The sequence below is a fragment of the Camarhynchus parvulus genome, chromosome 5 (genome assembly GCF_901933205.1).
Source record: "Camarhynchus parvulus chromosome 5, STF_HiC, whole genome shotgun sequence".
NCBI lineage: Eukaryota > Metazoa > Chordata > Aves > Passeriformes > Thraupidae > Camarhynchus > Camarhynchus parvulus.
Window position 1 is genome coordinate 7,202,350 of NC_044575.1, and position 72,089 is coordinate 7,274,438.

At 43.1% G+C, this 72,089-nt stretch overlaps 1 protein-coding gene across 1 annotated transcript; it reads right to left on the reverse strand.

Moving 5' to 3' along the window:
• Positions 1 to 23,045: 23,045 nt before the first annotated feature.
• Positions 23,046 to 29,250, reverse strand: FGF3 (fibroblast growth factor 3). Its single transcript, XM_030948965.1, has 3 exons — positions 29,001 to 29,250; positions 27,147 to 27,250; positions 23,046 to 23,378 (listed from the first exon to the last, which is right to left on the reverse strand). Exons 1-3 carry the CDS (start codon positions 29,248 to 29,250, stop codon positions 23,046 to 23,048), a joined length of 687 nt encoding a protein of 228 aa, XP_030804825.1.
• Between the last annotated feature and the right edge of the window lie 42,839 nt (positions 29,251 to 72,089).

Below are 72,089 nucleotides of genomic sequence, written 5' to 3' on the forward strand. Positions count from 1 at the left end.
GGGGAAAAACCCCTTTCACCCTGTTTGCATGCTATGGAGATGTGGCAAAAAGGCACCCCAGCTCCCCCTTTGCCTGCACCCCTTTTAATGGCAATGCTTTTGGAGGACAAGCACCCAGCACTGTGCAGAGGGGCAGTGGAATATGGCAGAGGGCAGCCACAGCACCGGGCTGTCAGAACCCAGGACATTCCTCTGGCTGCCCTGGGAGATTCCAGACCCTGGCAGGGGCTCAGAGACCTTGGCATGGAGTCAAAGACACCTGTGCCTTCTATTTTAGCCCATGGAAACAATTACCAACTTTGTGTGAGGATTTACAGGCCACAAGAGTTTGAGTAGAATGACAGTGAATTTGTCACAGGGTGAAAAAGTAGAATTTTGGGGATTTAGAATGGGGGTTCAAGAAGCAAGATGGAGGAATCTGGGCGTGTCCTGTCCTCCTTCTTCTCCTTCTTGTCCTCCATCTCCTGCTGCAACGGTGACACTTTTGGATGTGTTTAGAGACAGACTGTCTAACATAGGTGATAGGTATTGGAAAATTATTGTAAATAAAGTACACATAGGTTTTAGTATAAAAAGCTAACACCACCCCAAGGGCAGGGACTGTGCCACAACCCAACCTGCTGGACAGATCTCAGCAGGGCAGAGAAAGAATGGAATAGATAAGAGAAAATAAACAACCTTGAAAAGCAGAGCTGAGGAATCTTGACTTCTTTCTCAATTGTGAGGCTGGGAAAAATGGCTCCTTTAATACCTCAGGAGCCACTTCAGCCACAGAAAATCCGAGACTGGGCAGGCAGTAAAGGCAGCAAAAACCTCCCTCCGGTGTGTTTGGATGGATTCAGTGAGGGCACTGAGCATGGCTCGGTTTGGGATGGCTGTGGATGCTTCCAGCAGCTACTGCCTGGGCAGCTCCTGCAGTGCCACATCCCTGTGCCAAGCAGAGAGGACACAACTGTGCCCGTCTGTGTGGCTCCTGTAGGCTGCAATTCACACGCCCAGCTTGTGTCCTCATGTGGGGATACCAGTCATTGGTTTCTCTGGGTCTGGATTGAAGGCACCTGAGACAGTAATTCATGTTCAGACTCAGGTGTTTATTATTTCTTATCAGGAAAACAGCCTCACTGCTGTGAGTTCTGCAGCTTTTCATTAGAAGGCACAAAATGGCCAACAATCTCTTGTTCCAAGGTCTTTGTAAGACTAAACTCTCCAATTAAGAGCTGACACCTGGATTATTTTCTCTTTTAACCCAATAACTGATCCCAAAGAGCTGCAGTGGGGACTTTTCTGCCCAATTACCAAATGCCACCCAAACCCATGAAGAAGAAGGAAGAAGCAGCATGAAGAAGAAACCCAGGATGACACCCTGTGCCCTCCATCTTGCTTCCATCCACAACGTACTAAAAACCCCAAAACCTCAATTTCTCACCCAGTGATACACCTACACTGCTCTCTATAATCTATTTCACACTTTTGTGGATTCCAGTCTATCTTGAGGTCTGGGAGACTTTCTCCATGAATGAGGGTCAAAGTCAGTGCTGCCCTGGGGGTCAGGGCACCCCAGAGCAGACAGAGAAATATTCCCTGTGGTGCCCTGGGTTTCCACACCTGCAATGCTCACCTACACCCACTGCTGCAGTAGATCAAGGCCCAGACCTGTGACTTTCTGGGTACTCCATTCAGCACTGCGGCAGCCCTTTCTCGGCTGCTGTGCTTGATTTGTTTGTTCTGTGTGGGTTGATGCTCCTTCAACATCACTGCAGAGGTGTGGGATGGCCTTCTGGGAGACCCATGGCCACTGACAAGCAACCAGGTGTGGTCCTGGCAAGCCATTTGCTTGTCCTCCTGGCATGTGAACAGCTCTGGGGTGAAACAACACATCCAGACAATCCATTACATCTTCTGCTTTCCCAGAAGATGTAATCCCAATCGATTACATTTCTGTTTCCCAGGTTGCAGCTTTGCTCCATGCTTTCCTGTGTGTCGTCCAGAGCAATAAATCCCAGCCCTGCTATCACTACTGCTCTGCATTTCCAGCAGTTTTCTTCACCCAGTGGCTTTTGCTCATTTTGTTCTGGCTGCATGTGCTTCCTGCTCTCCACTGTCCTCTCTTTTTTCCTGCAGCTCTTCTGCTCCCTTATTCATTCTCAGGACAAGCACCCTCCATGGGAGCTGCACTCCCAGACACCAGCCAGACCTTAACTGAGTGCTGGGATGAGTGGAGGAGGTGGAGGAGCCCCCAGGAGCACCCCTGGAGTTGGTGTCCCTGAGGAGCAGGGCTCAGTGGGGTGGGACAACAGGAAGCCATCAGTCCAGGCAGATAATTTTGGGGGTGAACGTGTTCTGGGGCTTTGTCAGAGCCCCATGCCCCTCATCCTGGTGTAGTTTGAACCAAAGTTTGGGAGGGAGGTCTGCTAAGAGCACAGATGGAGAAATATCAAGCTCAGGAGGCTCCAGTTACTGATGTTGGTCTTTGGAAGTGTTTATTCCCAGCCAGACTCACTCTTAGGCTGGAGCTGACACGCTGATACTTTCATACTCGCTGCTGAAATTTCTGCATCTGCTGTTTTGTCCTTCCTTGTCCTGTATGCTTTGCACCTATTGAAATTATAAACACTTTAAAACTAAAAATATACATGTTTTTCCTTTTGTCAGATGATGACACACATACTTCTGCTGATACATTACTTGGTGCTCTGCCAAACAAAGCTGGAAAAAGGAAACATAATAGAAGATGAGTTTTGAGAATCAGAGTAAGTGTTTGTTAAGCTTATTTTTATTATTATTTTTGTGGGAAATAGTAGCTTGAGTTGACTTTTTTTGTGTGAGAATGTTTTAGCTGACTTTGAACGTGGCATAATTGGTTTACACCAATCTGTTCAACATGTGGCTTCTCTTGCATGAATCATTTTTTACCCATGGCTAAAGTGAAGAAAACTGGCTGCTGTAAGCAAATGACGTGTATTGCTGAATTTTCTAACTCCCCAGCCAAGCAGCACCCAGAACCTGTCAGAACATATATGGACACAGATGTACAACCCACAGCCTCTCTGAGCATGCAGGAGCCCAGAGTTTCCAGTTGACCTTTAGTGTCACAACTGTGAAACGAATCTTCTGCTTTCCTGATGCCACCGGTGGTATTAGCAGTGGCAACAGCTTTATCTTTCACTCTGGCACACAAAAAGCCCTAAAAACAGGTATAAAACCAGGGCAGCACAACATGGCTCCTGATGGAGCCAGACAGAAATATCTGTAGGGTTTTGATGGGTGAGTTTTTCAAAAGCAAACTGCAAGCCATGAACTATGCGCAGGTAACAGCTCTAGAGCTTGAAGATCAACCAGCATGGAAGGTACTCACCAAATTCTGTCTTGTTTGAGGGCAGTGACAGCAGTCACATGCCAGGCAAAATGTATTTTCTTCCCCTTTATCTGGAAAGCAAAGCTGAGGAGGTCTACAGCTGAGCTCTGTAGTTGAGGAGCACATTGCAGCAGTGTGTAAAACAAGTTACCTGTCAGCAGACACGTCAGTCATCTGTCAGCAGACCTGTCCAGGGGATTTGCCACAGGTTTTGTCACTCACTGTCTTTGTGCTGCTGAGTAACAGGCCAGGCAGATCACAATGGCAGCCGGCCCTCACTCCGGGTTCAGAGCGCACGAGTTACAGGTAAATAAGGTTTGGATGAATGATCCTTGCCCAGAAAAATCCCCCTGACACCAAGAAACCAGCAGAGATGGCATGGCTTGATTTTTTGTATTTAATCATTTAATTCCTCTTGCTATTCAAGGCCCAAGAGCAGCTTTGTTCCAGTCAACCACTTTAATACTATTTTTACTCCCATCTTTCTCACTTCACTCATAAAGCTTTGAGAGCTACAGAAGCATCAGCATTTCAGGAATTAATCCATGCACCTTAAGAAAAGACAAAAGAAAACAGTAAATGCTGTTGATCTCCTTCTGGATGATTCCTCATGCTGCTCTGAGAGCACATTTCCCACAGGATTTGTTTCCAGAGGTGAAAGAGGGAACAGGACCAGGCTCTGAGTCAATTTGCTCCATGAAGCCTCCCCAGCTCTCAGCAATGAATAGTGAAGATTATGAATTTTCTTGCACTTCAGAATATGTTTATCTTTGGAGCAGGAGAACGTACAGTTTCCATGCTGGTAATGAGCTCTGAGGGAAGAGATCCCCAGGGAATTACTTCAGACACTTACCTGACTTGGGACTGCTTATTAATACACAAAATGAGATAAATGCAAATTAGAAATGACCAATTTGAAGATTGTCTTGAGGAAAAAAAAAAAGACTGCCTCTTAAATGAGGCAGTCAACAACAGAACGAAGGCTTTGGTATTTTTAATAATTTCCAGGACCAACCTGTGATTCCCTCCACTGATTGGAACTCAGCTGAGTGTCCCTCCTGAATGTGTGTGTCCTACAAATGCTGAGTGTAACAGTGTGGCCACCTAGAAGCTCTGAGCTGCCACATCCCAGCAGGGCACATCCCAGCAGCTTTTCCCTGACATTCTCCCTTTGCTGCCACACACCTGAAATAACAGGTAAATTACTGCATGAAAGGTGCCACTGAACTCATTTCCATGCAACTTCCTGGGATAATGGAATAAACCAAAAGAAGCTGTGGCCGCACAAAGTCTGGTTCCACCAGAGACATTGTTTTTCCTTCAGAGCACACGCACTGAGGATGAGTATTTGACACAAAACTCCACGTGCGTTATTCTTGATATTGGCGGGGATGGTGGGTGCACACAAGAGCTCCTGGAATCAGGACAGCAGGACAGGAAGAACACACAACCAAGGGAAAACTCCCTGCCCAGGGAATTCAGACAGTGCTGTGCAGTCACTGCTGTGCTATTTGCCGCGTGCTATATCCAGTCCCAAAATATTTCACTCAGTGACACGGCCAGAAAAAGCCCTGTGAACCCCAAAGTCTTGGAGTCTTATAATAACCCCTGGAGCACACCCTCCTCCACAAAAGGAGCCCAGCAGTGCTCCCAGTGACCTGCCAGGGACACAGTGCATGCAGTTTGTTCTGTATTTAAAGAGTCAGGCAGCAGCCACAGGGGCTGGTTTCAGTGCCTTCGTGGCCATCCAGCCCTGCTCTACAACAGGGAAACAAATACTTTTGGCTCCCCTAATGAGGTTGATAATGCTGGAATGAGGTGTTACAAAACTAGCTGGAGTTTTCAGAGTATCCATTTATTTCAGTGGTTGAAAGCTAAATTCAGATACCAGTATTGGGTAAAAAAAAATTCTGTCCTTAAAAAATTATATGTACTTTCAAAATTAATCTGTCTTATTTCCTTCTCCCCCTTCTTTCCACTTTTTAATTTGCAAGTTTATATTCCTGAGGGCTGCTGGACCAGCACAGTAGGAGGCTACTTGTCACTTGAAGTTCAAATGTAGGATTTCAGGAAAAGGAAAAACATTGGAGTCTTTATGAGCGTTTCTTGGATTGGAGGACAAAGTATCATCACAATGGGACAATAGTTCTTACTGTAAAATGCCATTTCTGTTGCCTACAACACCGTATACATATTATCGCCATCATCTTCATTATTATTTTTCTGGGGGGGAAAAAAAGTCATTCTAAGACTTCGGTCACAATCAAACCGCAAACAGGATGGAAAAAGTCAGCTGCTGGCTGATTTGTAGAAGGAGGGCAGCTAAGAAAGGTCAAGACATCATGCCAGGACCTCTGGGAGCTGGAGCTCTGTGTCAAACCAGAGCCAGCCTGGGAGAGATCAGAGCAATCCTCAAGATCCTGTCAGGGAAGGAGCCCAGGGAAGGTGGGAGTTTGTTGGTGTGGGCTCTACCTGGGGCTAAGAGGGTGGATGGAAATCCTGGCTCAGAAACCATTTTTTGGGGAGCGAGGGATTGTAAAAATCCCACTGCCTGAGGACTGGAAGGTGTTGGAGTGAGCAGAGCCAGGGAGCTCTCAGAGCTCCCCTGTTTGTTTGCCTGAAGTCCTCACTGAACTGCTGCCAAAATAACTTAATAAAATGCTAGTTTTGGTGGCAGTGACAGTTTTCACTGTGAGTACTGAAGAGGCAAAGAAGTGTCACTCTTAACAGCAGCAGGGGGATGTGTTACATCTGTAGTCAGTTTGCATCTTTTCCTCCCCCCCTGAAATTTCTCACACTGGCTAGGGCCGCTGCTGGAAAATTAGGAAGATGAAGGAGAGAAGGGAGAAGAGCTGTGCTGGCAAGTCTTGGTATACAATATATTTTCACAGAGCTTAGAAAGTTTCTCTCCACCCCTTTCTATCATCACAGTAGTTTACCTACACAGCAGCAGGAAAATTGAGGAGTGTGTATCCAAAAAACTACCCCCAAACTCCCTCCTGTAGCGGCTTTGTAGGTGCAATCATAATTCAGAACCATGGGAACAAACCTCACACACACTGTTGTAGATTATTATTTAACAGCAGCAAAATCCCACTATTTTTTACCAAGCCTGAGGAATGGTTTGCAACCCATTCTCAGTTTTCCTGATGCTTTTAACTCAGCATGGACACAGGCTGCAGGATCAGTTCCTAAATAGAAGGGATGATGATTTGTTCATGTTGGCAGAGTGGCTTCAGGAACTCTTTTCTTCCCTTTTGGGAATGCCCTGTTGTGGAGCTACTCCTGCATCATCAACACTGTGCTTTGTCATTTAGGACAAAGTTGCATATTACTTGAAGTTAAGTATTACTAGAATTTGAACAATGCTATAAGTTACATATTTCTAAAACTTCTGTGACAACCAGGGATAAGAAAATGACATTTCCATCATCTGCAGAGGAAAAAAATGCAGAACACCTTTGCTCATGGACTAACCCTTCACTGCTGGAGGAGCTGCAGCACCTCAACAAAAAGGTCACAAAGAAATGTGCCAGACACATTTAAAGAGCAATTTGGAATCACCAAATCCCAGCCAAATATATCTCGCTGTTGTTAAAGCATAAATATAATGACTGCTATTATTAGTAGCAGCAATAGTTACTATTAAGGTTATTATTAGCCATAATTTTTACTGTGGTACCACTTAGGAATTCCCTGTGGAGAGCGGGGTGCCATTGCAGCACGCCCTGTGTCGCTGTTACCATGACAGTTCTGCTCTGTTTGCCGGTGTGTTTTGGCTAGAGAGCCAGCTGCTGACTCGCTGTGCTCCAAGTTGCTGAACAATAAATCCCACATCAAATTCAGGACCAGATTTCTGCTCCAACCCTGTGACTTGCCACGGAGGCTGCTCCGAAACTCCGACTGAGTTGGCCAAGGCTCTCTGCAAAAACTCCACTCCTACCAAAACTGGTGGCTCACAAGTCAAGCTTTTGAAAATACATGTTGCAGGGAAGCACAGGAGGTGCTGCTGGTGAGATTGACCCTGGTGAGGGTTATTTGTGGGAAACAAGGAAGATGAGAATTATTTCTAAGCAGTACAAGCAAATGGAAGCACGTTATACCAAGAAGGAGATATTTAGTTAAGCAGGATGAGACAAACTTTGTGAAAAGTTACATGAATACAGGTGAGATTTCCCTGACAGATTGTGTCAAGAGATCCATGAACTGTTGTCCTGGCTCTCAGCTTGATATTGGATGTACTGATTTTGTTAATCCTTCCAAGATTTGTCTTTTCTGTCTTCTAGCAACAGGTGAAAATGGTCACTGCCCATGGAGAATGAATTTCATGGTGGGTTCACTCACAGGTTAAAACTTCCATAGGCTTCTGGGCAGAGGTATGTGTCGTCCACTCAAGAGTCCAGCAGAGGTGTGTGGGGTGCCCTCAGCTGCTCACAGAGACCACAGGACCCTGGGGTGACACAATTCTCCTGTCCCCAGGGCTGCAATCCATTAGCATCCACGGGTAAAGCCATGGTGGTGTGTGAGCTAATGGTTCCAAACCATTACCTACAGGGTTGAAATCATTATCACAAAAGCACCAGAGGTTGTGATTTGCATCTCCCCAGGTATGGGTCTAGTGACTTCTCCATCTGTCATCACCAGCAATCTCTGTGTGTCATCTTCCTGGTACCTCTGTGCCACCAACATCCCCACTATAGGTGTTTTCTAATGGTCCACTTAGCACATTCAGAGGTCTTCCCAGCATTGTTTGATTATGTCTTTTAGGGCTCAGATGTGATCAGTGTTTGCACACCCTCTTCTGAAGCTGAGCTGACTTTTCCTTAAGCCTGCCATTCAGCTGGGCCCGCTTTCTTGTTCACAGGCACTCAAGCAGAGGGATTCACAAACACAGCAAACAGGCTAATGCCTCTTGAGTTTTATACTCCTTCCTGCCACCTCTTTTTCTTTCTCCTTGGCTTGTTGTGAGCACAGCTGAATGCAAGGGACGAGTCCTTCTGCAGTTTCAGAGAGCCCTGGGGACACCTGGCAGTGTCCCACGGGTGACACCTCTGCTGCCAGCACGGCCAGGAGGGTGCAGGGCCATGTGTCACACCAAGGGCTTCATCCAGGGGTCTGCAAAGCCACTTCATGGCTTTTGGTCTCAATTCATTCACCCATGTTTGTTGGCTTTTCTTTTTCAAAATTCCCCAGCATGTTTTGGCCATGCTCTTTCCGATAGGTTTCCACTCTCATTTCTCACTTCTCACCTTTTTCTGTCTCCCTTGTCCATAAAATCAGCTTTGGAGGGATGAACCATCCTGCCTTTTTCTGTCTCCCTTGTCCATAAAATCAGCTTTGGAGGGATGAGCCATCCTGAGAGGTTTGTGACTGTTTGTGTGAGTTTGTGACCCACTGTGTGTGTCCCTCACCTGCCAAAACACAGAGATCTCCCTCTCAAAGGACCTATTTAGAAATACAGATGAATTAAAATTACAACTGGAATTTGGGTTTAGGTCCTAATATAACACATACTCAGCCTTTATTCAGGTTAATCACAAAATTGATCTGTCTCTTCACACTAAACCCTTTATGTTGATGGACATCTGTCCTTGACCAGATGTTATCTGATCAAATATTCATACAGATATACCATGATACAGTCAGGCAAAATGGTACATTTATGTAAAGGATGATGAGCATTCAGAATTACCTGTTATGATCAGGTGAAAACAGCAAACAAAACTACTACCAAAAAAAACAAAAAACAACAAAACAAAAAAAAGATACTGAGGAAAACAATTCTCTAACATTTCTGGTTGTTCAAACACTGCAGACACGGTGTGGGGCATCACAAAATCCTGCAGTGTAAGGCACTGCTCTGAACAGTTCAGAAGCTTGCTTGGTGCTGATGTAAAATAGCCATTTCACACATTTTTAACAAAACAGTGCTGCTCAGGGCAAAAGTAAACCCATTACAAATAAATAAATCCAGAAGATATTTATGCCAATCAAATATGTTCACACCTTGGCATTTAAATGCTTGAACCTGTATTTTGTAAAAACAAAGAAAAAAAATTAAAATACGTTTCACTGATAAACTATTTATATCATGTGGAGTAAAAATATCTCTAGACCATGATGAAAAGTTTGTGATGTTTTATTTCAGCTGGAAATCAGTGTAACAATTAAGGCTCCTAGCTCAGGTTGCAGGGAGGCATCTTTCTTCCATTGCATTTTTCTCTGTCCCTCCTATGCCAACTCTTATAAAACAAGATACCATAGGATTTAATTCTAAAAATCTAATATTACTGCCTTGTGGTGAACTGAATACTACAGATTCCTTCTCGATAATACTGTCTCATGGGATTCCTGCATGGTAACAGAATCTCCTGGGATTCCTGCCTGGTAACCATATCTCACTGGATTTTGGTAGTATTTCTCCCATTGGATAACCCCAGCCCCACCAAATAATCAGTCATAAACCTCACACTCTCTTTATTTTACATTACATTATTTTGCTAATATCAGATCCTGGGGTTTTTTCACCACTTTTTCCCACCAAATTGGCATCAGGGCTCTAAGAGAAATGAATATGATGGACTATTTAGTTTGTTGGACAAGAACAATGTTAAGATATTACTTTAAAGAAGCAATAATTGGAATGCTTCATGGCTTCATTGCACTTAGTCTTTAGCCATACATGGGCTAGAAAACTTTCTGTTGCTCTGAAAGTGAGCTGTGGTGAGAGTCCTTCCTCTCCATGCCTGTGAGAGAAACCACAGCTGAACACTTTCAGAAGGAATGTACTGAGCTCTTCTTGAGAAAGGTTTTCAGCTGAATCATGAGGCAGCAACCCAGCCTCTCTGTCCACCTGGTTGTTCACAGCAAGTTGACTGGGATAAAATCATTGCAGCAATTCCACCAACACAGAATTTTGTTCTTACACTCCTGCCTGGTGTTGCCAGAAGCTTTTCCAGCTTCTCACAGGATACAGGGCCACCCTGGGAAGTCAGACTGGGAGATTCTGTCAGGAGGATTGCACATCTCACGGGGTTCAAACCTGTTCCATCACCCTGCAACACTGAAAGTGGTTCAGGAGAGATCTGCTCTGCTTCGCCCTGTGAGATTTCCAGGCTCAAAAGTTTTGTCTTCAGCTTTCCTTTGACTTATTTCTTGCCTCTAATGCCCCACTTTTGAGAAGATGTGGCTGGGCTATCACCACCAGGGAGGGATTGCTGCTAAGGTGGAACCCAGCCTCGCACTCAGTCCCAAAAATGGGGGTCAGATAGAACACTGATGGGCCCTGCACAGAATTACTCAGTAGGATCTGTGTCACTGAGCTCTTGGGGGTGCCAGCAGAGCTCTGGGCAGGTTTTGACCAGGTGGCTTTAGCAGAGCTCTGCACCTCTGGCTCAGTGAGAGATGCTTACCAAGGCTTGAAGCCCAGTGAAGGTGCCTGAAGAACACAAATGTTAGAGATGAAGGAAGCTGAGCAGGCAACACCTTCTATCAAAGTGCTGCATGTCCTGCCACGTGTTCAGACCAAAAAAATGGACATATGCCATTTTTCCTTTTCACAGCTGTCTTTCTGTCCAAATATAACACTCTCAACTCCAGAACTTGCAGCCATTCCAAGCCCTTTTTTGAATCCAGACCAGGCATCAGCACCAGTTTTTCTCTGGTCCTGCCCAAGTTGTTGAATCTCATCACGCTTGGAGGTACAAGGAGCTGTGATAACAATCCCAGGCAACTTGATGTTATTTTTGAGAGGATCAATGAGGTTCATGAAGCACTTCCTGAAGGTGAAAAAAGAAAATATGACTGACACACTTGATACCAGATCTGCCAGGACACCTTTATCCCTAAACCCTGGCATTTCCATGGTGGTTATCATACCATACCGCTGGAATTAGCAGGCAGGTGAGCAAGTGGAGGTCCTGGCTGGCACTTTGGCAGCTCCTGCAGTGCCTGGGAAGGCTGTTCTGGCTGTTGCTGTAGGCTGGGATAACCAGGAATGGTGTCAGATCAGGGGCTGCATCTCTCCTCTGCTGCCTTTTAAGTATCAACTCTCTGCTTGGACAATGAACCGCGAAAACTGCGCTGGAGCTTGGGACAACGAAAACCTTGGACCAGGGGGCTTTTGATGGTCTCTTAAGGGGCCATTCATGACTCTGTGGTGAGTCACCACCCCAAAAATACTGCCGGGGCTATTCATTCAGCGGGGCAAGCTGGAAACAATCTGGGGAACTCTCATCTTCAGGTCAGTGGGGGCTGGCAGCTCGGCCGGGGAACGAGGGGCGAGACGAGAAAGAGCACGGCTCCCAAATTGCTCTCGTGCGTGCTGTGCCTGGGGACTGGCCCTGCAGGAAGGGAAGGGTTTATTCCATGCCCAGAAAGCAGAGTTGGGGGTCCCTGCTTTGCCGGGATGAGTATTTTTCTGCTTGGACCCCCATACGAGCTGCAGCAAGGAACGATGAGGCTGGGAAAGGTTTCTGTAAAACTGGGATGGAAAGGAACTTGGGGAGAGCTCGGGGGAGACACATGAAAATTCCTGCCATCCCACACTGCTGGAAGGATCAGGGAGAGACTTTAGTGTTTATCCTGTTTATAGCCCACAGGACCTTCTTAGGGCCTGAAGCCCTCTTGCTATAAAAATAGGGGAGAATCCATAAAATCAGCATCTCACATATAGCACAGCTCCCTTCTTACGAGATAGGCAAGGAGCTAAATGCCTTAATTAGAAGTTCACTGAGTTATTTTTTGTGAGTTGCAGCCAATGACACAGAACATGGACTCCTGGTGGAATACCAAGGCAGTAAATCAATGGAGGGTCTTTGCTACCGTCCATGAAATGCTCCAGCTGTGCTCCTAAGGATTATAATGTCAACAGAACCCTTGATTTGAATCACAGCCTTGCCTTCACTCAGAGGCCGTGTATTAGTCTTGAAAAGCAGACAGAGTTTCATTGCTCAGGGAAAGAAAAAAAAAAAAAAAAGAAACAGAGAATTGCAGAGCTGAAAATAAAGTGGTGATGTAGGGGAAGAACACTGCTTTGTCTCTGCAAAGGAGACACGTGGTGGCTTTCAGTAAAAACGTCTAGAAACTTGAACTTAAAGGTCTTTCTCCATGTTTGTTTAGGATAAATTTCACAAGACAAATTTAATTTTTCCAAATACATTTGGACAGTGCTTAGGCACCTGATTGAGTGCTCAGCTTCAGCAAAGCCATTACAGTAATGCCAGCTGACTTCAGCCAAGGATCTGGTCCTTACTCAGAGTATGAAATACATCAGGAATCCCAGGAAACAAAAACGGATCGTTTCAGACAGTGGTAAGTTTGTCTGGAGGGCAAATATGTTTGAATACCACTCGTGGTTATGTTTCTGCTTTAGGGCATGATCAAATCATAGAATCACAACCATAAAATACCCTGAGTCAGTGGAGACCGCACTGTATTCCATCAGGCTGAATTCTCCAAAGCTGTGTAAAAGGTGCAGTTTTGCCTTAGCAAAACACTTGAAGATTCCCAGGAATCTTTTGACATTTGGCAGGTGTTCTCCAGCAATGATTGTAATAAATCTTAACAACCCACGTGTAACCAGGCAACAAAAAAAAAAAGCTGAAGGATTTTCTAAATGATGACCTTGAAGTTGTTGACGAGGTCACAGTGGCAGTGTCATGCTGCAGTTTGCACATGTTCCTTCTTTCTTATTCCTACAGGAATCAGCTGCTGCCAAAGTAGACATGATACAAAGTAGAATCTTGATTATCCAAAGCTCAGTCATAGTCTCTGTTGCCTATAATACAGTTCTATCCCTGGCATTTATTGCTTACACTGAAAAGTATCTCAGTTATTCAAAACCCTGGTTACTCAGATTCAGTGGCTGAACCCATTAAATCAATTTGCAATTAATTCACTTGGCTCAAAACCATTCCCCCTCTCACAAGTGTACCGAAGCTATGCAAAGATTTGCACAAAAATCACTCAGAAAGGGAGAGACCTTCCTTTGCTTAAGTTTGAAGCAAAAAGGAGAAAGAAATCTCACATAGCCCCAATAGTCCTGGAACTGTTGGCAGGTTTGCACCTTTGCAGGAGCAAGAAAACCTCGTCTCTGAGATGCAGAATTATTTGAAAACGTTGCCTTGTGCTACCACTAAGGTTGAAGAGCAGCTGAAATAAAGTGGGGTTGTAGAGCTGAGCCAGTTCCTGAATGTAATCCTGGTTCTACTGCACAGTCATGGGGTGCAGTCTTTGCTCTTGTCTTAGCATTTGGTTTATTCTGGCTTATTTTAGTTCCTCACCAGCACAGGTGGAGCCTGTGCAGACCTGTGCCAGCTCCTGCTCCCTCCAGCACCTGCAGGACTGCCCATGATGGGCTCCAAGAGCCTCATCCCATCATTTCCTGGGATAACATGAACTTGCCTTCCTGTGGTGCCTCCAAGTGCAAGCACACATGTGCACCCAAAGCTGAAAACTTGGGTTTGCATCCACAAAAAATACATCCCTGTTTTGCTACTGCCCTCTGGCCAAATAGAAACTACAAGTTTGTTTCATAAATCAGTGACATTGAAGGGTCACTCTGACCAGTGGATGACAGCATTGGTGTGAGAAGATGCATTTTGTTTGTCTCAGATAAAATGCTTTAGTCCTGCAAGTGTGTGCAGAATAAAAACCCACTGGCCTTCACCTCTCCAGGACAGTTTTCTAAACTGATTCTCTTTTTTCTTCCTGACCTGCCCCTGCTTCTTTTCTTCTTTTTCCTCCATCAGCCTCATGGAAGAAATGGCCCCACAAGAGCAGCTCAAGGTGTAAGAGTACTTTTCTTCTCTCTCTTTGCGTTTTTACCTTTCCACGTCTCCTTTCCTATTCTGTTTTACCAATGTTGCATGGAAGAGAGGCACAAAGTGTCTTTCAGTCTTTCCATAGCTTTTTTACCAAATGCTTCACTAGTTTCCAAAATAAAGAATAATTATTCCTTCGTTTGACCAACAAGTTCTTTACATGGAACATAACCTAGACTGTCTCCAAGATTTATCAGGAAAGCAAACTCTTGTCTAACCTCTCTAAGGTCTTGTTAGACATCTATGACTCAGTTCTGAAGAGCTTTGTTTTACCACCAAAGACAATAGATAATCTCAGTTTTCATGGCTACTTTTGAACACATTTCCAGTAATACTGCTTCATTCTTCATTCAGAACTGGGGAAAGGAAGAGTTAATCTGATCCTGAGGGCTTTCTTTCCATGTGCACTACTGAAAATGGGTAACAGATACTTGGAGCAGACAGGCTATGGGACACAAATAAACTCAGTTTCTGCTGCTGTAGTTTTAGACCCATGTTGCCATGAAAAAATGTCCAAGGATTTAAGAATAATTTTCAGTTGGTTTCACGGTCTGAGCAACACATGCCTGTGAGCCTCCAGTGTCTGCAGTGCAAACCAGGCACGCAGGGTCACACCACAGCTATGCCGTGCCCACTGTCACCTCTCCTCTAGGGACACTGTCTCAGGGGACTTCTTTCAGCCTAGATCACTTCTGGCTCCCTAAAGTAACATTTGTGTGGCTTTTCCTCATAGGAACACAAAAGGAAGGTGGAGCCCTGACCTGCTCTCAATTCTTTCTTAATGAAGCATCCAAAGGCACTGAATTCTGGTCACACTTGGTGAACGAGCCCATTTCTCCCTCCAAATTTCATGCGAGGAATAATTTCTAGAGATAAGAATTGATTTTAGACAAACTATTGTCTGGTTATCACATACGATGCATTATTGGACAGAATAACAAAACCTACATAAAGGACTTCTAACAGAAGATTATTTCCAAATTTAAAAAAAAGGGTATTTCCAAGTTAAACAGACATTCAGCTCAAAGTGTGAGACCTTGTGATATTTTGGCACTATCAGACCTGGTTTTCTTTCCTTTAAGACAAAAATTTGCAAATCAAGCAGCTGGTGCCAGAGATATTTCCAAGCTGGTGGAACAGCACATCCCACAGGGGGCTGGATCCTCCAGGAGCTCTGCAGCCACCCCCACTGTCCTGTGTTGCTTACATTTGCATTAGCACCAGGATGTCTCTAAATTCTCCTCAGTGTTCTTTAAATCCACATATTTCAGCAATAAAGACACCCCAGCATTTAGGATTGATGCTGTGGAAAAAAGAAATATTTTCTTTAACCGTAAAGTGAAGCCCTTGAGCAAAACCCCTGATTGTTTTGTGGCAAAAAGGGGATCTTCCCTGGGTTTTTAGAAAGGCTTCCCTCCTGCTATGCAGGGGTGGCATCTGAACAATTGCAGGACTAAAACGGGACCGTTCTCTTCAAGCATCTAAATTTGGAGGTGGCCCCAGAATGCTCACAAAGGAGGGCAGTTACTATCAACTGCTCTGTAATTATAGATCTGCTTGTTCACCTTCCCAAATCCTTCAAACCTTCTGAAAGGAAACAGGAGACATTTGAACTTGCAAACTTCAAAGGACTGTTTAAGATAGCTTTAAAAAGAAATAAAGACCAATCAGTTCAATGCATTTTTCTGCCTCTCTGAGGAAGAGAGCAAATCTTTACTACAAGAGGAGGCAGATATGTGGACTAAAGGGCTGCTACCTTATCCAGCTACTCAGTTCTGTTGTATCGCTTAGTTCTCACAGGAGAACAAGTTTCCAAAATTTCCCTAGGGTTTCATGCATATTCTCACTCTTTTTTTCCCTCTGCTTTGCTAATTCATGCTGCTGAAATAAACTTTTCCAACATCATCATTATGGGCAGTGCTCTTTCCTGAGCACATCCAAAAAGCAAGGCACCTTCTGCTTACAAAAAAAATATTTTGGCCTAAAATTGGAAAAAAATAAGTTAAATTCAAGTCAAATTTTTACACCTAGATATTTTTTGTGCCTGCTTTTATTCATGAAGTATTTGGGGGTCAAATTTTTTTCGTATTTTAGAAGCTGGTCACTTCTTTTTGCTGTCATCTTAATAAAAAGGGCCACAATAAAAAAGGGACATTTGCAGCTGGCAATGTTTCCTCCCTTGGGTCAGTTTGTGTTTAATGGTTGTGTCCACATCATGGAAAAGGGTGAGAACTTCCATTTCCCATCCCAGGTGCCTTCTCAGGCTACGTACCAGTGTCAGATTAAGCCCTTTTCTGACCCAGAGATGGGGCAGTTGAGAGGTGTTTTAAAAACTTCTGTTCCATTTTCAGTCTCGTGTGAAGGCTGAGACAATACAGATGTTATAATTCAACTTATCTTCAAGTTTGTATACAAATACATACTATAAACCCCTTCTATCAAACTTGGAAAATTTTCTAGATTAATTTCCCATGCGCCACAATTGAAAAACATGAGAAACAACCACAAAGGAGGGGGCCTCCCTCACATTGCTCATCTTGCAGCTGAGTTTTCCTGGGGACAAACCAAGGAATTCACTGCTTGGAAAACCCCCTCTGGCAGCAGCCAGGAAGCCATGATAATTTTTAAAAATGCCATTAATGGAACAGAGGAAAACCAAGAATTCTTCAGTCCCTGAAGCTCTGTACAGCAGAGGAGAGCAGAAGCAACCAGGGGATGATGGAAGACATTTCACATCCTCTTGTTCAGCTCCAGGAGATGCAGGTTTATCTGCCAGGATCTGACTCTTGGGGAGATGCCCTTTGCAGTCTCCTGGCTTTGACAGGTTGGCATCCTTCCCCTCTGCCTTACCTCTCCACAGAGAACCATGCAATAGTTTGGGCTGGAAAGGCTTTTTGGTGCTGTATTTTCCTGCTAAAAGATACTTCTTTTGTGGCCAGTAGAAAGATGCTATATTTATTACCAAGGAAAATATTTTGCATTCCAAGAAGGAGAAGAAGAAAAGCTGTCAGTAAGGTCCCTCTGTGCACAGATTATTTTTTGATAAGACAGATCTCAGCAGTTCCTATCAAAATCTTTTTTGGCAGAGTAATAAGCTGAAATCCTTTCTATACTTAGAAAACAATTCTGCACATCAATAATACATAAACAGCTGTCCTAACTGAATGCCTCCCTTTACAAGGCCTTCAGCATGTCACTGGTAATTAATATTGAGATTAATATTGAAGCATTTCAATTCCAGGAATGTAAAGTTATGTGGAATCTCATTTGCTTTGAGTCCAAAGGTGTAAATGTCTTTGCTGTATCAATGTGGCAATCAGTGAATTTGTTACAACTAACCTTAGAAAGGTTTGGCTTAATTTGTCTGTATTGATTTCTGGGAAGGCACATTGCAAACTTCTCTCTTTTAGTGCTCTCCCTCAGCTTTTGGGGCAGAAAAAGGATTCCTGATTTTTAATGCTAAACTTTTTTTTTTTTCCCAGAGGAAAATTCCATGTTTCTATGAGATACATGGGCATCCAAGTATGAAGAATCTTGTGCTTTGTATCAGACACAAAGAAGCACTAAGATTCAAAGTTTTCATTGCTGATGTTAACAGCTTTATTTTCTGAGGGTATTGTATAGGTCTGAAGGAGATTTTGGATGTCAGTGCTCAGTGGTGGCAGGGTGCTCAGGGGGAAGGTTTTCAATGCAACTCAAAGAGATGTTTTTCAAAGGCATTTTTCTGGGATAGCTCATATATTGCCCTGCCTGGCTACAATTTTAATATATTTACTTTTCTGCTCCTCTGAGTTCCTATTTACAGATGAGGCTGTGAATCGAAGTTATGATGGTGAACATCAACTGCTGCAGCAGCTTTGTTGTAGAGATTTTTCTCATCCTGAGCTGCTCTGGGATGGGAGAAACCCTTCTGAAAGCTGGGGGGTGTAACCACATCCTTGATTCAGACAATTATGGGACACACTTAAGCCTTGTCCACTGAATAGTTGAACTAAAACCAGCCCCATTCCTCCACCAGCCCCATGCAAGTATCCAAAGGGAAGACACGTGTGGCCAAAGGGATTTCTTTGCCTATTGTTTTCCAGAGGGTTGTACCTCTGTGGAAGAAAAGCAGAGAAGAAAGTGGAAATGTCAGGAAGCAAAGCAGGAAATCCAAGAGCTCACAAAAGGACTCGGAACAGAGAGGGTTTTGGGGCTGGTTAGTAAAGAGTATGAACAAAACATCCCCTCTAGCATTATTTTCATGCTTGGGGTGACTGAGAAAAACAGATTTTGTACATTCGTTGGAATTAAATAAGATTACCTTGAGAAATGCTGGGGGAATAACTGTGAAGCAGTTTCCAAATACAAATGGATTTCACTTCTGCTCCTGCTGAGGCAAACAGGAAACAGGAGCAGGGCTTGTAGAAACCAATATCAGACCTCTATAAAGTGGTGAAACAAAGAGCCCGAAATATCACAGAATTACCAGAATATAACCTCAGGATGGCAAATTAATGGTGCTCAAAGAGAAGGGAAATCCATGCTTAGAAAGTGGAGAAAAAAGGTGTGAGTAAATTAGGAAACAATTGCTGCCTTGTGGCTTAGTTCTTTGGCACGGGGGAGCTGCTCATGTTTCAAGCACAGCTCCTTCTTTTTACCAAGAGACAGCCACAAAAGTCTCAACACAATCACCAAAGGCCGGGATATTTTACATGAGGTTGGTGAACAGAGCTACAATGGGCTAAAAATTTTTTTAGAACTAAAAAATCTGATCCAGATAAAAATCAAGAAGTCACAGACCAGGTTGTGTATCTTCTGTCTGGAAGCAAGTAAATGAAAATTTTACCAAAATCCCTCAATTCATGAAAAGATAATGACTTTCAAGCCCTGTTTGAGTAATGTGCCAGTGAGTGGGAAAGTAAAAAAACTTAAAAATTGCATAATTTGTACAATTTCTACAGAAAAATGTTTTTTAAAAGTACAAAACTGTGAGGAAATGGTTCTACAAATGCTAGAAATGGCACCAATGGAAAGCGTTTTGCCATGGGGAGGAGGTGAAGGGGATGAAGAAAAGGAACCTTGTAGAGTGTGGGAAAGAGATGGTGCAGAAGAGCAACCTGAAAAGATAATTTTTGGAAGTACATACACCAGCTGATCAATTCTTGTTCATACCTGCCAATTGCGCAACTCTGCTGAATGTGTGCAGGAACTGATTTTAAGGGAGAGAGCAGAGAGTTAGCACAGCAGAGATGGTTGGGGTGGGCTGGAGAACTGCTGATCCCAAACCGAACAGAGCTGGTGAATGGAGAGAAATCAGAGGGGCTGGGAGAGGGAGCTGGGCTCCAAAATGCACAGCAGGAATCTGAACATCCAAAGGTGAGAACAAACCAATAATCAGTTTGAATTAAGGACAGCTGACTGCTGAATCACAGACAGGTTGGTGGATGGGAGCCCTGGAGGGTCCAAGCCCTCTCCACAAGCAGGCAGCCCAGGAGAAGGGAATGAGTGAATTTGTGGTGAGCATCCTCTCCTGGCTCCAGGGAGAGAACAGCAACAGCTTTGTGCTCTGAAGTATGTGAAGTTTGCAGAAACTCTGGAGCCCCTAAAGGGGTAAAGTTTTCATCTTCCTCAAAAAAACACAGAAGAAAAAAACTCCTATACAATGGAAAGGTGTGGATTCACTCAAGGAACTTTTAAGAGAGGAGATACATCTTGATGTTTTAATTCTAAGGAGAAAATAGCTCAAATCTACTTCCTCCTGTAAGGTTCTGGTCCAAATAAATAAAATGGGATATAGAATACAACTGGGATCATTACCATGAATAGGATTTCAGCCTGTCAGTGTCTGGGAACTGTGGAATTCAAGGTTGCTAAAAGAATATTAAGCAATGAATGTCTGTAATGAAAAGCATTTCAACAAGAACATTAATGTTCCTTAAAAGATAGGGGAAAAAAAAAAAAGAAGCCAAATCCCAAAGCCATCTCCTTTGAATTGCTGCAATGAGGCTGAGCAAAGAAAAATCCTAAGAATGTGGATGAAATTGTTTTAGGTTGATGTGAAAATCATCACTTACCTACAGTAGTTAAAATGCCATTGTGTCCAATGAGTTAATTATTTTTTCTTTTGTCTCCCTTCTCCTTTCTTTTTCAGTGTTAGTATTTTAGGGTTTGTTGGGACAAAAACTATCACTGAAATAACAATTTAATTCATGTGTTAAGCTTAATTTCGTTGTGATTTCCTATGGGAAATTGTTAAAACAATATTCCCACAAGCATGAAATACAGCTGGTAACAACAGAGGTGCAGCAAAGCAAGGGATACATCCTGCACAAAACAACTTGCCCTTGAGTAAGGATGGGAGTGAAGAGCAAAGGTTTGATATGAAATGGATTTGGAGCAGGGGTGAGGATGCTTCTTTGTGTCATGGGAAACATGAGTTTGTTCATTTTCTTCAGACCATCAGGTCTATCAAAAATATCTGAAGCAGACAGAAGTCATTAACTTTACATTAACAGCAATTTTAGGGGAGAGAAAGCTGAGAATGGATCATGGTTTTTGGTACAAGTTGAGGTCAAGTAAATCTGAAAGTGATCAAAAGAAATATTTTTCATTATTTATTTAGATATTACACCTGAGGGAACAGTGTCTCTCAACCTTCAGCTGTATGTGATCTTTTCTTGCCAGTTGGGCTTGCTGACACTTTCCTTCCCTTGCATTTTGTTCCTGGAGCTGGAGAGCTGGCAGGGCTCCTGTATCCCCCTTTCCTGCCCAGTCATCTCCCACCTCCAGTGGGAAGTGCAACTGGGAATTGACAGGGAGCTGGCAGACCCAGGAGTGTCCCCAAACCAGCCCTGATGCCCAGGAGGCAAAACCTAATTTTCTTTCCTGATAGGACCAACTTTCAGAAGTTGGATCCTGCAGCAGTTTGGGACCTGTGTGGTTGACAGGACAGTGAACAAAGAGAAAACCTGAATTCTTCTGCTTCCTTTTCAGTGTCTCTGTTTCCTCTTTGCACAGTGGCTCCTGACATGAGCCTGCCTGGTTAACTCCACGAAGATCCCACCACTATTTTTTGCTGTTTTGTTAAAGCAGAAAAATGTGGGAACCATGGGTCATGGTTTTCCCTGTTCTTCTTTAAACTTAGGTCTATTCTGTATGCACCATTATTTAATGTACATCATTGAAGGGTCTTTTTACATTATTTTAGTATAATAAAGAACAGAGATAAAGGAACTTTGACTTTCTTATTGGAACATACTTTCCCCCTTTGTTAGAGTAGTACAGAAAAGATAGGAGGGTGGAAGGAATGGAACACATTATTTGGTATAAAAACATCTTTCTGGTTTTACCTTTATGGAGATGTAAGGAGTGCTAAACCCAGGCTTGGTCACCTCATTCTGTGAGCTCATCTTACTTCTCTCTCTCACAGATTTCACCTCCTGCTGAAAGGAAGATTTTTCCCCTACCTAGTTTCAAATGAGCACATTCAAATGGGTCTATTCAAAAGCAGCCCACGAGAAGACCTTCTTTCTCGATATGGCCAGGAATGGGATTCACACCTGTCTGTTTCTCTGTAATGTCAGATTTAAATTAAAAATCTTCTGTTAAATTCAGATGGAGTATTTATTTCAGTGCAGTCTTTCTTTTTTCCAGCTCTCCACTATTAGGGCCTAACTCTGGGAAATGAAGAGCACAAGGCCAAACCCCATGGAAATGACCATTATTTGTGCTTGTCAAGCACATCTCAATCTTTGTACCACTCTGTCATCTCCTGGATACCAAGAAAAATGTTTAAAGCTTAAAATTGCTCAAAAATTGAATCTGGATGGGGACTCCCCTCAGCTTTGCAGAAGAAGAATCACAGCAGAAAAAATCATGGAAGCATGGAGTGATTTGGGTTGGAAGGGACCTTAAATCTCATCCCATTCCACGCCCTACCATGAGCAGGGACACCTTCCACCATCCCAGGTTGCTCAGAGCCCCATCCAGCCTGGCCTTGGGCACTTGCAGGGATGGGGCAGCCACAGCTTCTCTGGGCACCCTGTGCCAGGGCCTCAGCACCCTCACAGGGAACAATTCCTTCCCAATATCCAAGCCAAACCTACTTTCTTTCACAACCCATTTGAGCCCTGTTCTAAGAGAGGATTGATCTGTTGGTAAACAGATTTGTACTGCCAAAGCCTGACCAATGCAAATGCCACTTCACCACCATTCATTTATTTAAATGACAAGGTGAGGCATCTCAGAGTTTTAGTTTAACAAAATCAAGGATAGTCTGGTAATGTGCAGGTCTATTGAAGTGTTTGAAGTAGCTGACAATCCCACTTTTCTTGGACAGTCTTGGAAAAAGTATAATTCATAATGGGTGGTCATAAAATAAAAATAAATATATGTAAATTAAAAGAAAAAACAACAGTTTTCTAACTGCTGTATTATGTAAAAATAAGAATGTAGCCTCTCATGGCCAGAAGAGCCATGAAAGCACTGTACCTTCTCTGTGGACATAAATTTGGTAAGTGTTAAATATCCATATGGTCTGGGAGGGCAACACTGAAATAATAGCCTATGGCAGGTTAGAATGAAAATACTTTTGAAATGAATATTGAATGATTTTTTTTTAAGAAAAGAAAACATGAAAGTCATTGCAAAATTATTACACCCAGCTGATTTACCTTTGAATGTGCCTCAGCTTACCTCCCATCTCCTTCCCCACAGGTAACAAACCTACAAGAGCTACAAGCGAGCGATGTGGGGTTTGGTTCTATCACAGAGTGTACAAAACCTGTCAGTGTTCATGGCCCTGGCACGATCACAGCTGTGAGTTCTTTAGCAGCTCTTTGAAGGCTCTCAGTCCCTGCCAGCCCCACCAGGAGCTCCCCAGCCCATCAGTGCCCTCTCCTCCTGCGCTGGTTCCTGCTGGGCGCCCTCAGGAGACTCTCCCGGAATTTGGCGCTGCTATGGAACAGCCGGACCATCTCGTGGTCTTTGTTATCCAGCACTCGGGGCAGAAAGAGGGAGGATTTCTGTGTCCTGCGGGTCTTGAAGCCCCTCCTGGGTCGTCCCTTGCCGTTGATGGAGAGGTACCAGAGTCTCTCGGCGCTGGCTCTGCGCCTGCTGCCCGCCCGGCTGGGCACGGTCCGGTACAGCCGCGAGGCGTAGGTGTTGTAGCCCAGCTCGTGGATCCGCTCCACGAACTCACACTCGGCGTTGTAGCTGTCCTGGAGAGGAAAAAATATAAATATAGTGGGTATTTTCGCCCCCGACAAAGGGGAGAGAAGGATGAGGAGGAGTCCATCTTATCAGAAGGCTAATTAATTGCTTTATTATACTATCGTTATATTATCTATTATTATATTATCTATTATTATATTATATTATTTCTATTATATAGATATTATATATATATATATTTATTATACTATTTATCCCCAACGAAGGGGAGAGAATGATGAGGAGGACTCCATCTTATCAGAAGGCTAATTAATTGCTTTATTATACTATTATTATATTATATATTATTATATTATATAATATGTATAAAATATATATCTATATTTATTATACTATTTATCCCCAACGAAGGGGAGAGAATGATGAGGAGGACTCCATCTTATCAGATGGCTAATTAATTACTTTACTGTACTATTACTATATTATATATTATTATATATTATATTATTATATTTTATATATTTATTACACCTATATTCTATTCTATTCTATTCTATTCTATTCTATTCTATATTATTCCATACTATATTACATTGCATCTAAACTGAATCTGCCAAGCACTCAACTCTGCACACCCTGCACAGAATCTCATGACTGTCCCCCGACAATCCCGACACACACACACACTTGGCCCTGATAGGCCAAGGAAAAAAAAACCACTATCACTCTGGGTGAACAATCTCCATGTTGCATTCTGCTTTTGCACAGACACAGGTGCAGCAAATGAGATAAGAATCGTTTTTCCTTTCTCTGAGTCTCGGAGAATGTGAAACCCAGAAATATTCTGGGGAAAAGCTGTGCCTTGCTTCTCTCTGTGAAGAGAAGTGTGGTGACAACAAAATCTTAAGCCAGACTCTCCTCAGTTTTGGGACAAGGACAGCAACACACTTGGTAAGAAAACCACAGAAGGCAGGAGGGAAGCACTGAGCCTGAGCAAGGTGCTCCCTGTCAGCAGTGTGAGCACTCTCTGTGCACCACAGACCCTAGGGAGCAGCCCCAAAACCAAACTGAAAACAAAAAGGTGGCATGTGAATAGGAGTGACTAGCTCTACTGATTGCTCAGCTGTATTTCTTTTCTGTGCTTATGAATTTAATGCAGCTGTGAAACTGGACAGATTATTTAATTGCTGCCTATCAACCTCTGCCTTCTATTGAAAAGGTAAAATCCTGCAGTGTAATGTAAAATGTGTCTCTTCAATTTGTGTATTAGTCATTAGATGCACTTGTAGTCTGTTACAGCCAGTTCAGACTGGATATTTGAGCAGTAAAACATATCTTTATGGAGCTTCTTGAAATTTATGAAATTTATGAAATTGAAAGCACACTCTGCCTACCAGTGTGCTCCTCCAGAATGCCAGGCTGCTCCATTATCACAAACTGTAAGGCACAATATGCACCGGTCCCACTTGCTCACATTTCACATGATCTGCCCAAAGTTGCCCCTTTTCACCTGCTCCTTGACTGAGAGGCCTCTCTGCAAAAGCCTGGCACGAGGAACTCCTTCCCTCTCCCTGGGAGCAGGAGAACCAGCACACACAAAGGACCTCCCACACTGCCCATCCTTCCTTAACTCCAAACCCATCCTTGCTCCACCTGTGGGATTGAGACTTCAGGATCTAAAATGTGTGAAGCGCAGAGGCAGAAAGGAACCACCACCATGGGGTTTTAATTTTTCCTTGTCTGGAGGGTGTGGAAAGGGCACAGGTAGGCAGAAGAGCCCTAGACCCCATGAGCAGCTTGTCTTTAGTGCTGCTCACAGCCCAGAAACACTGATGGGGGTTTAACAAGGTTTTAAAAGACTCCACATGTCCTGGATTCCCAGCTGTGCGACGGAAGCGCCCTCCCTTGCAAGGACAAGGCTTTCAGATGCTGTGGGGCTGGAGCCCACACAGCCACCAGATGTAGGTGGGTTTGTCCTGCTGCCTGCCTCCCTTCTGGCTGGGGAGGGTTTATCACACAGCATAGATCCAGAGGATTGTCACAATCTGCCAAGGGCACAAAGGAATTCTGCAGGCTCAACAAACCCATCTTGTCGACGTGGGGAAATGGGTGAAGTGAGGGATAATGGAGTTATTCCAATGCCATTTCATAAAATGCTCCCTGGATAATTATCCCTGAATTAGTCAGGTTTTTTAAACAGGGGCCTTGCACAGGGTCTTGAGCTAGTGATAGCAGTGAAGTTGTTGGACAGGCAAGCAAAGACTGGAAGTTTCTCCTGAGCTGATCCCTCACCCCTTCCTGCTCCTGTGAAAAAAGCTGGAGTGGAACAGCATTCCCTGGATTGTCCCTCCAGCTCTGGAACACAAGCCTGAACCAGTCTCTCTCAAACTTGAGCTGGAAGGGGACAAATTATCTTTTCAAGTTATACAGAAGCCTTCCATGGCTGATTGATATTCTTTGGCATATGACAGATAAACAAACCAGGGAATGAACAATCAGGAGGTGGCCTGATGCTCCAACCACCAGAAAGAGAAGTGCAGGAGAAAAGGAGTTTCAGAGCTGTCCTGCTCCTGGCTTTTCTGCACTTTAGGGGAGGAGCTTTTAGCTCAGAATATGTTTAGTCTTATTTTAATTTTAACCAGAAGTATACAACTGGACAGGCTTAACTCTGGCAAGCAGAGCTACCATGCCCTCATTCCTCTTCAGCTGCATTTTCCTTGGCCAAAATCGTTTGCAGTGTGGTTCTCTGCAGTAGCAAAGAACACTCATCTTTACACACAGCCCCCTTAATCAGTGGGCATCACATGAGGCACATTAAAGAAACTGGGTGGTAAACACTGCCAGAAGATTCCTGAAAAGCTGGAGCTAAAGGTGTCATCCTGGGGAGGGACAGAGTTGATTGTGTCACCTCGGCTGGGTCCTCATGGCAAAAGATCACATCCCTCAAGGGTATGTCCTGCTGCCCAAATCAACAGAATTACATCTAATGACTTCTAGGAGGGAGCAAATTTCACCTCAGCCATATTTCCCCTCTCCAAAGCTGCTTCCATGCCCCAGGATTCATGGGGAAACTGCACAGTTTGGGCTGTCCTGCAGTGAGAGGTCACAAGATTGCTGGGATGTAATCAAAGACAGTGGAAGAAATTCAAGCAGGGAGATAATGTGTGTGGTACACGCTGACAAACGTGCCCTGGTATGTCCCTGAGTGTGAAGAAGTCTGAGCTGAAGTATTTTGTTCACTCAGGGGAAATACTGTCTGGGCTGAGAAGGCAAGGCTCCCACTTATATCAGCACACCACAGATTTTATCTCACAGATTAAGGAAAAAAAAATAGGTCAAAGGAGTAGAATATGGTGTTTATTTTCACCTTTATCTCCTTGCACCTTCTCCTTTTTGCTTTCCTTGCACAGCCCTGCCTTTTAGTACTGCAAATTCTTCCACTGCCCATCCATAAGCTCTGTGCAAGGAAACTCCCATCCGGAGGCTGCTTTCCTGCAGCACCAATGGTGCTCAGTTACTTGTGGGCACTCTTTACCTGGCATGTCCCTGCAGGCATCCAAGATCCATATAAAACATGGACAATTCTGACATTCCACATACCTGTGGCTGTCCAGGCAGCAAGAAGGTAAGAACACAGCTTTTTCCCCCACTTTTAAGAATATACTCATTGGTTGCCTGTAAGAATTCCAGGCAAAAACCTCTTGCAGCTTTACTCTTCTCCAGAAATGTGGATTTATAAGAAATCAGTGCTCCCCACTACAGCTGTTCCCCCCACAGGAAAAGACAGGCATGTGCCAGGCTTCAGTAAAACTTACTGATGCATAAAGTCTGCCCCTCTTGTTCATGGCCAGGTATCTGCCAGAGAACAGGCCCTTGATGGCAACGATTCCAACATCCACAGCAGTGATCTCCAGAATACCTCGAAACAGAATTAAGAGGTGTGTTATTGCTCAGCTGTAACTTTTTGAGATACATTTGCATGGCTGCTTACCTGAGGAGTGTGATCTCACAGCTACCACTTGCTCACACAAGAATCAGGGCAATCATGTGAATGAAATTATTATTATTATTATTATTATTTGAAACAATAAAAAGCAAGGACGATGTGGGAACTGTTTGAGACAAGGTGGACAAGAAACCCCAAGATGTCTGATTGAGATTGAACTCCTTCAAAAATGAAAAAGGTCTGACACTGAACTAGAGCTTCACTTAATCCTATATGTGCATAAAAAACTTTAAAACATTTTTAATGCTTAGGAACACGAGAGCTCTTGACTTATTGAAGCCAATCGCAAAGCTGCCCATTTCAGGACAAAGCCCTTGCTGAGGTCTCCAGGGGGTGAACCAGAGCAAGGCTGCTGCATTTTAGAGCCATGAACATAATCATGAAAGGGACTTGAGATTTAGGAAGTCAGTGCTGCCCTCCACACAAGGACTGTGTGACTGTCTGAGACAAATTAAAAGGGAGAGCATTTTCAGGCCATCCAAGACGGGTCCTGCGACACCAGAAGTGTCACAGGCCAGGCTGGTGCAACACCTGCCCAAATGTCCAGCCAGAGGTGCCAGGACACACATGGAGGCCCAGATGACTCAGAGGATGCCGGTGTATGAGCATGGCTCTCCATCAGGCTCGCTCAAACCCTGCTCTCAGCTCTCCAGCCACATCCTGACGGCTCTGTACTTTCCACGAGTGCTTGAAAGCGAGAGGTGACCCTGGCACCCAAACCCCCTGCTGCCTTTGGGAAAGCCTGAAGGCAGAGCTGGATTCAAAGTTCCCTGTGCAGAGCTGGATTGCTGGGAGCTCTGGGAGAGCTGGGCTGGGTTTGGCACAGCTGGTTTGAATCAGGCACCGGTTGGCTGCTGAAGGATGCCTCCTCCGGGCTGTGACAGCGAGGGGGGACTTCTCTAGGAAATAGTGGTTTTCCCTTATGGACTTCCGACGCATCCCTGAGGTCTCCCTATCTCTGTGTGCCATCGCCAGGCAGGATTTACGCATCCTGGGGTGGTGGGGCCCAGGCCGAGGTGCGGGGGCGCCGGGGGCTCCCCCTGTGCTGAGCCCCGCTCTCCTCCCTCCTGCCGCCCCCGCACGAACCCCCTCACTCCCGACAGATCCGCTTTCATCCTAATTACTGCCGCTGCCCGGCACATGTCACAGGGACAGATGTGATTTAGCCTCCCGCGGGAGCCAGGCTGGGACGGGACGGGGACCCACGGGCCGCTCCAGAGGGCTCCGGGATGGGCCCCGGGAGATGCCGGGCTCAGGCAGGGCTGGGGCAGGGCAGCGTCGCAGTCCCCGTCGGGGAAACTCGGGCTTTGGGGGTCTCCTCCTGCACCGGGGGCATCGCCGCCCTGGGCCGGCTGTCGAACCCCGCAGGGCGTTCCCCGCCCGGTCCGAGGGCCGGGGATGCTGCCAGCCCCGGGACAGGGCAGCTGCGCGTCCGAAAGAGCCAGCGGGGCGGCTCCTGGGACGCCGAGGCGAAGGGAGGGAGGGGAGGGGGCCAAATCCTCGGCTCCGGGGGATGCCCCCGGTCCCCGCCGAGGGGGCACGGGCGGGCAGCGCTGGGCGGGAGCAGCTTCGCCACCTCCCGTCCGTGCCGTCCAGCAGCCGGGGCAGAGCCGCTGATGCGGGCGAGGGATCCCCATTCCCGCCCCGCGAGCGCGGTACTCACTGAAGGCGCTGTTCTTGTCCAGGGTGCCGTTGATCCTGCCGCTGGGGTGGATCTGCAGGTGGTACTTGGTGGCACAGTAGAGCTTCCTGCGGCGGGGCGCTCCCCCGAGGTGCTCGTAGACGCCGCCGCGTCCCCCCGCATCCCGGCGCGGCCGGGGGGCGGCTCCGGCGGGCTCGGGCACGGCCGCGGCCCGCCCCGGGGAGCGCGGCTCCTGCAGCAGGGTCAGCAAGAGGATCCAGATTATGACCATTGTGGCATGGTGGCCGCAGCGCTGGGTCTGCCGGGGAGAGCGAGGCTCGCAGCGAGTGGCACCAGGGCTCCCATTAAAGCCGTCTTGCTAGATGCCGAGCGCACGCTGCTCCGAGCCGCGCAGCATCGGCGAGGTTTTATCAGACTCGATCCGGCCCTTTTATCTGTCTCAGATTTACTTAAATCAATAGACATCGGCAAAGGCCACCGAAGAGTCCCAGCTGTTTGTGTTACACGCAGCTGCCGTGATCAGCCTTCTCCTTGGATTCCCAGATAGACAGACGGCATGCGTGAGACAGAGAGGCAAGGAGGGAGAGAGAGAGGGAGGGAGGGAGGGAAGGAAGGAGGGAGGGAGGGAGCCGCTGAATTTCGGCAGGAGACTGCGGGGAAAATAGTTGATCGACGGAGCATAGAAATAAAAGGAGCTTCCTGCAACAATAGCCTGATCTGCGACCAATTGATACAGAGCAGAGGAGGCAAAAGGTATCAGTCTCGTGTGAACTCCCAGAGTGCAGCGTGGATAAAATTACACAGCATCTCCCTCTCTCTCTCTCACACACACACACCGCACACCCCCGCACGGGGGCCGCCCGCCCCGCGGACCCTCCGCCGAGCCGAGGATGGGGATGGATGGGGGGGGGATGATGCTGCATCCTCGGGAGGAGGCTTTGGGGAGTGTTAAAGGAAGAGGAGTGAGGGAGGGGGCGCGGGTCCCGGCTTCCCGGGAGGCACTGGGGCAGAAAACCCCCCGGGCTCCCACTCGGGGTTCGCTCTGCGTGTGCGGGTCCCCTGCTCTGCCCCCGGTGAGCAGCACAAACAGCCATTCCTAAATCATTCAGCTCACGCTTAGGACTATTAGGCGTTGTTTAGATAGAGCTTTCACGATTTAATCATTCCCAAATTAACTTAGGCAAAGTAAGGCAAGCTTTCTGATGTACATCCCCGAGTGCATTTGCAAGAAGTCGTAGCTAATCCTTTTCCTTGACTCCTGGAAAGTCTCATTAGCTGGCGCGGAGCTGCCCTCGCTACCCTGTCGCTTCACACCACTGCCTACGCTTTCAAAAGAGGATGGAGCTACCTATAAATAAATATAAAAGAAGGCAAAAGGTTCAACAGCTCCGTGAATTACGCTGTCCCTGCGTGCTCCTCAAAGGCAGCTCGTTAATTAGATTTGCATCTGAAACAGGCAGTAGGAGTTTTGGGGAAGTGTTTGAGAGATAATTAGTATTAATGTGCTCGAAGGGCACACAAATACACCTTTGAAGTGAGTCACGTCACAATTCGAGCGTTTGACCTTGATCAATATAATCTTTTTTTCCCCGGAACTGGCGAACTTGAAGAGGTCTATAAATTTTTTTAAATACCTTCCTATGTAGAGCAGGGGGATTTTCTTACACGTTAAAGACTTCTTTTAAAAGGGAAGCTTTTACTAGCGGGAAAATAAGGGAAGGGCTACGACCTTTTCCTAAAAGGAATGGCAGGAGGACGAAACTGTCTCGAAAGCTACTCCCCATTTTAAGCTGTGCTTAATATTTAGTAGTTCTTCAAGGCTAAAAGGATTTTCATTATACAGTCGTCTGGAATAAAAGGAAACACACAAAAAAACCCACAAGCACCCTCTCCGCCATTACCACCCTTCCTCCCCCTTTTCTTCTCCACAAGTTAAGCCCCAGCCTCACAAGGAGAGTTTGATCTGGGGATGATAAATGTTTGTACAATTAATTCTTTATTGCTGTTCTCCTACAATGCCACTGCCAGGCAGTCAAGTGGTTCCCGCGTATCCAGTGGAAGCTAAAAAAGCAGTATATGCATGAAAAAATATGAAAATCTTAAACGTGCAGGACCCCAATTTTGGAGTGTATGGGATGAGGAGTGTTTCTTGAGGGCCAAATCCTCCAGTCTCTCCAAAAAGAAGAACCTCTGTGGAAAACCTTCCTCTCGGGGATGCTCCGTAAATCGTCTCCTGGGGACTCGTAACCTCTGACGGGCTACGGGACAGCTGAGGCAACAGAAAAATAACTCCTAGCGTGCCACGAGTCTCCTGAAAGATGCTTTCACCGGCACCGCTTGGAGAGAAGATAAAGCGCAATTACTGACAGTAATTACAGCGATCTCTTAAGAGCAAACCTGGGCTCTCCCCCGAGCCTGGTGCATCGCCCTGTGGATGCGCATCTGACATTTTCCGGCTCGGGATTCGCAGGGCATTTTCATTAGCGCTCTGCAAAAAGCCCCACGCCAATCCCGCAAGATCCTCCTCCCGCCCCCCGCCGCAGCAATAAACCCCGAAGACCAGTGGGTGGAAGAGTAACACGCTAATGACTTTTGCTCAAATTGTTTCCATCTTGATCACATTTTCATAATTAGCGCCATCAGCCGCAAATCTTTCCGCCCTGGGCATCTGCCGCAGCCGGGCTTCCCGAGCGATGTGGATTCCGCTTGTTAGGGAGGGGAACGCTCACAGGTCTATCATTAACGGTCCCCTTTTTCAAATGAAACCCACCCGACCCCCACGGAAATATCAAAGGGCCGTAACTACCTCGTCCCACCCGGAGCAGCGCTCCCAAAGTCGTTTCGCTCTGCTCAGACATCTCTACAATAAAACATAAGCCCAACTCTTGTATATTTTAAGTTTGTCTGGTGACCATTTCTGAAAACAAAAAGGGTCCCTTTGATGTGGTCTGGTTCTAACAGGGCCTGCGACGTCAGATGTGGTCCACCGAGTCTTTCTGGAAATATTTTTAATTATGCCCCCAGAGCTCCCTGTAGCCCCAAAGTAATAATCAGAGAGTGGTTCGAGTCTGTCACTTCACGTGGGGGGGGAGAAGAGGCTCTAGACCGTATCTAACTAAATCAGAATTACGGCTGATAATGATCTTCTAATTCTCTCGAAGTGTGTGATGTTAAATGGAACGCGGTAGGGATCTGTTATTTTTGGGGGTTGTTTTGGTGGGTTTTTTTTTTGCTACCGGAGTATTTCGAAGGCTTCTCTCAGTTCAGCCATAAACCGAGCGTTTCTCCTGCAAAGCCATTGGGTGAAAGCGAGTATTTGAGACAGAGACAGATTTTATCCTTGTAAGCACGTGAAGCGCTAGTACTCTGAACTAATTACCCTCTGAGAAGGAATATATATATATATATTTTTTTTTTTTTATATATAATATATATGTATATATACTATATATATAATATATATGTATATATACTATATATATAATATATATGTATATATACTATATATATTTTATATATATAGTATATATATTCGGATATGGACGTCTAAGTTCTTTATGGAGACACAATTTTTAGTTAAGTATTACCTAAACATTAAAAAAAAAAAAAAAAGGGACAAAACTTTGAAAGAGCCAACTTTAAGCTGTGATAAACTCCACAAACACCCATCTCGCAGCGATGGGGCTGTGAATCAGGATGTGCTGCTGCTGCTGCTCCTCCGCTCCCAGCGCTGATTTACGACCGGCCCGTTACTCGAAGGAAGTCACAATTTGTAGAGCAATAAATACCGAGGCGGTGGGTGGAGCCCCCAGCAGGAAAAAAAAAAGAAAAAAAGAAAAAAAAAAAGAAAAATCGCCGCTCTCCTTCTCCAATTAAAAATCCATCCCAGCTCAGCTGCGGAGCGTGGGAAGGTCCCAAAGAAAACAGGCGCGGTGCTGCCGAGGTGTTTGTTTGGGATGTGCTAATGGCATCCCCCGAGCGGGGCTCTCCTCTCCTCCCCGCTGCACTCCCCGCACACCTGCTGGCACCGGGAAGAGCCCCTGAAATCCAATTGATTTCATTCGGCTGCATTTTGTTTTCTTTGTGCTGTCCTGGCGGGGTGATTCTGCACCCCGCGAACAATATAATCTTGTTTAAATGACTTTCCAGACCACACAGCATCGCGTTGCCTTGGTCCATAGGGACGGGCAATGCTCTTTATTGTGCTGGGCACTGGTTGCTCCCCAAAAACAGGATGCAGGCAGGGTGGTGGAGGAGGAGAAAAGCTCCCGAGGGGAAATTCACAGCTTCTGAAGTTCAGGTTGCTTTTCCAGGTGGGAAAAATGAGATATAGGTAATTTCCAATGAAAGCATGCAGAAAGAGAGCTCTAGATGAAATGTTAAACACATAAAATATTTTTTCCCTTTATTCACTCATATAAAATGTTTTTCACTTTTATAGTAAATTTTATTGCAGTTTATGAACAAACAATCTGGGGTCTTCAGGATGACACAGCTTATTCTACACATACTATGTCAGCTCCTGCTACATTGCCCTTCAGACAGTAAATTAGTTTACAAGTTTTGATCTTCTGTATTTTGGTTAAAACATTATATAATTGAGATCTGTTTTTGTTGTTGTTGTTGCCATTTAATATTTCAAGATGCAAGTGCCTAAATCCCCTACTCCTACTAAATTCCTACCTAAGTTGGTGAGTTTCTCTGTCTGAGGACCAAGGGATTAATCCTTCATTCAAAGTCCATGGAATTCACTAAGAGCCTTTTCTTTAATGCCAGTGAATTTGGATCAGGCCCAATCTTATTACCAAAAAAATTATTTTCTGTCGTGTTCTGATAATCTCTTAATGATTTACTGAATGAAAATATTCAAAACAATGAATGCAGCAACATTAAAGGAGGAAAAACCCCCACTTTTTTACCCTCTGTTGCTTACTCCTTTTCAACACAAGACGCAAAGGAAACCGTAGAAGAAATGTAACAGAGAGAAATGTGCAATGGTGAGGTTTAGATGACTGTCATGTGGCTGGGACAGGTCTGTGGCAGGCTCAAAGCAGGCTACAATGGGGATATTTAGACTCATGCAGAACTGTCAACTACAGCCACAAAAATAACCAAACACAAAGATAAGGGGTAGTCCAGAAGAGGAGAAAGGGAGTGCAAAAACAATAGAAATGTAATTTGGGGGTAACCTGGAGACTATGTTAGCATACCTGCTTCACACCTTTGATATCTCAATCCTCACTTAACAGCCTGAAAAATTTAATAGCCAGGAAAAACTTTACTCCATTTTTTTTGGTAACACAGCACGTGTTTTTGAAATCAAAGAGTTTCTTCTGATTTACACAGGAGCCTGGTGTACCTGGGAGAAATATCTGGCTCATATCCATGATGAAATTGCACTTTGTGCCTGAAGGACCTGCTGCTCAGATAAATCTCCTACTACTGTTAGAATTTATCCCCCCATTGCTTTCACAATCAGAGGCTTGTTAGGATCTCACTCAGCCCTGCAGATCTCTGGGAGTTGGGTTACCCGGAGATAAAAGATCTCTCTCTTTCTCCAAGCTGCGCCTGGATCAACACTTTGCAAAATCAGATGACAGGCACAGGGGTCAGGCCCAGGTCTGTGCATGGGGTGCCCAAGCACCAGGGATAAAACCTGGAAGTGGCTGCCTTAGGGAAATGCCATGGGCAATGCCATGGACAATGCATGGTCCAAATGCATGGACATTTGTCCCTGGGGGAGAGAGCACTGGTGCCAGGAATGACCCACTCCACCATGAAGATCGGCAACTGCTGCATTTAAACTCTTCTGGGAAGACCACTTCAGACCAAGGTTTGCATCAACACCTGGGGTTTTCCCAAAAATCCCACCCATGGTTACGCGCTGTCCTCAGAAGGCCACGATGCAAAGTGTCTTAAATTTCCTCCTGTCTCCAAGGGGCCAAGGAACCAGGAGAAATACAGGCAAGGAAAGGCTGTGTGATTTTAAAGATCTAAAAAAAGCTGATGTAGGGAACAACAGAAACACAAAACTAGTAGCTTAGATGAATTTCAGCAGAATTCCTCTTTTCCCACAGGGGTACAGGTGAGGCATTTGTCCCAGGGGAATGATCCCAGATGTGTTCCTGCACCACACAAACCAGGATGCCACAGAGAAATGGCGAGAGGGGAAGGTGCAGTGCAAAGAGGAGCAAGCTGAAAGGATACTTCCCTTTCATACTCCCTGCATTTATCTCTCAGAGCTGTGTGGGACACAAAAAGGAGCCATGAATAACCCCTGGGGGTACAAATACATGAGTTTATCTCTGGAGCCCATGTCCCCAAGGCCTCTCTGGTTATCACTGAGTTTCACACAGTGGCCATGACTCTCTATTCCACCTCTGGGGCAGGTGGGAGGCACTCAGGACACACCTGGAGAGGCTTGGGATGGAATCAGTGTTATTCTGCTCCTCTCCAGAAGGTCTGCAGGCATGGAGAATGTGGGATCAGGCTCTGGGGCTTAGCCAAGCCAGCAGGAAAGTGGCCTCCACTTGATATGGACCCTTCCCAAAGTGGGCATTTATTCCCTCATGGGGATTAAAAATCTCTCTTGCTAGACCTGGAACTCCATAGAGGAAATGTGAAAATGTTTTTCATGAAAATGAAATATGAAAATATGGTTTTTTTCTGCTGAGAAAAAACATATATTGCCTGTCTTCATCTTTTTTTCCTATTTTGTGAAAGCAGAAGTCCTACTACTTAAAAGAACAAGTCAAGCCAGCAAGGAGGAATTCATCTCTCCCGTTCTGCCACTGTTACCCCACGTTAGCAGGTGTGGCCTCAGCTCCTCTGGTGCTCCTCTGCTGCACTTAACACATCTTTTTTCATAGCAGTTCCATTAATTAGGGTACTAATCAACTGATTAATACCATGTTCTAGATATGCTGTACCTAAGACAGTGCATCTAAGAAAGTATGGGGTAGATAAGACAATTGGGGTCTCTTGTTTCAACCCAATTTGGCCTCCTGAGCTGCTAGAACTGAAGGTGTATTTTTCACCTGTAACATAAACAGGGAGTTTCAATAATTGAACAGTGTGTTATCTCAGTGCACTTTCTAATCTGAGACAGTCTTCTACAGTTTCTCCTATCCTCAGAAAAAGTATCATAGAAGTGGTGACCCAAATTAGCAAAAGATCCAATATAAATATAAATATAAATATAAATATAAATATAAATATAAATATAAATATAAATATAAATATAAATATAAATATAAATATAAATAGACTACAAATACAATGTAAATATAAATACAAATATATTGTATAAATATAAAATCTGCTTTCTCTCCTCTAGCTGGGATGACTGGCTGATAAGTAAAGTTGATTTTTTCAGAGAAAATTAAATCAGAGACTCCCAGGACAGATGAGTTTCATCCCATAGATGTGGCATCTTAGAGAGCTTTACTAAGTCCTTTTTTTTGGCAGGTATGTACAGAGCAGAGTTCTTCCTGTGGCTCACTTAAAAAGAATTGATGCATCTGTCAGAATCCATTCTTTAGTGAGTTACAGGAGGCAGAGTCAGCACTTATTTGTGTTCTTTTGTGTCTTTATGTTTGAGCACTGCTTTCCCCAATGAGTGTTTGTTGCCATGAATCTCTCCTTGGTAATCCAGTCGTTTGGCCTTAATAGACCACCGCAAAAATTTAAAAAAATAAAAAAAAAAAAAAAGGGTCTGTGGAAAATTTCAGGTTTATTTTCTTTACTGAAATCACTTGTCCTCTGATTTTAACACTTAACCACTAAACCCACTGACTGTCTGCACAGACCAGTTGAGGTTCCTATCCCATGAACATCTTTCCCTCCTGCCCCATTCTGATATGTTATTGAATGAAAAAGGGCAAACTGAAATGTGAAGAAGTCAGATCACTCACTTGAAGTCCAGGGCACCATCACCTGTTTGTGTCAGGAGCACCTTGTCCGTTCATTTATGAACGATGATCCTGGGGTTGTGGTCCAGCTACATCTGAGTGCAACATTGCTCCTTAAAAACTGATACCTGGATCAGACCTCAATAGTGAATCCTGGACTATTTTTCTGAGATATTTCTTTGGGTAACTTTGGTTCACAGGGCTCCTCTGAGGTAAATCAGTGAAGTTATTGTCAGACAAACATCTGGACTGAAAGAGAACAGCGGGTTTTATAATCACCCAAATTTTCCTGAAGCAGAATGCAAACACTGATAAAGAATTATTTGCTTTTGGATGAAATTTTGAGGTTTCAAATGTATAATTTTTTTTTCAGGTCACTCATTAAAATCTATTCTTTGCCCAGAAAGAAGGACACCCACCTCTGAGCAGACACACAGACACACACACAGGCACACCTGCAGCCCCTACCCGTGTGTAATGCCTGAACTTGCAAACTCTTTGTCATGGAAGTAATCTTTATTCACGTGAGCAGCCCCACAAGACTATTCATGCAATGGAGAATTACTCACATGAGTAAAACTTTTGCAGAATCAGGTCCTGGATCTAACAACAGCATTTTAATTACAGACAATCCCCGAGCAATGTGTACAAAAGAGTTTTTTTCCTGGACAATAACAAAGGTTATTAGCCTGTTCTTTTTTTTCCCCCTTCTTGCTCTTTGGTTTGAAAGGAGGCACCAATAATCCAAACCAAATAAAACTGACCTTTGAACCTTTTTTGCTGTACTTTTTCTCATGCCATGATTTCTTTAGTCTGTTAGTGATCTGAAGGCTGGTTCTGGGCTGCAGCCACTTTCCCAGACAGGACTGCCTTTCGTCCCCTGACAAATCACTGCTGAGCCCCTTTTGTCCTGCACCTCTTTGATCTCACCTGCCTGTCAGGCAGAAAAGAACTCCCGTACAGTCAGAATGCATTGCAAACAAATTGGCAACCATTTCATTCCTGTGCACCATTTTCAGCAGAGATCAAGATAGAGATAGAGAATTTTTAACCCTTTCTTTGACCTGCAGGGCTGCAGGAGGGAATGCTTGGTTATGGTGGGTTGATAAGGTAATTTATTAAGGAATGGAAGGATTAATAAAAACAGTGAAAAAAAACCCCAAATCTCTCTAGGTCAGAATTGCATGGTATATTCTCTCTCAAGCACAAAGGAGTTATTGCACAGTGGGCAGGGCTATGCTCAGATACAAGCTTTGTAGAAGATCGATTCCCTTTAATTGGACAGCTGCTTAGGCATAAACTAAAGAAACATAATAGGTATTCTCCAATGTGAATGAAATTAATCCTATTGTAAATAACCATTGGAGTATTTAAATGGATATCTGAATCCTTTCCAATATCCAAACTTAGCCATAGGTGAGTTTCTTTCCCACTTTAATCTCAGTAACTTCTAATGCTTATTTTTTTATTTTAATTTTACAGTTCTTCATCAGATGAAGTTTAGAAAAGACATTGTGTAGCAGTTGGCAATGACTCTCTGCATTTCACTCTGTGATATTGGAGGAGTCCAGTCCCTGAGCTTGGATTTGCAGGATCATAAGTGTATTCCAGCTGTTTACCATTTATCTTCCCCCACGTGCCAGCCTCCTTCCACAGCAGCAGCCCTGTTTACCCAAAAGGCAGCTTTTCATCAAAATACCTCTCCACCTCTATGTTAGCCTAGCAGTACATGTTGTACTCAGAGAAAGGAAATTCAACACATCCCTCCCTCTATTTAAAATGATAGAAAGAAGAAGTATAAACTTTTGGAGAGAGCAAAGCCACACCAGTGATGAAAAGGAGAAAGAGCATTCAAACCTGTTGTCAATCATACATATGAATGAAACAGTGGCATGCTGCACAAAAAATATTTAAATTACATAATTACATTTTATAGCTGAAAGTTCAATGTTTCTATTTTCCTCCACACTTACCTGATACAAACAGTAGTGATTATTTTATGTATATATATATATAGATATATATGCCCACATATTTGTTTGGTTTTGAGTGTGTAAATTTTTCTTTCAAGTGTTACTCTGCTGATTCCTCCAGAAGGAGAGAATCCTTTATTTGGCAGAAAAAAAAAATCCTCTGAAATGAACAGGAAATAAGCTGTTTAAGAACTGGTTATAAATGTTAAAAGAATCTCAAATCTCAGTTTCGCTTCATTGTTCTGATGTCCTGATAATGTTTAAATATATGTGAGATAAAAATGCTGTTGCTTCTTGACAGTGAAGCATTGGATTTTTTTTTATTGACCTAAGTACAGCTTCATGTTTTGAAATCCCAGTCCCCAAGCATGAGAGCAGAATCTCAGTATCAGCTAGATTTTGCTGGATGGGAAGAAATTGGCTTGTTTGCATGTATCATGGAATGATGGAATCATGGAATGGTTTGGGATGGAAGGGACATTAAATTTCATCCAGTTCCATTCCCCTTCCCACAGGCAGGGACTTCTTCCGCTAAACCAGATCTTCATCCAGCCTGGCCTTGAACAACCCCAGGGGTGGAACATTCCCAGGAGAATGTCCTTCAATTTCCTTCGGTACATAAAAAAGTCACTCCACCAGTCATGGTGGAGGGGTTGAGCCAGCTCTTCTGATCACATCCTTGGAAAATGGACAGGCTTCTGCATTTTCACCTCTCATTCCCAGACAGGGTCAGGATGTTTTCAAAAGGATCCCTTCCTATCCCACCTTGCAGGTCTGCTTCAAGGACATTTCATGACCACCCTTTTTTTGGTGATGCCCTGTGTCTCCTAACCTGCACTCAGCCTTCGAGAAAAATCCTTGAGAATCCTCTTCAATTGGTGCAAAGCGCAATTTTGTCCCACCAGCTGTTCGGCAATTAATCCTAAATTGCATAGTTTTTAGCAGGGAATTCTCTGTAATGGAACTCAGTAAGTTTGGAGTAAGGTCATTTTTCATGGAATTTCATGGGGATCCTGGCTGTGGCTGGGCCAGATCATCTAAGCCAGCTCTGAGAAGGAGTAAAGCCAATAAATATGTGGCACATGTGGTGATGCTGCTGCTGCTGTTAACCCAAGCTGAACTGCACTGCTGCAGGTACATTTACAGGGGAGTTGGTAACCAAAATTCTGTAAAGACAACAAACTTTACAACAACTGGGAATAAAAATTCCAAGGAGATGTTGCCAAATGGTGCCAGGGAGAAGCTCCTTCACCATTATGTTCTCCAGATATCTTTGTGGCTACCACTGACCTTTCTGTTTTAGCCAGTGTAAATTAGAGTCTTTCTTAGAGCATTTCTTTGTTCTTATGAAGGGAAAATGCAGCTTGTCTTTGACCCAACGTGTGCAAAAGCCAGCTCCAAGTTACCTTTCCTATCAGTTGTTTCAACTGACATTCTCCCCCATGTAACTCTACACACAGCTTTCAAACTAGGTTTGAAAACCTTTCCCCTGCTTTTTTTTTAACCTGTTCCCATCAACTATTTAAGATGCACTCACTTTTTCTTCTCCTTCTTCTTCTTTTTTTTTTTTTAGCCTGATTATTTATAATTAGTATTCTCTGCCCACACGCAATTGTGCTCTAAACTCTTTCACATTGGGTTAATTCCCTGACTTTAAAATCTATTCATTGACATCCAGAAGAAAAAACAAAAAGTAAACATGTCTTTAAAGGATGGCATGAATGGTTGAATCAAGATTAGGTCCTCTCTCTTGTTAGTCCCTGGTTTTCAGGGAAGCCTGTAGCCTTCAAAAATCAATTGTCTTCAAAGCTCCAAAAAGCAAAGGAATGAGCAGGGGTCAGACTCAAGAGCATCCCTTGTGCGCCGAAGTTAACATTACCTAAGTACTTTAAACGATCACTAATTAGTGCTTTCAGCCACCACGGGGCTGAAATATCTTATTTGGCCATAAACAATTGTGTCAGGCAGACCAGGGCAGCAGAGCCAGCCTTCTGTCCCAGCCTGTGAGCGGGGAGAGCTCCTGGAGGAGCCAGCGCAGTCCCCTCTGCCACTGCTCCCGGCTGAGGTGGCCACAGGCTCCTGCCTGGACATGCAGCTGCATTTCCCTGCTGCATTCCATGCCCAACACAGCCCTGTTTGCCTTCCATCAGGAGCAGGAATGCCCTTCTGTAGGAATTGAGGAATCTGGCAGTGAAAAAATAAAAGCATCAGCGCTGAGTGTTTCAGAAAGAACTTGGAAAAATCCTTACAGTGTTCCTAAAAATAGCAGCAAAACAATCAGTAAATTTTTATTTCCTAGCTGAGTTGAATTCAGTACAGCTCAAGTTTACTACCCACTGTTGCATTTTAATGGGACAGGAGTATCTAAAGGAGCACAAAATTATTATTAAATACTGCTGGATGCTTGAGTTTCAAATCAATATTTGAAATCAACAGCCCTAAATATTTTCTATTACATAAACACAAAATGATCCTCAGATGGACAGGTAAGGATTTGACATATAATCATTTTTTTAAGAGTTCATTTACAGATACCAAGTGTCAAACTCTTGATGGAGGTGTCATAAATAACTTTCAAAATGAATGCAGTGAAATAATGAGTGGGAATAATGAGTGCACACAAAGACAGGGTTCCACCATAGCAAACTGGCATTTGAGCACCATTTATGAAAGTGGTGCTTCATAATGACTTTGCTTTTTTCAAAAACAGCAAACATTTACAATTTATTCATTACTGTAAAATAAGATGACTTAGCAAGGAGTCAGTGGAGGTTCCAAAAGAGTTGGGCAAAACTTTGACTTGGATCTTAGTCTGGAGTTTGCTGTATTGTACAAATTAAATTTTCATTTCTGGCAGCTATCACAGGATCAATTAGGAACCACAGAATCAGTTAGATTGGAAAAGACCTCTGAGATGATGAACTCCAACCTTTGGCTGGAGCCCACCTTGTCACCCAGACCATGAGCCACATCCAGTCCTTCCTTGGACACCTCCCTCGCACAAACTGCATTGAACCATGAATAAAATAAACTTCTGTGGTCGTTAAAAAGCAATCATCAGAAAAAAAAGTGGGGCTGTGTCCCATAAAGAAGGGTAAAATCCTCTTTGCTCACCAGAAGACAGTGTCTGAATTTACAAAATAAAAAAATAATTGGGATGTTTTGAGTTTTTTGATTAAAAATAAATTTAGTGAAGACAAATTTGTTATGAAGATGGAAACTCTGGATTCTTCATATCAACAACAACAACAAAAATTCATGGGGAAAAAATCTGCAGGATGCCAGCAAAAATCTTCAAATTTCTACTATGGGTCCTTGTCTTTTCTTGACTCTGCCTGAATTTCACTTCTTGTGTTTTACAGCACACTTTAGTGGAGGAGCTTCATTGTTAAGTCTCAAAGACAAATAAACAACTTTCTAATTGATCTTGTCTGCGAGGAGTTTGTTTCAGATTCTAATACTTAAACTGCAGCCACCAGAATAATAATTTCTGGTGTATCCAGCACTGACTTTATTCAGAAAAAACAGTTTCAAAGATGCTGCCAGTCCATCCTAGAGAAAGTAAATAAATCCTGTCAGAATGACAATTTACAACAGAAAATAAATTCTATACAAATGTCAATTCTAAGGTTAATACAAATTTTGCTAACAAACTTTGGGTTTCTCAGATTTGATTATATTACCCGTCCTTGGGATTTTCAAATGTAGGAATAATTTGGAAATTTTTTTTTCTTCTGGGGATTGTGTTTTAGCACACCATTTTCACAGATGAATGGTGGCAATGAGAAGGCTGACCTAGAATAGAGGCTAGAAGGAGTTAAAGAATAAAGTAGGGATTTATTAGAAGGCCTCAATGGATCCAACTTGGGCAGCACAAGAGCCAAGATGAACCCAGGATGAACCAAAATGGTCACAAAATGGACAATCAGCCACGAGGTCTCTCACTTTTATAGGTTCTGCTCCATTTGCATATTGGAGTTAATTGTCCAATTACAGCTTTAGGTTATGAAGTCCCATCCTGCTTGTTTTTGTCTCTTCAGTCCATGTAGTTTATGCTCTTGGGCCTGAGATTTGGATCATTTGTCCTTGGTGCCCAACTGGAACAGGAATAGTTTTGTCTCCCTGCTCTGTGCACAGAGCTCCCCACCCCCTCATGTGAAGCTCAGACCCACACACCAAAGCATCACAGAATCTGAAAAATATTTTTAAAAAATTATTTATAAAAATTTAAACCTGAGGCATCAGCGGGGCTGTTTGTCAGCCTGAGCAGAGCCAGGGGCTCCAGGGGTGCAGCTCTCAGAGCAGGGCTCAGCTCTCCTCTGCAAACCCTCCATTTTTGCCCCTTTCTGCACTGGGCCATGAGAACCAGGCTCAAGCAGGGCTTTAACCCAGCTCTGACTGAAACACCTCCCTGTGCAGGTCAGGTGTGAAGGGCCTTTAATGTGAGAGGCCACAAAAGGAGGAGATGCAAGCAATTGTTGAAATGTGGAATTTCCAGAGCAAGTCACACAAAGGGAGATGGGAGTTTGCCTCAGCCAAGGCTCAGTTTGAGGATAATCAATATTTTCTGAAAATCGATGTGTGTAAATGTTCAATTAGCACTCTTTCAATAATCACTTAGCTTGGAAATGGATAAAGATTGCATCTTTGGTGCAATGCAATCAGCATTATTTTACTGAGGAATAAGACAACCAGAAACTGAAAATAATTGGTAAGAACTTGAGAATAATTGACTTTTTTCATTGCTTTTTCAAGAAAGAAGGGAGGGTGTCATACAAAGTCTTTGTCATTTTACATGTGCAAACATCAGCACCGTTTGGATTGTAAGGGTTAAGGATTGATCCTTTAGGAATTACTCCTTTCCTAAAACTTCCATTCCCACTGATTCCAGTGGGATATAAATGCTTGAAGGTGTTCAGTGTCTCTGTGCCTTGCGGTCATTGCTGGCAGAGCCCACAGGTGGCACAAGGGAAAAATAAACCACAGGGTTTCACATTTTTACTGCATCCCTGTGGTAATTACATGCTTGTGGGTCAACATGAAGTTTCTTTTTTTTTTTTTCTGAAGAAATCCAACAGCCAGAGCTTTGAATTGACATCATAATTTCTGCAGCACTTGATCTTCTGCCTGTTAGACTCACATATCTTGTCTGTTAAAATTATTCTAAATAGATGTTTGACCTGCTTCATACTCACACATTGAACAATTTGAAATGTTGGAGCATGGTCATTACTTGCAACTCATAAAAGGAATTATTTGGTAAAATTTTCATGTCATTTATTTGGTCTTGCTCTGCCCTTGTAGGAAACTGTTTTCTACTCCAATTTTCTATGTTTCCCAAGTATGTTAGCAGCAGAGCAAAAGCAGAGCCAGATTCTCCAGAAATTTCTCTGCCATGGGGTTTTTCACAGAAGGATTTGTAAAATGAAGGTGAATGCCACTGTGCACACAGCGTAGGCTAGGACAGCAGTTGTGTTGCCTAAATGTGCTCTCTAGAGTTTTGATTCACCGGGAAAACCCTCTCAGAGAAATAAAATAGTACTCATGGGAAAGGATCCTTCTTTCAGCAGGTTTTTCTTGGGACTTTCAGGGCCATTAACAAGCCTAATACACTGCATTACCTTTCCAGTCACTTCTATTTCCCTTTGTTGTGATACCTACTTAAAATATCAAAGCTGTGAGAAGTTCAATGAGATATTGAAAAGTGAGTAACACAGGTTTTATATGACAATCCCAAATCCGTCCCTCTGTCTTTTTTTTTTTTTTTTAAGTTCTTTGCCAGCATCACTAGATGAAAAAGAAATAAAAAGTCTGTGGGTGGGACACGAAGGACTGACAAGGTAAAGCCAGATCAAAAAGAAGCCTCCAATAATAAATCAAAGAGGCTAAACAAAGGGCAGGACAGAATAAAAAAAGAGAAGTATTTTGAATCCTGTAACCTAGATGTAAACTGTCCTAATTCAGCATTATTTAGCAAACACAAGATTAATTCTTGGGCATTCTAACCTGGAGAAAGGGGAGCAGTGAAGCAATGCTCATTGGAAAAATAGCAAGGCTAGGAATCAGTGGGGAAAATCATCCTGTAATTCCTGGAAACAAGGAAAGGAAGAAAGGGTCAGTCCTTGATCTTCCCATTAAAGGTTAATATTTCTGGGTGTTCAGGATACACAACTATTGGTCTAATAAAGCCAAAGAAGGAAATTGGGGAAAAAAGGAAGGGCAGATGTAGCTCTGAAAGTCCTGTGAGATAATTCATTAATTATCACTGGACAAAAAGAAATCTGCAGAACATGAGCTGGGGGGGAAATGTCTGTTGCATGTCATGCAACCAAAAGTCAGCTCTAGATTTTCAGAGTCAATTTGCCATCAGGACCTTCCCTTTATAACTGTTTGATCAGTGACAAGGTGTGATATGCAATCAGTGAGGCTGTCAGAGCCTCTGAGCGCAGAGGTGGCTGAAAACCAGGAAGAAATTTTGGAAGAACATTTCATAATTCTGTGCTACCATCAGCATCTGCTCCGTGCTGTGCACAGCTCTGTGATCCATTAGCTCCTGGCAGTCCTGGTCCTCAAAAGTCTTTGTCAAGGTTTCAACAAATCCTGAATTCAGAGCAACTCCTGGCTTCATTTGGTGCATATCATACATCAAACCAGATTTTATGCTGAGGTTTTCAGCATCCAACCCAAACCTGATGGATTGAGGGCTTAGAACCCAGAAATCCAATCCAAATTGCGCTACAATAATTGCAGTACAATTGCATAAAGCTCCAAGGAGTCAAAATTGATTCATATAAGCATAAACATACAGAAATTACTTAGGGTATATAAATATGAATTACTGACTTTTTACAAACATACCAATACAAAATAAACATATTTCCACCTTGCTGGAACTGTGGAAATGAATTTTCTTGAAATTTCAGGCTTTAGAAGAAAGTTAGCAAGTGTTCTCTTGCCATTGATGTATTCTGACCAGTAAATCTTGCCAGGGAACATGTGGTGCTTCTGCAAGGCATTGCTGTTTGCATGAGACAGGCAAGCCTGAGAATGCTCAAAACTAATATAATCTATAGAATCCCACTGAATGGAAATGCAGAAGCGAAGATCTGGTAATCCAAATCCAAGCATTCCAGGTCTAACTTTAGAAATGAAGTTTCTTTAATCACAATCGCTTTTTAATTAAAGTAAATTAAAGGGTCTCGTTGCTGCAGAGGTCAGCACCTGCTGGGTTTATTTCTAAAGATCCAGGTACGGGCATTTGCAAATTCCTTTTGCTTCACTTTGAACACTCTGTAATTTGACTGGTCTCAATTTGAAACTGAAGGCAAATCTTCCATTTTTCATCAATAATCTGCCTACATCATTTAAAATAAATATTCTTTGAACATACTTCCCAAATCAGACATCCACTCTGGTATTTTAACAACAAAACATTTTTTTACCTGACAATTTAAGGTGGACTTGATAGCCCTTAATCCCCAACTGCTCCCTAATCTTTTCTTGTTTTGTAAAGTGCCTTTAGGAAAGCAACCTAGACCTGTCTTTGATGTGGGTTTGTCCTTTATTTACTGCAGCCTCTGAACATCTTTGATAAATTAATCTTGCCAATAGAACAGCACTGGGTCACTCATATTTTGATGCCCGATCTTGAGGAAACTGCTACTCCCTGGGCTGGAGGTTCAGGAGGACAGGAGACATCCTCATTTACCTGTTTTTCTGAATCCAGGTGAGAGGGACTCTGTGTGTGTGCTGGAGAACCAATTTCTTCAACAATAAATTTCATTTATTTGTACAGCACAGTTTCCTGCAGCTCTCCATCTGTGCATGTGTGATTCAGCTCTTAGAAACAGTGGGTTCTGGGAGGTTATAAAATGTGTGTAAATGTGCATGATTGCACATAAAAACAGCCATAAATAAGTGAATATAAATGAGGGTCTGTGCCTGTGTGCATGCTCCAGCAGCCTTCAGGGGGACTTGGAATATTCCCATCTCCCTGGAATATTTCAAGGGAACCTGTTGTACAGCTCCTGACACTCTGTGAACTGACACACATCACATTAATCCTGCATTTAACTCTGCAGAAATGAACTCAGATTCACATGGCATATGGCACACAGGCAAACTTTGAGGTGTGAAACCAGAGGCGCTGGTCTGAATCAGAAGTTGAATCCCTGTATTTATTTGAATTATACCAGCGCTGCCATGGTAAATTGTCACTGTGAAGAGGCAGGGTGTGTATATACACCCACAGCAGGTGCCAAATCACCTTTTTATCAGCCCACCATTGGCAGTGCTCAGGCAGGACCTTGGGATGGCAGGCCATGCCTGAAAAGGACACCAGAACCAGGGCTTTTAACAATGAAACCCAGTCCCCAGAGCATGAGAGCAGAATCTCAGTGTCAGCTAGATTTTGCTGGATGGGAAGAAATTGTTGGCTTGTTTACATGGAATGATGGAATCATGGAAAGGTTTGGGATGGAAGGGACATTAAAGTTCATCCAGTTCCATTCCCCTTTCCACAGGCAGGGAAATCTCCCACTAAACCAGTTCTTCATCCAGCCTGGCCTTGAACAATTCCAGGGGTGGAACCTTCCCAGGAGAATGTCCTTCAGTTTCCTTCAATACATGAATAAAGCCAGTCATGGTGGAGGGGTTGAACCACCTCTTGTGATCATACCCTTGGAAAATGGACAGGCTTCTGTATTTTCACCTCTCATTCCCAAACAGGGCTTTTAACAATTAAACTAAAACCTGACAGTATCAGCTTATCCCTTTGCTCATCCACAGAGAAAAGATGCAAAAGTTTCAAAAAATTGCAAACAAAAAAGGGAGTGTGAAAAGCTTGGCCTAAAGGTGTTGTTATGTTTATTTACTCTCAGAGAAGAAAAAAATATAAGAAAAAATATACTTCTTGTAATGCCTAATTAGTAAAAATGCTGGTCATATCAAACAGTGAATTAAGGGTGATTTCTGTTTGCACTTGCTTTAATCTCTTTGCAACTGTAGGTATATAGATTATTATTTAGATAAATTAGCCAAGAAGAAGATATTCTGGTGTGGTGTGATCACATATTTAGAAAACTGATAAATGCCAGCCAAAGATGGCATCAGCAGAAAAAAAAATAAACTCCCAAAAAAGAACATTTGAAAGTATATTCTTTATTTATTTATTTATTTATTTACTTTTTCCACATAGGGAAAAAAAAAGAAATGCTTAGATGGAGGCCTAACTTATGTCTTCATTGATGATGATACAACACCAAAGCTGATTCATCCAGTTCTGGTTTCAGACACAGTTTGCATCCATGGCAAACAGATGATGGAGTGTGGGATGTGACCCACTCTGGTGCTGTCTGTGGCCTCCTGCCTCCCACCTTTACATGCTCCAGCTCCAGAGTTACCACATTTACTTTTCCTAGAGGGGCTGGAGATAAATAAATAGAGTTTGGGATTGAATATAATTCTGAAATGAGTGATTTAAGCTGGAAGTAAGAGAAATGCTGACACGATCATGCCTGTTTTTCCTTAATCCTCCTAAAACGTGGATTCAGCTGAATGAATGTTTGCTGTGGGTGCCTGAGGGAGGGTGAATTGAGCCTCACCTTCTGCCCATGAACCCACACATTCCTTGGAGCAGTTCTGGAGGCAGGGGAGGCTCCTTCATGGGGCACTCTGGCCATGTCTGCCTTTGTGAAGAACATTCTCCATGCAAGGAGCCCCTGGTGACAGGCAGGAGTGGAAAGTCTGTGATCAATTACATCAGCAAGATAAATCATTTATGAGCCCCAAATCAAATTTGCTGCATGATTTAAGGGCATCATCGCTGCCTGCAGTGTTGTCATTCCTTGTTGGTTGTTATTTCCTTGTTATTAATTCTGATTCTTGTTGCCTCTCCACTGCCCATGCTCAGAGGGAGCAGTGCTTGGCTTTTCTGGGTTCTGTTGCTATGTAATGTGATATAAAACAAGTTTGGAGTGGCTCTCTGAATGCATGCAACCAAAACTAGGCCAGAAATCCCTTCAGCTGCAGCTGCTGGTCATTAAATCACAGATCTGCTCAAGGAGCCTTGTGTCAAACTTCCTCCAGGAGGACCTGGAGGAGGATATTCACCAAGAAATCCCCTGGAACAGGGTGTGTGTGCATCCTGTCCATGCTTCTGGATGCAAAAGTCTTTTGGTTTCAACAGAACCACTGCAAAATTATGAAGGGGATCTACATGCATGTGTATTTGAATGTGCAGAGAGAGAGGAGGGGAGAGCTGCTGTTATTTTAGTAAAGCAGCTCAGAAAAATTTACTAAAAATAAGAATTAAAAAAAAAAAAAACTGAGAAAGAAGATTGAAATTCCACAAATTTTTGTTGTTTTACCACTGAGGTTGCTGCAGATGAAGCAGGCTGTTTTTCTCAAGTATTGATTTTGGGTTGTATTCTAGAACAAATGGGCAAAATAAAAGTGTAGATAGCATTGCTTTCAATTTCAGACAGTGTGATTTTGAGCATACTATTCATGTGGTTGTTCTTTTCACTTTAGTCAGCATGTTTTCCTGATGTACTGAAAACCTTTCCATTGAAAAGACAAATCTGCAGAGAGTTCAGCACCTGTTTTAACAACCACCTGTAAGACTCAAAAAACATTTGCTGAGATTCAAAGATATTTTCGCCAGGCCTCGCTTCCTGAATACAGAATTTCAGCTTTCAGGGTCTGAGAGCTTATTCAAGCACATTTCACACACAGGTGGGAATGATTTTGAAATTGAGAATGGCTCATGATTTTTCCTAATGCAGAAAAAAATAATAAATAATAATCCAGTGTCTTTTTTGATCATGGAATTACAGAATGTTTTGGCCAGAAAGGGACCTTAAGGATCTCTTCAGTGCAGGAATGAGGGCACCTGCAGAGAGCAGGTTCGGTGCCTCTCCAGAGCTCTCTCTTATGATGAGGGCTCCCATTTTCCTTCCCAGTTATGATGAGGGCTCTCATTTTCCTTTCCAGCTCTAGAGCCATTCTTTTTTGGCAGGTGCACACTGCTGATATGAATCTCCCTCGTGAGGATGTTTGCTAGGCTCAGTTAATGAATTTGGAGATAATTAGGAAGTGCTCCATAACTGAATTACAACCCCTGTTGTCATCTGCAAGATTTTCACCACCGCCTTCAGCAGGCAGAGAATTTTTTGTGCAACAAAAAGCCCAAAGAACATTTTTTTTTTTTTAATGTAACCCAAGGAGTAGAGCAAAAGTGGGACAACTCCAAGAGCTCTTTAAGATGTCACAATATCGACCTGCTATGGCCGACCTCCCACTGCTGCCAGCAGAATGACCAAGCCAAGGCTGTTTATTTTCCTGCAGATCAAAGAGAGGCAACAAAAGAGATCCCCCCCAAAAAGGTGGCTGGCTGCAGAAGGCAGAGCTCTTGTTTCCCTATGTGATCAGCAGATTCCTTGGGCCTGCATTGACAGCCCCTGGGTGCTGCTCACTCAGCCCCAGCCCCGTCATCAGTCTTGTGGGACAGGGCACCTGCCTCTTCCCAGGCTGCACGGGAGAATAGCAGGGCTGCTCTGCCACGGCCAAAACACAATGCCTGCCAGCTAGAATATAAAGTGGGGGAATTCCTCACATACCTTCCCATTTTCATGGACTGTTGGCAGCGAAGGAGGAGGGAAAAAAAAAAAAAAAAAAAGAAAAAAAAAAAAAAAAGGCGCGCTTTGGCATTCAGCCAGATATTTCATTCATTTTTCCTTTTAATTGCCTGCAGTCACTCCACATTGTGCTGAGAACGACCTCTCTCCCTTCCCTCTGTCCTTCTGGCAGCCCCCTCAGCCCCAGTGGCACTGGGGGAGCACTGGGTGCTGCCTGCAAGCAGAGCATCACCTGGGCACCCCATCACTGCTCCTTGCTGTGATGCAGAACAGGGAAAATCCCCCTGTGGAGCATCACCTGGGCACCCCATCACTGCTCCTTGTTGTGGTGCAGAACAGGGGAAATGGCCCTGTGGAGCATCACCTGGGCACCCCATCACTGCTCCTTGTTGTGGTGCAGAACAGGGGAAATGCCCCTGTGGAGCATCACCTGGGCATCCCCATCACTGCTCCTTGCTGTGATGCAGAACAGGGGAAATGCCCCTGTGGAGCAGCAGCTGCTCAGCCACCAGCACTGCCAGCCCTGGAGGGTGCCCCAGGACCACATCCCTGCCTTGGGAATCCTTGCTTTGGTGGAAATCAGATTGCAGCAACCTGTGTTGGCTGAGGGTTCTTCCCTGGGGAAGACCAAGGTCTCTTCCTTTAGGATTTAACTGGATTCCAAATCCTCACTGCAGCTCCCAGTCACCCAAACCAGTCCCCTCTCTGTGCTCTGCAGGGCTGCTGGGATGTGTTGCATGGAGCTGTCTGATTCAACCTAGGAGCAGTTTGGGCTTTTTAGGGATTAGGGTGGGTCTTGCAACATTTCTGTCCCCAGTGAATCTTATTTAATACTTGAGAAAAGGCAGAAGGTGTGATAAGTAGCACTTGTTATCTCTCTTCAAAGAACACAGCAAATTTGTTAACTTTTAAAATTATGTTGTAGAGCAAAGGTCTCAAAGACCTCAGCTGATGTACTTTAAAAGATTGCTTTTCTATCATGATTTAATGAGAATGTCTTTAAATACTTTTAAGGCAACCTTTGCTTGAAAACCTTTATATGAACACTTGGACATGTTTGTGTAACAGCCATTTCAGGACAGTGGATTAAATACATCCACAACTTGCTAGGGACTAGGTCTGAATATCTTGCAGATTGAGATATTTTTCCCAAATTTTAGCCAATAAAAGTATGTCTACTACTCAAACAGGCAAAAGCCTCTTTGGTGAAAACTGAGGTAAAGCCTATTTTTTAAAATCATATAACAATTTCAGTTTTCTAGGGTTACTCTGTAGAAGTTGTGAAGAAATTAAAATAGCAGATTTTGCATCTCAAGGAAATGTTCTGGGCTGTGGGAGTTACAGGAGTTTCAAGCCTCACATCTCCATGTTTGTCATCCTGATTGTCAGCTGCCAATTTTCTGTCACTGAATGTTGTGGTGGTGATCTTCTCTGCTGGAAAAGTTGTAGCAGAATGAAAGGGAAGAAGAGGAAAGAATGGAAATCCGCCCATGGGCAGAGAGAAGTGTGAGACTCTTGTGAGGAAATAAAAACGCAGAAGAACAAAAGCAATGAAGTATTGCTAATGGAGCTTATACTCCCTAAAACTTCAAGAAAAGTGAAGGCTGGCCAAAATATTTGGGGGTTTTTAAAGACTATTGCCCAGGTTTTCATTGAATATAAAGTCTCATTCCAGAGTTACATGAGAATGAGCAGCTTGAAATGAGAAGGACAAATGGAACCAGCAAAAGTGGGAGATGTTCAGTTATACGAACAACAGCTACAAAAGTGACAGAAAGAGTGTAGAGGTGCAGGAAGTGACCAGAGAGGGCGAAATCTCAACAGCACTACAGTGCAGGGGTGTTTAGGGCTCTCAGCAAGGGTTCCTGTTTGTGCACTGCCTCTAACTCTGATTTGCAAAGCACTGTTCATTCAGGGATCTCCTGCACTCCTGCCAGAGCCACCACATCTGCCAGTGGATGGAGTTAGCTCTGGAATTCTATTAAAAGCAAATGCTGCCTAATGTTCTACTTTTTAAGCGCAAATATCAAAGAGAGAGGGGTAAAAAGAGAGAGTTGAAGGGCTGGGGAGGAGGGAGAGAAGAGTCAATTGCTTTTGCAGAAGCTGCAGTTTCTTTCAAAAAACCTGTCACTGACATCTTTGCCCAGCAAACATTTTGTCATGCACATCAGTGTACGACTCTAAGGAGATCAATCTGGAGAGGGAGTCAAGCCCACAATCATCATGTGACAGATTTTCAGATGGTGTTCTCATCAATCACACTGATAATGAGGTGGCAAATTGCTGTCTTATGGCAAAACTAAAAAGACAACTACCCCAGTAGGTGTCAATGAATATGTCAAAGGATTGTCCCACGGGGAGTCTGAGGAGGTTCTCAGAAACCTTTTTGTGAAGCCTGAATGCAGAATACTTTATTGATCACTAAAGAACTTGCACTGACATGCTATTTCCCCATGACATTTGAACCACCAATTTCCTAACCCGCGGTGAATACCTGCCTGGAAAACATTTAGGGAGTTTTCTTTCACCTTTGGCAATACTAAAAAAATCTTGTTCTAATTTTAGCTCAGCCTTTCATCTTCGGAAACACCACAAAAGCAAAATATTACAAATTATAACCAAGCTAAACGTCTGAAAATTTTAAAGGCCAATAACCGTTTTGAACCAGTTAGAATTATTCAGAATTAATTTGTTTAGATTATATTCTGAACTATTTTTAGTTTGGTTAGTATCTTATATTCTGCTATAGCAAAGCAAGTAGTCCTCTTAATGGAGTAACCTTTTATTAATCTGCAGAGCAGGATTATCAGTACAGTGACATTTTGAAGATAAAATAGTCCTTTTGTTCTCCATTTCCTAGGTCTCTTAGCATCTGAATTAGAGCCCAAAAAGCTCCTGCAGCTCAAGGCCATGCAATGGTGAATTGCCATCCCTCCAGGTTGTGTTCTAGAGAGTGTTGATGGCAGATAGGCTGCTCTGAAATTCTGCATGCTTTGTTTTTCCCATTTCCAACCAACCGTGATCGTGCTTCTTTTCTCCCAGTTTTGTCAGAGTGCAAAACTATGGACAATCCTCTTCAGTGCTGAGGCCAAAAGTATAATAGTAAAATTTTCATGCACTGCTGCTATTGCTCTTGGCTCAGTTGTCAGCCAAATTTCACAATATTTCCCTCAAAATTTACATGGAAGAACCTCCTTCTGAGATAATTTAAAGAGAGTTTGTTTTATATGCTCAGCTGTGGGAAGAAATGATAATGTGAACAGGTGGAAATAAAAAAAAAAAAAGAATTATTGAAAACACTTTGATAAAAATCTTCATTTAAAAATAAAAATATCCACCCAATTTATAATATTACACATAAAGAGTTTATGCTGAGAAAAGGCCATGCTTCAACAATAAATATTTTAACCCAGACATTTGAATTAGATTTGGGGTTAGATGGTGCCAGGTGCATTTCTTGCCAGTTCTGAGATCAGTAATCAGCAGAATCACACCTGGAATAAGTTCCCCAGTATGTCTTTGGACTTGTGTGGCTGGAGAGAGAAGAGTTGAGGACACAGCCTCCCCTCTGCTCCCTCCCTGGCTGACAACCCACAGTAATTAAATGCTGTCATCTCCTCGACACTGCACCTCCTGACAAACCCTTGGTGTAAAACCCCACCTGCAGATTTCACACCTGCAGCTGCCTTGGACAGTGTCTAGGCACTCCAAACCACGTTTGGTTTGACAGCCAGCTTTTGTTCTGTCCCACTAAACACGTGCAGGGCACGAGTAACAGTTGGAAATGTAACTGCAATAAATAACAGAGCAAGGGCAAGTCACTTGTCTGTGCACAGCCCTGGCTCCCTTGCTGGTGAGCTGCTCCTGAAATGGGCTGAGGCATCAACCTAGCCCCAGGTACATCCTCTGTCAGGAGGTGGCTGTGGAGGCCTGAGAAAAGCCATCCCAAAGGTTGTTTTGTGGGAACAATGTCTGGGATTGTTCCTGCCTCCGACCTCTGACACTCCATGAAACCATATCCTGGAGCAAGCTCCACTGCAGCGTTGGGAGTGATGGGCTTCAAAGGGTCCATGGGCCTCATCTAATTCCAGTGGAACTGGATGGGAAAATTCCCAGTGCCCCACGGCAGTAGTGAGGGTTGTCCTGCTGGATTGCCAGGGGAGCAGCTGTGAAAGGAGCTCTGTTGTGTGAGGGGCTCAGAGGAGCAGGGGAGAGCTCAGATCCCCAGGAGCTCATGCTCTGAACAGACAAGACAACCCCATGGGGAGGGAACAGAATAGCCCAGGAGCTGAATGGCATGCCATTATCCCATGAGCAATTGAGTCATATCACTATTTAGTATCTCGGGTCTTAATCTCCCAATTAATACAATTGCCATCAGAGACTTGAACTAGACCAATCCCAACTGCACCTTCATTGGAGATTTTTTGTTTTGGTTTGAATTTCTGTTGTATTTAGGGCTCTGTTCATATTCCTTTAGATCCTTACCTGGATATTTAAGACATGAGCAGGTGTATTTTTCCAAGGGAAAGGGACCACCAAGGCCTGAGAAAGAATGTCAGCGGCATCTGCCTTGGGACATGGAGCAGCTCTCTCTACATGTGCAATAACTCAGAGAAATCTGCTGGGACAGGCCTGCCATGAGGCTTCTTCCACCATTCCTCTCCTGGAAGGCTTAGGCTGGGGAGGAGGAAGGCAAGGAGAATTTCAGAGTGATGCCATCCTGAGGAGAATTTCAGAGGCTGCCATCCTGAGCCTGCCTTAAAGCTCCTTCAAATTCTCAGTCATGATGTCCCAGTTTGACACTTTGCGAGGACTTTGGTGCACATCCCACAGCTGCTGCTCCCATCCTGGAATGAAGACTGCAGAGGACTGCCTTGGAGGATCATGTGGTCCCTCCTTGCCACCCACTCGCTCTGTCATTTCCTAAATTCTGATGTTTTTCACACCACCCCTGGCAGTTAAAAGAGCACGTGCACACGTACACCCCTGGAGCAGACTGCAAACAGGTTTTTGGAGCATCTATTTCATAGGTTTCATCTCTTTCAACCGAAAGTAGCTGTATCTTATTGTTAAGAGGCTTGAGGGAACACGAGCTGTTGGTTTCTCTTCACACCCACTCTAGTAGGTGGCTACAGAATCAATTTAATCAGGGATGGAGACTGCATAACCCAGACAACAAGGTCAAAAGTCTTGTGTCCACAGCAGAAGTGCACTGGTTTGACTCCAGGCAGTTTTTAAATCAACATCATTAAAGCTTGGTTAAATGATTAGGTAAGTAGATTACTACCACTTCTAATTTAATTTAGAGCTAAGCTAATTTAAGACAAACTAATCACTGTTCTTTTATGCTAAAATGAATATATTCCCACAGGAGTTCTCACTGATTTCCCTAAATCAATTAAATTTATATCCTAGGACAAACCAGTGCAGTTTCCCCATGTCACTAAGCCTTAAATAGAGTTTTTTAAAGACAGCTCTCTCAGTGAAACACTTAGGCTGCAGTGTGAATCCCCTCAAAGTCAATGCTCTGTGCTGCTCCAAAGCTCCTCTGGGTAAGCTGTTCCCTTCCACCCTCAGTCCTGTCCTGGGCTGGGTCCTTTTCTTTCCACAAGCTCATAAGGATTGTGTTTCAAACCAGAGCAGTACCACAGCAGCTCCCAGCAATCCCATTGGGGATTTGCACCTCTTCCCCGTGACAGCAGGCCAGCTCTTGCTGGGTGTTTGGGAATCCTGGTGCCCAGCTCTCCCACAAAGCACTGACAAAATGTTTTCACCCACTGCAGCCCTCTTGGTCAGGCACTGAGAGCCTTTTGTGTTCAAAAGGAGCAGGAAGGGATGGGTGCATTGGAAGTGGTGCTTCCTTCATACAAACCCCGCAGCTCTGAGTGTAGGAATTAGATCTTGGCAGCCCAGAGGTGAAAAATTCACTTTTTTTTTTTTCTTATTTAGTGCAGGGAACAGTACCCCAAAGAGCATCAGGGACTGTCAAGATGCAGATGAGCTTGTGGTGCCTTCACACCTGCAGCCCTTTACACTTCCCTGAGGAGTGAGGCCACTGCACAAGCAGGAGAAGGAGATTCCCTCACAATCCCCTGGATGCTCACTCCTCTGATATGGGCAAGGGTTGGAACCCTGGAAACTGAGAATTTCAGACTTTCTGTGCTGACAGGCACTGACCCCCAAGAGAACACTGCGTTTACCTGAGGCTGTGCAGAAGGCTTCCAAAATGGAATGACAGAACTGGGATTGTGAGTGTGGAGTTGGAATAGAAGTGTGTGACATCACAGGGGGGAAAACTTAGAGTTTAAGGGTTTAAAATATAGTAATATATAGAGCAAGATGGAGGTTTTAGGGCAGAGGCTGGTCCTTCTTCTTCACCTTCTCCATGGGTTTGGGTGGGTTTGTGTAATTGGATAAAAAAGTCCTCATTGCGGGGCATGGGTGGTTGATTATTGGGTTAAAAGTAAAAATAATTTAGGTGTCATTTCCTAATTGGACAGTTTATCCTTAAAAGGCCTTGTAGAGAGAGAGATGGGGCTCCATTTTTAGTTTGTTAGCGTGGAGTGCTGCAGAACTCAGGGTTTGTGAGACTGTAACATAGATAAGAACTAACAAACCTCTGAGTCCCAACAAGAAATACCTTCTCATGCATTTAATCCCAATCTTGGCAAAAAAGAAGCAAAGAATCCCCAGGCAAGCTGCTGGCAGGCTGCTCCAGCCTTGGCAGAAATAGATAAGAATTTTAAGCAAATACTGAAAATGAGTCAGGTGTGAATTTTCAGTTGCTAAATATGAGTTCTTGCACTAAAAACATGCTTCTAAGCCTTTCAACTGTATTACTGGGGTTCTAGCAATCCATCTTAAATTATGGATCTCAACTATCAGCAAAATACAGCTTATAAACAGTTTACTGGCTGTCCATCAAATCACACAGGCAATAAAATCACAAAAGCAAGACAGAACTTGGTGAAGAAAGCAACAATGTGCAAATTATTCACCCAGCTCCAGATGACACAAGCAGTCCATTACCTTCCTCTGAACTGGGTATATTTTATACTGGTGTAAAGCATTTATAGAAAACCTCACCATTCATGAAATAAACCTCTGCATGATTCAAAGGAGTGGAGCTATGAAATGCAATCTGTAGCACATAAGTTTAGGTAACTCCTTGGGAGTGGACAAATAAATATTTTTTTGTTTTGTTTTGCAATGAGAATGAAAAGTATAGACTTAGCTGCCAATGAAATTGGTAAGATTATTCACTCTGTCTTTTGGGGGAAAAAAAGCATCTTGAATCTGGTCTCCCTTGTATTCAGATTATCCAAGTGAGAACATGATTAGTCCCACCCATTCTGCCTTTCAAAAATGATTTCTTTTGCTAGGACTAAATGCTGATAGCAGCATGCTGAGTGAGTTAGGGGTTTTTACAGTGTAGGTGACAAGTTAAAAATGTGTAGAGAGCATATGTGTCCAGAAGGGAGGAGAATAATTCTATCCCAGGGAAGTCAAGATATACATAATCTGGTTTTCTGCAAAGGAAACTGCATTCCCAGTGAAGGAATCTCCAGTTTCATGTATAAATCTCTCAATAATGTAAAGAAAAAAATAGGAGCTTATTTGTTTAAATTTCTAAAAACAGGCTTGGAGATCTTATTAATTTTTATTAATTAGTTTTAGTCAAACATCTTTGTTTGTATCCACTACTCCTTAAGTCTTTGATCATCTCTTCAGAATGATGAACAATTCTACTTGGACAAAATTATAGCTGGAGAAGGAAAAAAAGCTGAAGAGAGCTTTTCAGCACCCTAAGTATGGCACTTTATCTGCCAGCAATGTTGGCCCTGATGGCAAAAAAAAAAAAAAAAAGAGCTTGCAGGTGGTATTGACACTTTTCCCCTTCACTTTGCCAGTATTTCATACAGAGATTAAAAGACAAGGAGAGTTAAAAAATTCGCTGGGGTCAAAGCAAACTGACTGGGTCATGAAAGTAAAAATGTGGGGAGAATAAAGACAGGATGGGGAAATTTTGTTTTATAATTTCAAGGGTTTTTTTTTTCTCATGGGAAAGGTAACACTTTGCTTTAATAAAAGAAAATAACTGGTTACAAGCGCAACCCATTTGCCATTTGATGTAACAACGTTATCTGCTCTCTGGGCTTTTTTTTTTTTTTTTTTTTTTTTTTTTGTTTCTGTTCAAGGCATAAAATAATTATTGTAGGGGGCCATTTCATCTCAGTGGAGTACAAAAGTCCCCTTGCTAATTGTCACATCAAATGACCAGGGTCCCCAATGGAAACCTTCAAATGACTGTGAAAAAATTCAGGCTGTCACTAAACGCTGGGCACTTGGGAGGTTTTTTGGATTTTTTTTTTTTTAGGGTTTTTTGGTGTGTGATTTCCCATTGCAGATTAGGTTACTTGGGTGTGGGTTTATCACACAGGAAAGGCCCAGCACAGATTAGTTCTGCACCATTGCAGGGCTGTTATGCCAGCTCCATCCTTGACCAAAGCAGTGGCCAGCACCTTCATTGTATCTGGGGACACGGAAGAACACTGCCCTGTCCAGGCAACAAAGGAAGCAGCAGAAGGCCCACTGTGTCTCTAAAGTGTTACTTCTCCACTTTTTGTCATGCCCCAGTGACATGAGTGCCAGGTCCCAGACTTTAACCCCACACAGAGGCAGAAAAAAGCTGTCAGTCTCGGCTTGTTCAAAGACAAACCCTTTGTGCAGATCAGACTGAAGTGGCATGGTCCATATCCTCACTAAAGCATGCCAAGGAGTCAGAAAGTCATAATCTGCCTTTGTACTTCTGGCCAGTCCCATTTTCCCCCCGTAGCTGGTGCCCAATTACCAGCTCTGTAATTTTTTCCATTGTTAGGGAGCCATAAGGGTTTAGCTACCACTTATCCAATGGGGGTCGTGACCTGATGTATTTAGGCTTTGCAAATATAAGTAACAGTTCCCTTATCAGTGTCACCAGGACTCTTTAACACTTAGCAGGCAGAAAGATAAATATACTTGGCAGATACAATTTGATCCATTGCTAAGCCTTCCATTTTACCACTGACCCATGGCACTCTGCTATTCAAGGGGATGTTAACTGGTATCACCCCCTAACCCTCAGCCTGGCTCCCAAACCTCCTGGCTTGGGCTTGCAGGAAGGACTTACAGGTGACAGCTTGTCAGCCTGATCTAGAGCACTGGGAAACCTGGGATGTGTCTGACCTGGCTCCCACTAGTGCTGCTTTTTGCAGAATTCCCCCTGGCTCACATCAGGAGAAGAATTAGGCTGTATCTCCGTCCAGTTTGCTTGCAGGAAAAAGCCAAAGCCAAACCTGATTTATGCATTACTATTGTTTGAAGCATTGCTTTTTATTTGTTGACTTTCTTTGGTTAGCTGGCTAAATTAAATGTTGCTTTATATAATTTTGCAACTCAGCTTTGTCTTGAAAGGTTCTGAGTACTTTCCTTGCCTCTTTCAGATCCTTTCTGAGACCTCTGCCAGTCACAAGGTCTGCCAGCCAAGGGTCTGGCTTCAGAAGCTGCAGAGTGCAGATTGTCCTGTTCATCTCCCCCTTCAGCAGGCACTGAATTAAGTTTTCTGGGCAGGGTTTTGTTTAACAGGCACTTATTTAAGAAGGGTTAAAGATGCAGCATCAGATCTGGAGAAGCATCTCTTTCAAGTAGAATAGGGCGAGAATTCAAGTGTGAACCACAAGTGTGAAGATCCTATAATAAATAGGCTGGAGCTTTCTGCTATCTCAAAAATGCATCTTGATTGACTCGAGGTCTGAAACTTTGAGGCATTTGGTTGTTGCCTCTTCAACAGCACTGACTCCAACCATGAATAAATTCAATAAAGTGCTGTTGTCAGTGAGATTTGATTAGACATAGAACAACACTGCTGAATACCACAACCAGTCCTTGCGCTAACCATGGAGATTTTACACCTTAGATGCCCCCTTTAAAATTGCAAAGTTTTCACAAGCTGTTTTTATTTATTTCCACCACGTGGGAAAGTTTTATGACCACTACAAATATCTCCTATCAAAGTATCCTCCTTCATTAGTTGTGATCTTCTTTAATTCTCTGAAGTGTTTCAATGCTAGTTAATTGAGATAAGGTAGAAGATATCTTCTTTTAGAACAACCTAGTACTTACAGTGGAATCTTATCCAATCTAGAAGGGTGATTAAGATTAATTATTATTAAAGTGGCTTGGTCAGGATTTTTGGCTGGGTAGCAGCACCAGCTCCTTCCAGCATAGAATCACAGAATGGTTTGGGTTGGAAGGGACCTTAAGGATGATTTAATACCAATCTCCTGCCATGGGCAGGAGCACCTTCCACCAGCCCAGGCTGCTCATGTTTGGAATTGGATCATGATTGAGTCATCATTTCAGACATGATTAAAACACAGAGCCTGACTTCCCACTCGAATAAGTATCTGTGCACATTAACAAAATTTCCTTTAATCTCCTTAGAGTTCATGTCTTTTGGAAGTGCTTTATGGAAGCTTTTTTTTTAAGTGGTAGCTCTATGGGACTTTAGACAATGATATATTTTAGGCTATGAGCCTTATCTGATCTGAGATGCCCAGGAGAACAGGAGATTCTTTTTTGTTGTTGCTGTTTTTTAATGATGTGTCAGGGCATGGGCTTTCCTGAGCATTTAGCAAAGGGGTGTCAGGGTGAAACAGCTGCACATGTTAAACCAGCAGTGAAACCCAACTCCTTTTCATCTCCTGGGTTATACAGCTCTTTGTGAAATTATTCCACGGGGCAATGTGTGAATAACTGCTAACTAATGTACGAGCAGCTCCGTGTTAAGGTGGTGCAAATGGGGCTGGCTGCATGGGGCTGAAGAAGCACTGAGAAAACACCTTGTTGTAAACTGAACCAGGTTAAACGGCTTGATTCTGGGCTAATTATTTTATAGTTCTTTGACATCCAGCAAATGTGAGAACTGCAGACCTTGTAGCCGTGAGGTGCCATGAGACAGCTGTAAACAGAAGGGCTTTGATGGGACAAATGGCTTGGAGGGGCACTTCCATGCAGGCATCCCAACACAAAGGCTCCCTCGCAGGGCTGCTGCCAAAATAAAAAATAAATCAAGCCATAACAGCTACTCCAATCCTGCCTGAAAAGCTCACATGAAGGAATCTGAGGCACTGACCTTACCTTTCCCTCAGTAGCTCCTTGTCTCTGCTCTACTCTGCTTACACTTTCCAAGATGTTCCCAGAAAGTGTGAAAACTCTTGGCTTACATCAGCATAAAAGTTAAGCACTCCTGGAAACAGACATTGTAATCAAACATCACTTTTTCATTTAAAAGAAATATTTAAAACCTTCTTCAAACGTCTTGCAGAAGCAAGAACACAGCTTGTTTATACACATCCTTCATTCTCCTTCAGAAGCAAACAGGGTGTCCCAGTTGGCAGCATACTAACAAGGTGGACTGATAGAAACAGTTGATTTTAATGAAGTTTAAAATCAAAAGAAAGATTCTTGACCACATACAGAATTTTTATGAAGGGCTCTGATCTTTTTTCTGTGCTCGTTCTTCATCCTTTTCCCATTCAAAAAGGCTGTTCCTTCAATAAAGCCTCCTTCTCCTCTTTGCTTACCAGAAAGATTCCCTGTGTCTCATCACATCTATTTCAATTTGCACTGCCCAGTGTGTATTACTCCTGCATTACTCAGGTCTATCAAGCTGCATTTAGATGAGAACTTGAAACTAAATAAAACACTCAGTATTTTACCAAAATACTTCTCTAAATACAAGTAAGAAAAAGACATAGTTTTACCAAGATAGGGTGTTGACAGATTCTTAGATAAAGAAGCACTTTATCTCTGTGTTTTAAACTTAATTGATTGGGGTTTGATCACTGCAGAGCAGAATTTGAGATTTATTATGTACAGTCTCACTTTATTCAGGGCTGGGAGGGGAAGACAAACTTCCCTGCCTTCCCAGACCCTGAGGAGCTTCTGAAGTGAGAATCAAGTGGTCATTGTAGCAGATTAATCAAATACACCTAGATGAAAAAGTTTAATAGTGCAACAAATTCTGCTTAAAGAAGCTCACCCAGCAAGCAGGTCAAGGTTTTGGCTTTTGTTTGTAAGGTCAGCAGCATTAATTCACTGCTGCCAGAGAAGCTGACAAAATATCACACTGCTGATCATTGATCAGAGGGCCTGACTGAGGAGATTCAAAAAGATCAGGACCCATTTATATTATTATTTTTATCAAAGTCCAGGACAAGCCCAAGAATTTTATATCTTTCCCCCTGCCAAGCTAGAACTGCTTGAGATTATTTTGTGATGTGGTTTAGAACTTCCTGAGGCTCAAGGTGTAGGAAATTCACCCAGTGCCAGCACTTAAAAAACCTGTGAGCATTAAGTGGTTCACTCTTAGAGATTTCAAGATGTCAACCAGACACTTTTTCTCTGGGACCACTGAGGTCTCTGTGGGCTCTTTTTGCTTTTTGGGGCACCCAGAGAGGTCAGGTCTGAGTTCCCACATCTCTGTTCACGTTGACATCAGTGTGGTCACTCATGTCTAGAACCTGGAGCAGAAATGGTGCTAAAAATACATTAAATTGCCAATGATGATCATTCAAGTACAGTGGTGGGGGAAAAAATTGCACATTTTGCCACAATGGTTAGGCCAGGATTGAATATCCACACAAAATGGGATTTGTTGAGGAATAAACATGTATTTCTTATACAATTCCATGTGCCAAAACCCACTAGCAAATACAAAAAATTCCCGGATATTTCTCTTTTTTCCTCCTTTTGTTTTCCTCAGTTTTTCCTTGCTGAAAAATTATGAAGTGTGAGAAAGAAGTGGAAAGTGCTTACATTAAAGTGAAAAATTTTGGGAAAAGCCCAACACATCTTTACAGGATTCTCAGCACTGCCTTCTAAACAAACCCCCAGAATGGTGAAAGAAAGTTGGGAAGGATGAAAGGAAATTTACTTTCCTCTGCTCCTGATTTCAGTTTCCTCGTTTGCTTTGTAGCAAATCCACTTGGACTGAACAGTATTTCAAAATTGAAGCTATTGGTTTTGTAAAAGGATTTGTCCAACCCATTTAGCCCAAAATATTTGTATTTAACTTGGTGAACGATGCTTTCCAACTAGTAAAATAAAACCAGCTGTGCTAGAAATGTGTGTCTGATTCTGCTCCCAGCTCTGCTCATGGATAAATATTTCAGAGGTTCCTGTGTTCGAGTGCTTCATTTAAATTAACTTTCTGAGAACCTTGGTGGGTAACAGTATCAACACAGAGGGGCAATTAATTAGAATAATCTTTATTTCCCAGTATTAAAATGCTCATTATTGTGGTAGGTCAACCACACATTTCTCTTGTATAAAGAAATCACCCACTCACTGCTTCCTTGCTTCCTTTTAAAAACATTAGCAATAAACAGATATCTGGAAATCATCAATAAATATTACTTGCTAGTCCTATGGTTGTTGGCCAAAAACCAAAAAACCCTAAAAATAATGTTTTAAGCAGAAAAGTAAGTGATAAAAATTAGTATTTGACCCTTAGTAACCTTCTTGCAAAATGAATATTCATTCCCACAGGTCGTGAGGCAGAAGAAAACATTTCAGACTATTGAGGAATGGGAATTCAGTGTTGCTCTTGATCCCTTCAGTGGGGCACAGGTCTTACAGAATTTGGGCTGTCAGTCTATTGGCAAGAATTTGGCAGAGGAGCCCAGCCATCAGTCATGAAGGGTTTCTGCAGTTTAGATATAAATAGCTGAGGTGAAGCTTTAGGGTTGTTTACAAAGAATCCGTGAAATCTTCTTTTAATCTGTTACTGACAGATGGAAATACCACAGCCTGTTTTCAGGCCAAATTCAATGCATGCAGCCTGAGCCTCTTTGGAATATAAAGTGCCAGTTAACTGGCAAAAATACAGGAGAAGAGCACTTTGCCATGGTCCTGATGTGGGAGGGAAGCTGGTTGCCTGGAACATGGGGTCACCGAGCTAGGTCTCCCTGTGTAACTCTACAATTTAGGCAGCTTCTGTGCCTCAGCTTCTGAATTACTTCTAAAATTACCATCTTTCCCTTTTGTCCATTTTATCACCTTATTTTCATGGGAAGTTCCTCAGAGCAAGAGGCTGTACTCTGTACATATGTGGTGGGCTGACTGGCCATTGCCCAGCTGCTCACCCAGCCCACTCCCCTGCTCAGGGACATGGGGACAGGGGAAAAATGAGATGGAATAGCTCGTGGGGTGAGACAGGGACAGGGAAATCACTCAGCCTTTCCCAGACTCAGCCCCACTCTGGCTCCTCTGCCTCTCCATCCTCATATGTGTCCCCACTGCACTGTGGTGTCTCCTAGGGGAATCCCTGCTCCAGCCAGCACCTGGGGCACCTCTTGTCCACCTCCTTCTGCCCTGATCTGGGTGCTCCAGGACTATTCCTTGGCTTTTACTCCTTCTCCTCTGCCTGTGCAGCATTTTTGCCCTTTACTGCACACCTTTCCTGGAGGTGCCACCAGCCCAGACGAGGGGCTGAGCTGTGCCTGGGGTGGGACTGCAGTGCCTGGGTGGCTGGAGCAGCCCTGTCCTGCTCAGGGCAGCCCCAGCCTCTCCTCACAGAGCCCCCCAGCAGACAGAGACACCCAAAATGTCACCCTGTCCTTCTAAGTTCTTCTAAGCCTTCTGAGGTTTACGTTCTTGTAACAAACTTTCCCACACGCTTTCCTCTAAATCATTGTTGTTTTGTGTTCTTTTATGGAGGAGGAGAAATTTGATGGACTGTGGGTTTGTCCAGTGTCACTGGAGAGGTGGCACTGTCACCCTCCAATCCACTGTCACTTTTGAACATCTATGAAAGTTGGAGTCAGAAATTAAACATCCTTCTTTTTACCTTGGAGATTCCGGTGTCCGTGTGGTTTTATTTCGTGTCCTATAGGGACACCAAACCAATGGGGTTTGGCAATAAATGGGAAAGGGGACCCCACAGTAGCTGTTACCACCTAGGACAGGCAGCAAACAGGGAGCCCTGACCCCCAAGAGCAGCTCTGTGAAGGGCTGGGGTGGCATCTGGAGCCTAAGGAAGGAATTTTATAGCGAGACAATTGATTTTCATCAGTTTCTTGCTGCGCCCTGTCGCTCCTAAGGCAGCTTTGAGGGAGCACCTGGTGGGAGTAAGGGGTGAGGTCTGGGATTGTTCCAGGTTCAGAGGGGCCCACGTTGGACATCACAGCAAATAGAGAGTCACACAGGCTCCCACGTCCAGGGAATTCCTCTTGGGGTTCCCATCAGTCCCAGGGCTAGGATGTGCCATGGTCCTGGGCAGAGTTATTAGTGCGAATAACTAGAATAATAATTCTAGTTTTAGAATTTAGGTTTTATTCTAGTGAATAATAGCACAAGAGGGAGGCCTGGGCAGGGATCCTTTCTGTGGCTCTGGGATGCCATTTTGGAAACCCCAATTGTATCTTTTGTTACAGCAGAATGTTGCACTGTGCTGAAGGTCTGGCCCCAAATAAAAAAACCCACACAGTGTTACCTCATTGGCAAAAGCAGAGTATTTCATACTCCCACTAATACACATGAATATTCTGTCACTATTGGTGGTACCCTGCTTGTTCTTCTGAAAGGCAGGAGTCAATTTTTTATTCAATTCAATTTATTCTGATAAAAAATTGACTCAAAATACCGCTTGGTATTTAACCTTCATGTTTGCATTTTGACCATTCCTGAACCTTTTTCCAAGCCCTTTTCTCCACACACATGAGGAGGAAGCTCACTTTGCAAAAGCCAGGAGAGCTGCCTTTTTATCTGACCCGTGCCAGCACAGAAAACCTCAGTTTATGAAAAATAGCATTACAACTGTCATGCTGCTCTACTTTTACACCCAAACAAGAGAAAATCAATTCCACTGGCACCCCCTGCTTGGCAGGGGGAGGCTGTGTGAGCTTTCTCAACAGACAGAGCACATGCTGCTTCAAAACCTATTTCTGAAGCCTGGCACTCTAGCTAAGCAAATAAGGCATCCTTTCACAGATATTATGCCTTTATCTCCTCACTTACAACTCACAGATCATCCTGCATTTTATCACAGGGACACCTGCTAAATGCTGGACTAAAAGCACATATTCCTGGAGTCTGGGCCTTGAGGAAGTCCACAGATGGTGACACTTGCCAACAACCTCTGCAGATCAACGCTGCACAGAGTTAAAAATGTCTGCCCCATTCCTTTCCCCATCACCCTCTGCATTCTTAATTTTCACATCTTGAGAGAAATATGGTATTTGGTATTAGGGGTCACTTCTGTAATGGATTTTAGCAGTCCCCATTTTTAGAGATGGAGTCTCCCAGGTCAGGGAAGGCCTTATTTTCTGAATGCCTAAGGCATAGTTACAGGCTGATAATAGCATGGGATAGCTCCAAGAATGTTATATAACTTACTGAGTGTCTACTAAAAAATAGAGAGACTTTGTCATTTCAAAAAAAAAAAAAAAAAAGAAAAAGAAAACAGGAGCCTGTGAGATTCCCACCATCTGGATGGAGTCTTTTTTCTTCCCAGATGAATTAGTTGTCAGGGGAGGAATTATTTTAGGCATCAAGTAACCCCTGATTGTGAGTGACAGGCTAACACAGGAGCAGATGCAGGGTTAGTGCAGCCCGTCCATTATGTGGAAAGGAGAGCCCTGCATGTCCCACTTACTCTGCACAGGGCCCTGGGTTATTAAAGGAGTAACTGGAGGTGGGTCAGGACTGAGAGATGTCTCACACTTCTCACACAAAGCCAACTTTTTCACTCAAACAGCCATCACTGTGAGAAACTTCCTCAAAACCTGAATTCTGCAGCAATCCAGCCCCCATGTAACACCCTTATTTGAGAGTATGCTGACAACATCCTGGTGAATCCAGACAAATAGAGCCAACAAGGAGCGTTCTGAATGCATCTTAAGATAAAATCAGTTGTCACCAGCTCCTATTTCAGCTAATGGAAATGTCTTTTTTTTTTTTACATAAATACAGATATCAGTAAATCCCCTTGTCTTTTCAGACAGTACAAGTAGTCTGTTATGAGAACATTTACCTACTCAACAAAGCCATATTTATAAGTTTATGCAATAAAACCTTACCCTGATGTCCAATCTAAAAAAAGCTTTTTTGTAGTAGAAGTGTGTTAAATGCTGTCTAGAAACTTGTGTGCCTGATTTCATTAGGAATTCAAAACTCAAACCCTTCAAATCCTGACAGAGACCCCCAAATTTAGCAGAATATCTGGATTAGTCTTAGCTCTAAAACATTTTTCTTATTTAGTGGTTCCAAAGTAAGCCTGAGCTGGCCTGAGAATGAAAATTCAAAAGAGAAGCAGTGGGCTGTGAAACATTTAAAAGAATATCTGCAATAAATAAACACTGAAAGCCAAAAAAAAAGCATTTTTTTCAAATCTAGCATAAAGACAGCAGATGGTCAAAATAAACAGGTACACAAAATATTCACGTTTGTGAGATCTGATCGTTTTCCCTTTAGAGAGCATTGTGGAACTCAAGAGGACTGTGGACAGCGTCAGATGGGAGGGAAGAAATAAAAAACAGTGACATCTTGTGGTAAGGAAAACGCCTTGGAAAAAGAAACTCGAATTTCTGTACACACTCAAAAATCTAGATGTTAGATTACAGCTACTTAGAACTTGCAGTGGTGACTTTTCCCCTCCTCTGAGTTGTTTTTTGGGGCTTTTTCCTGGTTTTGGTGAGCCCCTAAGTGCTGCTGTTAGAGAAAGAGCTGTTTCCACCAAGGAACAAGCAGCAGCTAGATTGAATTTAAATAAAGATATTCCTGTCTAGCTGCTCCCTGTGTAGTATTTATCAAAAATCCCTGGTCTCTGCATCTGTGTTACTGAAGCAGAAGCTGAGTAATCCTTGGCCCCAATGTCTCCCTGGTGAAACGCTGTGGAGCTGACCCCTCAGCTCAGGACAGTGCCACTCCTGGGCAAGGTCATGACAAAGAAAGAAGGAGAATTTTCTTAGAAAAGACTCTTAAAGTGACCCACTCTGCCCAGGCAAGCATCTGCTGTGGGGAATGGAGATGGGAGTATCAGAAAAATAACTTATCAGCTCCTTGCTCTAATTTCTGATACTACAGTTTGATTAAAAATAAACCCAAAGCTCTATCACGCAGAGTGACTCTGGCAAAATAGTTCTTAAGCCCCACCAAGACTACTGAAATCAGCAGGAATTCTTGTCTTTGACCTAATGGAAGCAAGACTTCAACCTTTTATTGTTATCCAACATTTTCTGTCTTACTCCAGAGTTTCATCTTAAGTCATGTGATTTCTTTGCCAGGGCAAGTGGCAGTAATAACATAATAAAAACTTGATAATTATTTTAGGTGCCATGGACTGTCTGGTACAGTATCTCCCAGTGAGTAATAAATGCTCTGAAGTTACTCCATTAGTTTGTTCCCTTTGATTGCTTTTGAGATAAGAGAAGAATGTTACGGGATTGGGTTTTTTTGTAATTAAAAATTAATTTTGAAAAACCTGTAAATAAAAACTTTCAGATTTCTTGAGATCTGCCAGCCTTATTTCTTGACAATAAAAGAATGATGTGAAGAAGAAGGCATTTTATGGGATATTTCAAAGGTCTAATTAAGAATTCTTGGAAACTCTCAAAATGGATCTTAAGGTTAACACAATTCCTGGTTCTCATTCAAGGGTATTATTAGAATTAAAAAGAATTGTGTGCCTTTATCTGCAGTGTGTTCTTCATCCTGAGCAATAAACACAAGCCTTTGCCATAAATGGTACGCCTACAGCATTCTGAATGTTGCCAAGAGGAAAGAGGAAAACCTTTTACATCAGGAAAAAGTTACAGGTAACTTCTGGCCAAATCATGACTAACCTGATATCCATTCAGCTTCAAGTCTTAAATATACAAATATTTGCTTTATAATAACATTGAAACTAATTTTTTTTTAACAAAAGCACATGTTTAAAACCAGCAGACTATAATTTCTATTTTACTGCCTATTTGACACTGAAAATCTTGGCAGTACACAAATTTAACACCTGTCAGTCTTGTCCATGCTTGAACCTAAAAATGGAAGTTACACAAAATTATGATTTTTTTTTTCAGAAAACAAAGGGCAAAATATTTTCTATCTTCAGTTGTTATTCTTCATAGAAAAACAAACATTCTACATAGAAAAGCAAATTTTTTTTCTTTGTAAGTGACTGGGAGAAAAGCAGTTCAGTGTAACTCATGATGTTTGTGTTTTCCTGCTTTTGCAGAATGTCAATTCTTTTCTAATGCAGCCAGTGAAAAGCAACAGGTTGCAATTCCAGGCTTCTGTAAGACAGTGGCCACCTTGTGGAGATGCTGTTGGATCCCTACAAGCACTAATATTTTGAATATTAAGGATCAGGCTTTGCATTTGACAAAGAGTGTTGGAGTTTATTGGAACCTGCACTGGAATTTTATTGGAACTTCCCATAAACTTTATTGTTTATTGTTTATTGTTGAAGTTTATTGGAAATTCCATCAATTCTGGTGCTCAGAATATCACAACAACCATTCCAGTGAGGGAGAGAAGACCCCAAATCTCCCTCATGTCCCTTCCTATGCACTCTGTTAGTGACTAACCAAGATCCAGCTGTGCTCCCCATCAGCTCCATAAAAACCCCCGTGGTCAGCGCTACTGGAATCCAAAATGTAGAGAATTCTCAGAACTTTAAGCCTGTAAATGAAAGCTTAAAATTAAACACAAGATTTAATTTTAAACCTCAGAAAAAAAACTTCCAAACTTAAGTACTAGAAACAAAAATATAAATTTATAGGTTAAAATAAAAACACATAAAGTTAAAAAAAAGTTTAACATTTTAAAGTTTAAAATATAAAAAAAAGTGATTACAAAAATAAAAGAAAATTAAATACAATACTATATGTTTATATATCATAACATAATTAACTAAAAAAACTTACAATGTAACATAAATCCATAAAACAAAATATTAAAAAATCAAATCAAAACCATAAATATCCTTATTCGCAATATTTTATTAATCAATAAATCCTTTAAAAATCTTATAACTAAAAACCTTATAACCTTCTAAATTACACAATAAAAATATAAACCAAACTCACCCTTCCTACCTATATAAAATTAAAAATAATAAATCACATCATCTGGAAAACTCACACATCCCATCTCTAAATCATTCAACATTCCTTCAAAAATCCCCACTCAGCGCGTGACCTCAGGGTGCATAAAAAGCTCCTAATGCAGGAGAAATGAGAGTACGTTGAGGTGTGGCAATGCTCACCAGCTCCTGGTCTTTATTCAGCAAGGGCTCCCCAAGTACATGGGACTGCTTCAGGTAAAGAGCAAATTGCTTTAATCTGGATTTTTGGGAAAAGTGGTTCTGTAGCCTCTGAAGGATGCAATAAATGATACAATAATCCACTGCATAAAAATCAATATGCCTGTCTGTGTTTAAAAGCAGATCCTATTTCTTAGGATGATGTGGAGGTTTTAGTTTGAACTGGGTAGAAACATGAATTTTGTGTAGTGGTTTTGCTTTGCTAATTTGAGATTTTTTTGGGCTGTGTACTAATGAGTGTGGTGGGTTTCAGTGTTAGTTAATTACTAGTGTACTTACTTTTTGTTGTGAGGTAGGATTAGGAGAAAGGTAAAGTGGTTTAAAACTTTAAAAGGGTGTAAAGAAAAATTTATTAACAGTAATTAAAAGAAATAGTAATAAAAAAATCAGAATAAAACATTTAGAACACTTCTCTTTTTCCTATAACTTTTTCTTCTTACCGATAATGTAAAGAAACAAAACATAAAATTTTAGTCAGTTTACTACTTTGAAAATAGTTTTTCCTGAGTTTACTTAGGGAGAGAAGTTCGTCTTGCTAATGTTAGGGAGACTTCCCAATAAGGAAAAAAAATGATTCTTTAATGGTTTTCTTATGAATAGCAGCCACTCAGGAACATCTGTAATAATGAAATTTCTCTTATTTTCTGTTAGTTTTTCTTACAGGTTGGTATAATGCTGTTTGGCTCAAAATTGTTCACCCCTTAAGCTGCTGCCTCTCTTGGCTGTCTGCTCTATGTTGAACGAGCCTTACACCATTAAAGGGGTGCTAGAACTGTTTAATTGCCTCATTGTAACCCACCTGCCTCTTCCTTCTCCTGTTAGGGACATGGTGGTGATTCCCAAACAGCTGAAATGAGCCATATTTTTCTCCTGAGCACTTCCCCAGGGACTGAAATAAGAAGATGTCGTGCTCTTTGCTGATGGGAATAAAATCACACATCGAGAATCAGAGCTCAGCTGGAAGAGCATCAGGCTGCTAAAAGAGCAGAAATGAATCATTATTTTACTATTTCTAACCTTGGTACTGTGAAAATATTCTCCAGGCCTGAACCACAGGGCCCTTTAGGCCTTGGTGAGTATTTAGTCACTTGAACACCAGGGAATATTTGATCATGACATCACTAGGGAAATTGATGTCAGCCTGTGACCACAGCAGCTAAATGGGCATTTTACCAGTGTACACAGGCCACTGCAAAGACTAGAAGCATTTTAGTCACATTTAGGTC

What these genes read in the sequence shown, in the direction of transcription:
- FGF3 (XM_030948965.1), bottom strand. Translation starts at nt 29,250, where the DNA reads ATGGTCATAATCTGGATCCTCTTGCTGACCCTGCTGCAGGAGCCGCGC. An exon ending in GGACAAGAACAGCGCCTTCA is followed by an intron (nt 27,251 to 29,000) that starts GTGAGTACCGCG and finishes TTCTGTTTCGAG; the next exon opens with GTATTCTGGAGATCACTGCT. An exon ending in GGGGCAGACTTTATGCATCA is followed by an intron (nt 23,379 to 27,146) that starts GTAAGTTTTACT and finishes TTTCCTCTCCAG; the next exon opens with GACAGCTACAACGCCGAGTG.